At 47.8% G+C, this 70,324-nt stretch overlaps 2 protein-coding genes across 2 annotated transcripts; one reads left to right on the top strand and one right to left on the bottom strand.

Annotated features, from left to right (window-relative positions):
• The first annotated feature begins 3,355 nt into the window (after nucleotides 1–3,355).
• FITM2 (fat storage inducing transmembrane protein 2) lies at nucleotides 3,356–11,688 on the top strand. The gene is made up of 2 exons (XM_054468025.2): nucleotides 3,356–3,598; nucleotides 7,305–11,688. The coding sequence occupies exons 1-2, from the start codon at nucleotides 3,426–3,428 to the stop codon at nucleotides 7,918–7,920; spliced, it is 789 nt and encodes a 262-aa protein (XP_054324000.1). The 5' UTR covers nucleotides 3,356–3,425; the 3' UTR covers nucleotides 7,921–11,688.
• A 20,600-nt stretch (nucleotides 11,689–32,288) lies between these two features.
• GDAP1L1 (ganglioside induced differentiation associated protein 1 like 1) lies at nucleotides 32,289–65,540 on the bottom strand. The gene is made up of 6 exons (XM_054466829.2): nucleotides 65,262–65,540; nucleotides 55,411–55,603; nucleotides 54,150–54,323; nucleotides 49,416–49,513; nucleotides 48,184–48,298; nucleotides 32,289–34,285 (listed from the first exon to the last, which is right to left on the bottom strand). Exons 1-6 carry the CDS (start codon nucleotides 65,505–65,507, stop codon nucleotides 33,942–33,944), a joined length of 1,170 nt encoding a protein of 389 aa, XP_054322804.1. The 5' UTR covers nucleotides 65,508–65,540; the 3' UTR covers nucleotides 32,289–33,941.
• Between the last annotated feature and the right edge of the window lie 4,784 nt (nucleotides 65,541–70,324).

The following is a 70,324-nucleotide window of genomic DNA, read 5'->3' as shown; positions in this document are numbered from 1 at the left end:
GGAACTCTTGGGCTTAAGCGATTCACCTGTCTTGGCCTCCCAAAGTGCTGGGATTACAGGGGTGAGCCAACAGGCCCAGGCCCTATAATGCGGTTCTTAATATGGCTGTTTGACAATCACCCCACAAAAGTTCTGAAAATTTAATCATCAGCTCTTGCAGGCTGGTATGAGTTGACTACAGCACATCATTTCACTCACAACATAAATATGTATTTCCCAATACTGATTCAATTTTTTTTAAATACAAAAACTTCTCTAGAGACCTGCAACAATTTTTTCAGGCTGAGTTTAACCCAGTCTTCAAAAATCTCCAGCCACGGTGGCCAAGCGTGGTGGCTCATGCCTGTAATCCCAGCACTTGGGATGCTGAGGCAGGAGGATTGCTTGAGGCCAGGAGTTCAAGGCTACAGTGAGCTATGATCGCACCACTGCCCTCCAGCCTGGGAGTGCAGAGCAAGATCCTGTCTCAAAAAAAAAAAAAAAAAAAAAAAAAAAAAAAAAAAAAGAAAAAGAGAAAAAGGAAGGAAGGAAGGGAAAGAAAACTCTCCAGGAATGAAAGTGCAGTTTCAAATGAAACAAACCCATTTCCTTTCTCAAAGATACAAATCCTGAACCTTTCAGAAGGTACTCCTTGGACAGTCCCTTGGGGTGATATTTAGTGTTTATATTCACCGAGCAGTCTTTCCCTCCTTCTTGGGTTGGGGGACGTATCTAGATTTTCTTTAGAGGAACCACACAGCTAATAAGGAGGAGAACCGGCACTCAAACCCAGCCTCCCTGCTCTTAATTCTTATGCTGTTTGCTAAGGAAAGCCACAGTAATTGAGCACCTGACAAACTCAAGGAGACAGAGATGGTATCAGATGCTATTTACAAGCTGCCTTCATAAATAACACCTTTCTGGCTATGTAGTTTTTATTCCCAATCATGAAATGCCAAATTGGTATAATTATCACTATATTTTATTTTTTAAACCAAGCATTCTGAAGGCCTGGAAGCATCTTGCTATATAAGAACTCTAATCAGATAAATGCAATTTACAGATATGAAGGTCATCTTAAGATGGTTTTAAGGAATTATTATTTTCATTAATTTGTTGATTCTCTGCATGAGACTATAAACATTAGTCCATTGTAGGCATAAATCAGGCTTACATTTCCCAGTGTGGTAGCTGTCCTTGGTATAGAGACACGAAATTATTTTGGGCAGCTAATGATGATGAATATTTCGATAGAAATGTTTTCTTTGGGCTGGGTGTGGTGGCTCACGCCTGTAATCCCAGCACTTTGGGAGGCAGAGGCAGGAAGATCACTTGAGACTAGGAGTTGGAGACCAGCCTGGTCAACATGGCGAAACCCTGTCTCTGCTAAAAATACAAAAAAATTAGCCAGGTGTGGTGGCACATGCCTGTAGTCCAAGCTGCTTGGGAGGGTGAGGCAGGAGACTCCCTTGAACCCGGGAGGCAGAGGCCTCCCAAAGTGCTGGGATTACAGGCGTGAGCCACCACTTCTGGCCTAAAATGCCCATCTCTTGATATGACTATATATGTGTGTATTGGCTGGGTTTGTGGCTTTTGGAATAAATTTCTGTTGTTTAAAATCGAGTTTAGGGTTGGGCACAGTGGCTCACGCCTGTAATCCTAGCGCTTTGGGAGGCCGAGGCAGGAGGATCACTGGAGCCCAGGAGTTTGAGATCAGCCTGGGCAACATAGTGAGACCCCATCTCTATTTAAAACTAAAGAAAAAAAAGGAATAAAAATAAACTGAGTTTATAGTAATTTATTAGAGCTGCCACAGGAAACTAACACTGGGGTAAGGGAATGAGTCCAAGGTTGGGAAACTGAAATAGACACCCAGCCCTAACCAGGGGTGAGGGGTTAGCTTTGTGATAAACTGAGCAACTGAGTCTCCAACACCTCCATGTGATCTCCCCAGCATCCAGCATTTTCATCCAACATGCATAGATAGCTGTTTTGTGTTTCTTTGTGTGCTTTTTAAGACAGTCTCGCTCCGTGGCCCAGGCTGGAGTGCAATGGCACCATCACAGCTCACTGCAACCTCAAATTTCTGGGCTCAAGCAATCCTCCCACCTCAGCCTCCTGAGTAGCTGGGACCATGTCAGCTAGTTTTTAAAATTATTTCTATAGATACTGAGTCTCACTGTGTTGCCCAGGTGAAAATAAATTTAGAAATTTAAACTTTAAATGTAATAATTACACCAGGTGAGATGGCTCACTCCTGTAATCTCAGCACTTTGGGAGGTGAAGGCTGGCAGATCACTTGAGGTCAAGATTTGGAGAGGTCAGATCACTTGAGGTCAGGAGTTGGTCAGCCTGGCCGACATGGTGAAACCCCATCTCTACTAAAAATACAAAAATTAGGTGGGTGTGGTGGCGCATGCCTGTAATCCCAGGTACTCGGGAGGCTGAGGCAGGAGAATCCCTTGAACCTGGGAGGCAGAGGCCTGCAGTGAGCTGAGATCGCGCCACTGCATTCCAGCCTGGGCAACAGAGCGAGACTATGTCTCTAAATAAATTAATTAATTATATTAATTAATTAATTTAATAACTGCAGAGCGTGGTGGCTCACACTTGTAACTGCAGCATTTTAGGAAGCCGAGGCAGGAGGATCACTTGAGCCCAGGAGTTTGAGACCAGCCTCGACAACGAAGCAAAACCCTGTCTCTACAGAAATAAAAATAAAAAAAATTAGCCAGGTGTGGTGGCGCCCGCCTGTGGTCCCAGCTACTCGGGAGGCTGAGGTGGGAGTATTGCTTGAGACCAGAAATTTGAGGTTGTGGTGAGCTGCAACGGTGCCATTGCACTCCAGCCTCGGCGACAGAGAGGGACCCCCCCCCTCTCTAACTAACTAATAAATAAATAAATACAATAATTATTCCTAAGGAAACTTCATCTCATGTCCCTCTACCTGTACCAACGTAATGAATCCCTGAGCTCATAAACTAGCTTTTGGGAAAGGTTGATCTCCTCTTGTCTCCCGCATTTTACAGGTGAGAAAACTAAGGCTCAGATGGCAGAGGTGTCTCCGAGGCTCCAAGAAAGACCAAATGATGCTGTGACTACTGCTCCAATTCTCCAGGGCTACATTCATCCTCTTCCAGCCTCCAGCAAATACTTTCACAAGCGCTTTTTCCCAGACCAGTGCAAGACGCGGAGGCTCGGGGAGAGGGGGCGGCCAGGAGAGCGCAGAGTAGAGGAGCGAAGAGTTCGGGGACCGGCACGCGCCAGAGGCATCAGCGGCCACGAGGGGGAGCGCGCCGGCTCCGGAGCCCCAGCACGCCTCAAGCGGTGGGACTCGCGGGCAGTGCGCATGCGCTCGAAGGGCGGTGGAGGCGCAGGTCCGGGCGAAGGGCAATACGGTGGCCGAGAGGGCACGGAGAGGAGGACGGTGGCTGACGAGATCCGGCATGGAGCATCTGGAGCGCTGCGAGTGGTTGTTGCGGGGGACGCTGGTGCGGGCGGCCGTGCGGCGCTACCTGCCCTGGGCCCTGGTGGCCTCCATGCTGGCGGGCTCCCTCCTCAAGGAGTTGTCCCCGCTGCCCGAGAGCTACCTCAGCAACAAGCGCAACGTCCTCAACGTGTGAGTGCACCCCGGTCCTCTGCTGTCCCCGCCAGAGCCGGCCCGCTGTTGCCTCGCCCAGAGAAGCCGGTGCTAGCTGCCGTGGTGGACGAGTCATTGGAGGGGAGGTCCTCCTCCTAGCCGTGACAGCAGCATCTGCACGCGTGTCACGCCTGGGAGGCCCCGGGGTAGCTGGTGTCACTAGCAGTTCGTGTTTGCAGACCCACTTTGGGCAGCCTGAGCTTGACTGGGCAGGTGGTGACAAGCGGGGTCGTGTATGTCTCTGTATATGTAGGGGTGTGGAATGGGGTGGGGATGAACCAGCCCATGTCACCACTCCCCCGCCTCCCCTTGGAGTTAGGAGCTGAGTTTGGGAGATGCCACCTCACCTCTGTCCTGCCTGCCTGTGTCAGACCCCGCGCAGACCCCACCCTGCGTCAGATCAGATCCCTCCAGCGCGTGAGAGAATCCCTTTACGACCTGTGGAAGAGCCTCGCCCCAGCCTGTGACAGGCAGAGCCCCCGCCTGTGAGATACTCACAGAGGACTGGAACCCCCTAGTCTGTGCCCTTTCCCCTGGATCTCCTTGGATCATCTCAGCCACTCAGAATGCATGGCAGAGGCCCAGAAAAGCAATCACAGCTGGGCGCTTTGAGACATCTCCTTAACTCCACCCATCCACTCCTTTGCTTGCTTGCTTGCTTTTTTCAAAACTCCCGGTTAGTAAGTTTATTGCACAAAAACTCTGTTGCAGTCATAAAGGGAAACTCTGAAAGATAAAACTGCTCCCTTGATGTGAGCCTAAGAGTTTTCCAGAATAAGTGTCTCCGGCGTGTCCTGAAAGTCAGCCCAACTTTGGTTATCTGCTTGAAACCCTGGTTCCTTTCACAGGCAGCTTCCTCAAATGCCTGACGGGTTTTGGCTCTGGCAAGATCTTCCTTATCAGTCCCAGTGAAGATTTTAGTGACAGGCCCGGGGGTGGTGCCTGAGAAGCCATTGGAACCTAGAAAAGAGTCCTTCAGTCCTTGGTCCACCTTCCTTCCTCACCCACCCTGAGAGGCTGGGCTAAGAATAGATCATGAGAGTGATAGTGGCCCCAAGTCTCTGTCCTGGGTTTAAGTCAGCCACCCTTCGTGAGCACTGGGGAGGCGGACAAGGCAGCTGCTGCTTCCTCTGGCCTAGGTGAGCTGGGAGCCAAGTGGCCTGGCTGACAACACGCCCCTGTTGTTTGAAGGTAGCCATGGATCCTGGAGTTTGTTCCAAGCCTCTGTGCTGATTAATGAGAGGGAACTAGTGAATCCTGGGATATAGAAGGGATCTTAAAAATCATTTGATCCTCCCAGCTCTGTTTGATAGCTGAAGAAACTGAGGCCTGGAAAGGTAGGAGGTATAGTAAGTTAAGTCAGAGTCAAGATTTGAACCCGGGTCTTTTGGCTTAAAGTAAAACCTTGTTGCAAGACTGTTTCTGCCATTAGGAAAGAACCAGGCTGGGCGCGGTGGCTTATACCTGTAATCCAAGCACTTTGGGAGGCCAAGGCAGGTGGATCACTTGAGGTCAGGAGTTCAAAACCAGCCTGGCCAACATGGTGAAACCCCATCTCTACTAAAAATACAAAAATTAGCCGGGCGTGGTGGTGCGTGCCTGTAATCCCAACTACTGAGGAGGCTGAGGCAAGAGAATCACTTGAACCTGGGAGGCGGAGGTTGCAGTGAGCTGAGATCATGCCACTGCACTCCAGCCTGGATGGCAGAGTGAGACTTCATCTCAAAATAAATAAATAAATAAATATAAATAAAAATACAAAAATTAGCCGGGTGTGGTTGTAGGTGCCTGTAATCCCAGCTACTCCGGAGGCTGAGGCAGGAGAATTGCTTGAACCTGGGAGGCAGAGGCTGCAGTGAGCCAAGATCGTGCCACTGCACTCCTGGGTAACAAGAGTGAAAACTCTGTCACAAAAAAAAAAAAAAAAAAAATCATTTGGTCCCCCCAGCTCTGTTTAATAGCTGAAGAAACTGAGGGCTGGAGAGGTAGGAGGTATAAAGTTAAGTCAGAGTCAAGATTTGAACCTGTGTCTTTGGCTTAAAGTAAAGCTCATTGTTGTAAGACTGTTTCTGCCATTAGGAAAGAACCAGGCCAGGTGCATGGCTCATACCTGTAATCCCAGCACTTTGGGAGGCTGAGGCAGGATAATTGCTTGAGGCCTGGAGTTCAAGACCAGTGTGGGCAACACAGCAAGGCCCCATCTCCACAAAAATAATAATAAAAAAAAATTAGCGAGGCACATTGGTACACACTTGTAATCCCAGCTATTTGTGAGGCTGAGGCAGGAGGATTGCTTGAGCCCAGGAGTTTGAGGCTGCAGTGACGTGTGATTGTGCCACTGCACGCAAGCCTGGGGGACAGAGTGAGATCCTGTCTCAGAAAAATAAAAATAAAAAATAAAAAACCACATATGGTATGGGAGAAACAGCATGAGCCTGGGGGCTGTCCAGACCGTGGTTTAATCTGTGCATACTGGTTGTGTGAGTGTGACCCTGGCAAGGTACTGAACTTTTCTGAGCCTTAGATTTCTTGTCTATAAAATGGAACAATGGCACCTTCCTCCCAGGGTAAATGTGAGTGCTCTATGGGAAAGTGAATGTGTGTGAAAGCTCCTGGCATTTGGTAAATGCTCAATTATTATTATTTATTTTTATTATTTTCCTAAGTAAATAACATAGTGCTTAAGACCACAGATCCTGGATTTGAATCCCGGCTCCTCCACTTCCGGCCTCCACTTTTGGTGTGGCACCTCCCTCTGTCTCAGTTTTCTTCTCTGTTAAAGGCAGATAATAATAGTACTTAACTCATAGAGTTGTTTTTTTGTTTGTTTTGTTTTTGAGACGGAGTCTCACTCTGTTGCCCAGGCTGGAGTGCAGTGGCATAATCTCGGCTCATTGCAAGCTCCACCTCCTGGGTTCACGCCATTCTCCTGCCTCAGCCTCCCGAGTAGCTGGGACTACAGGCGCCTGCCACCACGCCTGGCTAATTTTTTGTATTTTTAGTAGAGACAGGGTTTCACCGTGTTAGCCAGGATGGTCTCAATCTCCTGACCTCGTGATCAGCCTGCCTCGGCCTCCCAAAGTGCTGGGATTACAAGCGTGAGCCACCTCGCCTGGCTAACTCATAGAGTTGTTAATGGATTACCTGGTTAATACATTTAAAGTACTTACACAGGGGTGGGGTAGGGGAGGAGGGGAGGGCTGGGCACAGTGGCTCATGCCTGTAATCCCAGGACTTTGGGAGGCCAAGGTGGCCGGAGCATTTGAGGCCAGGAGTTCGAGACCAGCCTGGCCAACATGGTGAAACCCCTTCTCTACTACAAATACAAAAATTAGCCAGGCGGGGTGATGCACACCTATAGTCCCAGCTACTCGGGAGGCTGAGGCAGGAGGATTGCTTGAACCCGGAGGCAGAGGTTGCAGTGAGCTGAGATTGTGCCACTGCACTCCAGCCTGAGTGACAGAGCGAAACTCTGTCTCAAAAAAAAAAAATAAATAAAATAACAAATAAAGTACTTAGTAAGTGAAGTATATGGTAAGTATTTAAAACATGATAGTTGCTATGAGCTGTAGCTTTGATCAGTTTTCTCATTTTCCCTCCCCTGACAGTGTAGAGACCTGAGTCCTGACATGGTGTCCTCTCCGCCGTGTTCCCTCTCTTCACTTCCACTTTCCTCCTCTGTCAGGTATTTTGTCAAAGTGGCCTGGGCCTGGACGTTCTGTCTCCTCCTGCCTTTCATTGCCCTCACCAACTACCATCTGACTGGCAAGGCTGGCCTGGTCCTGCGGCGGCTGAGCACCCTGCTTGTGGGCACAGCCATCTGGTACATCTGCACCTCCATCTTCTCCAACATCGAACACTACACAGGCAGCTGCTACCAGTCCCCGGCCCTGGAGGGGGTCAGAAAGGAACACCAGAGCAAGCAGCAGTGCCACCAGGAAGGGGGCTTTTGGCATGGCTTTGACATCTCAGGTCACTCCTTCCTGCTGACCTTCTGCGCCCTCATGATTGTAGAAGAGATGTCTGTGCTGCATGAGGTGAAGACGGACCGAAGCCACTGCCTCCACACCGCCATCACCACCCTGGTTGTGGCCCTGGGCATTCTGACTTTCATCTGGGTGTTGATGTTTCTGTGCACAGCTGTTTATTTCCACAACTTGTCCCAGAAGGTGTTTGGCACCTTGTTCGGTTTGCTTAGCTGGTACGGGACATACAGGTTTTGGTATCCAAAAGCCTTTTCCCCAGGACTTCCTCCCCAGAGTTGTAGTTTGAATTTGAAGCAAGATAGTTACAAGAAATAAAAGAGTAACAGAGGGGGGACAGAAGGACAATGGCTAATCTATTTTTCAAATATATATTTTGCTTAGTTATTTGGCTAAATTATTGATCCTACTTCAGAGGGAAAGTGTACCAGGCAGTTTTGGTGGGTGGTGCTGAAGTCTGGGGAGTGAGTTTAGTCTTCAGACTATTCTTGGCGACATCATCAGTGTTGCAAGCACCACCATTCCCAGTTAGGCACTTTTTGTCCCTGGTAAGACTTGACCTTTATCTGGAACACTCCTTTTGTCCCTAGAGTGGGGAGCTAAGGCTCAGCAAAAGGGCAGAATCAGGAAAGCCTCTATGGTGTGGCTAAAGGAGAGGCCAGAGCCTTGGGACTCCTTTGCTGCCTTCTCTCTGGTTCTAGTTGTCTTTGGATTTTCATGGCTCTTACTGCTGTTACTTAACAGTATTTTCCGGCCAGACATGTTGGTTCACACCTGTAATTCCTGCACTTTGGGAGGCCGAGGTGGGTGGATCACCTGAGATCAGGAGTTCGAGACCAGCCTGTCCAACATGGCGAACCTCGTCTCTTCTAAAAATACAAAAATTAGCTGTGTGTGGTGGCAGGAGCCTGTAATCCCAATTACTCAGGAGGCTGAGGTAGGAGAATTGCTTGGACCCAGGAGATGGAGGTTGCAGTAAGCCGAGATCGTACCACTGCACTCCAGCCTGGGTGACAGAGCAGACTCCATCTCAAAAAAGAAAAAACAAAACAAAACAGTATTTCCCATTGGTCAGTTTTGCATATGCATCTATTTCAGGGAGGGTTCTTCTTTTTTTTTTTTTTTTTTGAGGTGGAGTTTTGCTGTTGTTGCCCAGGCTGGGGTACAATGGCCCGATCTCGGCTCATCACAACCGCCGCCTCCCAGGTTCAAGCGATTCTCCTGCCTCAGCCTCCCGAGTAGCTGGGATTACAGGCATGCGTCACCACGCCCAGCTAATTTTGTATTTTTAGTAGAGACAGGGTTTCTCCATGTTGGTCAGGCTGGTCTCAAACTCCTGACCTCAGGTGATCCGCCTGCCTCGGCCTCTCAAAGTGCTGGGATTACAGGCATGAGCCACCGCGCCCGGCTTAGGCAGGGTTCTTTATAAAAACACCCAGATGCCTGAAGGACACTCTCTGGTTGTAATATTTGTTTCATCCATGAAATGTTTACATATTGCAACTGACTTGCGATTAGCCACCAAAACAGGCCCTTTTAGATGCAGTGCCTCTCTGACCAAGTATTGGACGATTCATACGTAATGGACTATGATCATTTTCTGTCCATGTTTTCTATTACTATATGCTGGTTTTTTTGGAGCAATAAGATTACTTTTTTTCTCTTCTATTTTGAGCGAATCCTTTACAGTTTTTGGTAAGAGCTATGGCATTTGTTCTTTGTTGACAAAACTGAAAATAACTCACAAGGCCAGTGCTGCACTCTGGTACATGTAGGTTGTTTTGAGGGTTTGTTTGTTTGTTGGTTGGTTGGTTTAGAACACTAATGTACTTGTTATAAACCAAACTCCGGGCTTACAGTCTTAAATTCCACCTCATGGGGCTGTTTTCTCTGTTAGCAATGAAACCTGGGCCAGGTATAGTGGCTCACACCTATAATCCTGGCACTTTGGGAGGCTGAGGTGGGAGGATTACTGGAGCCCAGGAGTTTGAGACTAGCCTGGGCAACATGGTGGGACCCCGGTTTCTATAAATAAATAAGATAATCAAACCAGAAAGCAGGCATTTTAGTAACAACCTGATGAATTTTAAAGTGAATCAAGGTAATTTTGCAGAATGCGTTCTTGCACCGAAACGTCCCTGACCACATATCAGTGATATAGACTGAACAGTGTGCTTCAGGGTCATGTGCTGAGTGCACTGATCACTGCTGTGGCCCAGGGCATCTGTACCTTTTGGACAAGATTATAATAATTCAGAAGTGAAGTAAAATGCCTCCCTCTGATGGCAAAAAGCCAACCTGTTTGCAAAATCACCCTTATTGAAGGGTGGCATGGCTGTGGTCCCTCCCACCTGTTACTTGCATCACCAACCAAACTAAACCAAACCATACCTGGGCCTGTTCAGCTGGACTTGAAATCAGTTTCCTTTTTCTCTCCCCTTTGCAGCACTTTTCAGTTTCCAGCTTTGTCATTCTGTGGCCTTTGCTGTGACAATGCTGGGAAGGGTTAGAAATCCTGTCACCTCCATCCACAAAGGCACAGTTCCACGCCCTGTGATAAGATGTCCCCTCTTCTCTCCCAGACTGTCTCCTTAAGCCTTTCAAACTGAGCCCCTCGCTGTTGGGGTAATCACCCTTAAAGCCACCTTGATGCCCCTCTCTCCAATTTAGCCTAATAGTAGCATTAACTGAGAAGCACTACGCCTGACTGGCTTCACTCAAGGTTAGGTGGTTGAGGGTGAATCTTCGGTGTAAAATCTTTTACTATAAAGATATATTTTAAATATTTCATATCCCATCAAGTTGCAGGTTAACTTTATCAATCACAATGAGTCATGATTTGTTGCATCCAAAAGGAGCAGAAACACAGGTGATGAGATATGGGAGGTGGCGCCATGGTGCTTTGGAGGCGTTGGTAAGATGTGACCCTCTGTTGCCTACGCCCATAAACCAGTGGTGGGAGTGGCCATGGAGTAGATGGCAGGGGCTTGTTGAAGGGATTGAAAGCTCTTCTAGGCTAGGCATAGTGGTTCACACCTGTAATCATAGCACTTTGAGAGGCTGAGATGGGAGGATCACTTGAGGTCGGGCCAGCCTAGCCAACATGGTAAAACCCTATCTTGACCAAAAATACAAAAATTAGCCAGGTGTGGTGGTACACACCTGTAATCCCAGCTACTCAGGAGGCTGGGGCAGGAGAATCGCTTGAATCCAGGAGGCAGAGGTTGCAGTGAGCTAGGATCACACCACTGCACTCCAGCCTGAGCGACAGAGTGAGACTCTGTCTCAAAAAAAAAAAAAAAGGCTCTCCTAAGTGTCATGTTCAGCACCAAAAGGGAATAGGCACAGGGTGACCCCAGAAGTTCATTTGTGACACTTAAATCTCCAGATATTTATCCCACATGGGTCTGATTCGGGCTCAGCACTAAATTAACTGTATGTGGAAAGTGTCAATTGCAGAGCCTTCTGTATCGATGAGGCTTCCGCCACTTGTCCATGCTTAGTCCCTTTGCCTTTTCCTTGGGAGCATGCTTTCTATTCCTATGTGAAACAGCTTGACATAAGTGAAAGGATTTGGGCTCAAGCAAACATGAGATGTGGGTTCATATCTTGGCACCACTCCTGATAGCTGTGTGATCATGGCAAACCTCGTTTTCATCATCTGTCAGGTGGAGATGATGAAGGGAAATGGTGCATGTAAAGTGCTCAGCATCTGTGCTTAGCAGGCCATAGTCTCCCTGCCTCCTTTTTCTTGAGTAAGCCTTTAGAACTTTCTGACTCCGTTAGAAAAGGCAGAGAAATGAATATATTTTGGGTGCCATTTGGAGTCTGGGTCTTTTGTTAAAATTGTCTTGTATTATGTTGAAAAGTGTTGGTCACCCCCAGGCTCTGGGGGCATCTGTGATTATAGAATACTGCCATGCTTATTTTGCCTCTCTATGTTGAGATTAATTCACTGACGCCTCATTTTCCACATGCATCTGTCATAGTCTGGGTACCAGATTGTATTTAGAGAATGGCTCTTGCCACTGTTATGTACACACAGATCATGTGTGTAAACAAGCAAATTAAAGTAAACTGAGATAATGAAATTCCGCATTTCAGCATTTTGTGTGTTCTTTTCTAATACTCTTAAGGAAGTGCAGAGCCCAGTAAACTTCAGCCCACTTTGTGAAAGTAGGTAATTCTTTCTCAATTTAACTTGTCACATACAGGTTATTTTATGGCTAGAGTTGCTCCTGTTTTTCCCCCTAGGTCTTGTAATATAAACGCATGTTCAGACATGTATTTCTTAGCTTGACTTACTCCTTCCCTGTGTGCCACCTTCGTGTCTTACAGTCCTGAGGTCAGGATCAGCCAGACTTGGGAGCAGTTCTCTTGGTAAAAAGTGAAGTAGGCCTCACAGAAGCAACACTGAAGAGCACTTTCAAAGTTTACTCAGATGAGGTCACCTTTGCAAGTGCTTTGTAGCCCTGGAAGCCTGTACACATGTGAGAGCTTCTTGTGCCTTTTAGTGCCCACTTGTTTGTCAGCCTGACCTGCTTGGCACGTCCAGGAAGTGTCTGTCGAAAGCTCCGTGGCTCCAGGATCAGAATCCCCTCCCGTTGCAGAACTTCCCTGTTCAGATTCCTTCAGCAGTAACAAACCCTTCTTGGGCTCACACTGTGAGCTGGGAGCTGGGGTGGAATGATAAACTCCCCTCCTCATGGAGATTGTGGTTCAAAGTCCATCCTTTTGTAGCTTAAGCTGTGTGCTGGTGTTGCAAAGATGAATTTGGTCCATCTCTGCCTTGGAAGAGTTTTCACTCTCATGGGGAAGAACCAGTCCTGCCATAAAGTGTTCTGAGTGCTGGGGCAAGGTCAGGGCCAAGAACATAAAGCAGGGAACAACCAGAGGCCCTGGAGAGTCAGGGAATATTTTCAAAGAAGGCAGTAATTCTTTGGGTTTTGATGGATGAGGAGGAGTTCAAGCAGTTAGGCAGAGAAGGGAATCCAAGGCAGTGGGGACAACACACACAAAGGCACATAGATATGTTACCATGATTTTTATGCAGACATCCATTTTCAAGAAGCCTCACTTTCCTGTCATTTTTAAAAGCAACTGAGATTGGAAGGAAGTTAGCCTTAAAGGACTGTGAGTGGAGATCACAGATACTCCCTGCTATAACATAAAGAGCACTCAGTGCTGTGGTTTGAATGTATTTTCCAAAGTTCATGTCTTGGAAACTTAATCCCCAATGCAACAGCATTGAGAGGTGGGACCATTAAGAGGTAATCAGGTTATGAGGCCTCTGGCCTCATGAATGGATTAATGCCATTATTTGGGGAGTGGGTTTGTTACCATGAGAGGAGCATCTTTATAAAGGATGAGTTTGTCCCCTAGCCCCCAAAATCTTTAGCCCTTTTGCCTTCCACTATAGGATGATGTAGCAAGAAGGCCCTAGCCAGATGCCAGCCCTTTGATCTTGGACTTCCCAGCCTCCAGAACTGTAAGAAATCACTGTCCTTTATAAGTTACCCAGTCTGTGGTCTTCTGTTATAGCAGCACAAAATGGACTAAGATGCTCAGCTGGAAGTTAGAGCACCTGGCTTTGAGCTGGGTTTGAGCTGGGTTCTGCTGCTGGTTTTTCCATTCTTTTGTGTGACCTTGAACTAGTCACTCAACATCTCTGGATTTCAATTTCCTCCTGTAATAAACGATGGGGGTGGACTGGATAATCTCACCAACTCTTTGAATCTTTTCTACTCTGTTTCTCTGTTCTGCTTGATGAAAAGTTCTTCCCAAGCTGACTATGGCTTTTATTTTTGGAAACAACATGAAAAGAAACTCCCACTCAGAGCTGTTGTGGCAGCTGGTTTCTTGGTGAATGATGGGGGAGCAGACCTCTGGGTGGACTTTGTTGCAGCCGTGCCTCCTTTTTCTCTACATCAACACACAAATGTAGTTCAGGCCTGGTTGCACATGTTCACATAGGTTTAATGGACATGGGGAGCTGGACCTAATTCCCAGAGGAATAAACTGCAGAGGTCTTATTTATTTGTAATATTTATTTATTTATTTGAGACAGAGTCTTGTCTTACCCAGGCTAGAGTGCAGTGACGCCATCTCGGGTCACTGCAACCTCCGCCTTCTGGCTTCAAGCAATGCTGGTGCCTCAGCCTCCCGAGTAGCTGGGATTACAGGTGTGCACCACCATGCCTGGCTAATTTTTGTATTTTTAGTAGAGATGGGATTTCACCATGTCGGCCAGGCTGGTCTCGAACCCCTGACCTCAGGTGATCCACCCACCTCGGCCTCCCAAAGTGCTGGGATTACAGGAGTGCGCTACTGTGCCTGGCCAGGTCTTTTAAAAAGTCTCAAAAATAAAAACATTTTTGATAGCTGTCAAGAAGGTAGGTTCTGTTAGGAGAAATCCTTTACAGTTTAAACACCTTTAGAAACTGTCCCAGAAACCTCGAATACAGTCTCTGGAGAGTTTTAAAGTTGAACACACACAGTACAGAAAACAGGGATTCTCATACCTTAAGAGAAGGGGAGGTAAGCTGGTCCCTCCTGTTTAGATGGCAACCTAGTAGTAGGCCAGGCGTGGTGGCTCATGCCTGTAATCCCAGCACTTTGGGAGGCCGAGGTGGGCAGATCACTTGAGGTCAGGAGTTTGAGACCAGCCTGGCCAATATGGTGAAGCCCTGTCTCTACTAAAAATACAAAAATTAGCCAGGCGTGGTGGTGTGTGCCTGTAATCCCAGCTACTTGGGAGGCTGAGGCAGGAGAATCACTTGAACCCAGGAGGCAGAGGTGGCAGTGAGCCGAGATCATGCCACTGCACTCCAGCCTGAGAGATAGAGTGAGGCTCCCTCTCAAAAACAAAACAAAACAAAACAAAAAACACTTAAAATGTGTAGACCCAGTAATTTCAATCTAGGGATTTGGGCTTTAGAAATGCTTCAAGAAGTGAGCAAAGCTAAGGACAAAGATTTCATTACAGCTGTCTGTAAGAGTGAAAGATTATCAAGAACCTAAATGCCCATCGGTTAGATAAATTATAGCAACTCCATTTTAGTGATAAATGCAGCCACTGCAAAGAATAAGTGATCTCACCACCACAAAGAAGGCGAGGAGGAATAAAAAGAATAAGTAGTATATGTCTAGTGTAGAATCTGGAGGTAGAAAGCCCCGGGCTCATGTTGGCTATAACTCACAGCCGTGTGTCCTTGACCAAGTCAATGTCTCTGAGCGTCAGTTTCTGAAGCATGTGATGGGGTTAATAGTGCCTCAACCTACTTAGCATTCACTGCCCCAACAGCTGAGGAGCACCAGGTATACCAGGCTCAGTACTAGGCACAGGGGATGCACCATTAACTCAGACACAGACCTGCCCTCAGCAGATCTACAGTCTAGCTGGGCATAGACAGTGAAAGGAGAGTCCCCAAAGTGTGCTGAGGGTCAAAAGCAGGGTGTTTTCCGAATCTCCCCTGACACTGTCACCAGGTCAGGCAGAAATGGTTTATATAAAGCATTTAGAAAAGCAAAGGAATGGAGAGATTATCATGGACTGTGTTAGTTTAAATCCTTACTCTGTCACACTCTGGCTGTTCCTTAACAAGTTTCTTGACCTTCTGGGCCACAGTTTCCTCATCTGTAAAATGGGTATAAGAACTTACCTTAAAGAGTTGTGAGAACTAAATGAATTAACACTTGTACTCAGAACAGGAACTAGTGAGGCCGGGCATGGTGGCTCATGCCTGTAATCCCAGTACTTTTGGAGGCCGAGGTGGGCGGATCATTTGAGGTCAGGAGTTTGAGACCAGCCTGGCCAACATGGAGAAACCCCATTTTTACTAAAAATACAAAAAAAAGAAATAGCCGGGCATGGTGGCAGGTGCCTTTAGTCCCAGCTACTCAGCAGGCTAAGGCAGGAGAATCACTTGAACCCAGGAGGCAGAGGTTACAGTGAGCCAAGATTACACCAATGCACTCCAGCCTGGGCAACAGGGTGAGACTTGGTCTCAAAAAATAAATAAATAAAATAAAATAATATAAAAAGAACAGGAACTAGTGCGTGGGAGCTACTATATAAATGTCTTTCAAGTGCACAATAAGTCTCTGATGTGCCACCAGAACCATAATTTACTTTAAAATCAGGGGGAAAAAACCCATGCATGTGAGTTTTACATTTTTGTTGATTCTTGGGTAGTCAAAATGTACCATCAGGGTAGGCTCAGTGGCTCATGCCTATAATCCCAGCACTTTGGGAGGCCAAGGAGGGTGGATCGCTTGAGCTCAGGAGTTTGAGACCAACCTGGGCAACATGGCAAAACCCTGTTTCTACTAAAAATACAAAAAAAGTTAGCCGGACATGGTGATATGCGCCTGTGGTCCCAGTTACTCCAGAGACTGCGGTGGGAAGATCACTTGAGCCCAGGGAGTGGAGGTTGCAGGGAGCCAAGATTGCACCACTGCACTCCAGCCTGGGTGACAGAGCGAGACCGTGTCTCAAAACAAGGAAAAAGTGCAGTTAGCGAATGTGGAAGGCTGGGTCCCAGTGCTCTAGCATGGGAATGGAGTCTCTGAGACTCTGCAATCTGGTTTCGGGGTTCACTAGGGGATGAGGGAGAATAAGAACTGTTTTTTAGGGAAGCTTTAAAAGGAAAGGGCACATTGTGTCTGTGATGTCCTTTTGGCCAAGGTTAAGTAGGTCCCCATCTTGTTTGAGGTGCTATTTGCCCAAAGGTGAGCTAAGGGCTGCCTGGCGCTGGTTCCTGGGCTGCTTAGTTTTGGGGACCAGGCTGGGGACCTTCTCACTGAGCCCTGCCACTTGCCGTGTCTTCTCTGTCAGGGTGTGGCTGCCCAGGGCATGTGCATCTGGGGTGTGGGAGTGCCTAGGAGGTAGGTAGGTGGGAGCCTGGGAGCCACCTCTGGTTAGCCTGTTAATTTCTAAAGTTATTGGGGGTCGGGTGCAGTGGCTCACACCTGTAATCCCAGCACTTTGGGAGGCCGAGGTGGGCGGATCACTTGAGGTCAGGAGTTGGAGACCAGCCTGGCCGACATGGTGAAACCCCGTCTCTACTAAAAATACAAAAATTAGCCAGGCACAGTGGTAAATGCCTGTAATCCCAGCTACTCAGGAGGCTGAGGCAGGAGAATCGCTTGAACCCGGGAGGCGGAGGTTGCAGTCACCCGAGATGGCGCCACTGCACTGTAGCCTGGGTGACAGAGTGAGACTCTGTCTCAAAAAAAAAGAAAAAGAAAAAGTTATTGGGGTCCTGCCCTAACAAGCTGCTGTAGTTAAATTCCCAACTTCCACTCCTCTCAGCCCTTCCTGCCTTCTGCCTGCATTTCCTGATCATGCTCCATCTGCCAGGCACCACCCCCCGTGCTGATGGGAGTGGTACGGGGTGAATGGATGGGGACATAAGTGGACTCTCATCTGGAGTTATTAGAAGCACTCGACCTGGAGCCAAGCAGACTGCGTTCCAGTTCTGCCGATCAGCTCCTCAGCTGTATGATCTTGGGCAAATCACTTAGTTTTTCTGAGCTGGTTACTCAACTACGAAGTGAGATAATGCTTTCTGCCACACTAGTCTTTAATTGTCTCTTTTTTTTTTTTTTTTTTTGAGACGGAGTTTTGCTCTTGTTGCCCAGGCTAGAGTGCAATGGTGCGATCTTGGCTCACCACAACCTCTGCCTCCTGGGTTCAAGCAATTCTCCTGCCTCAGCCTCCTGAGTAACTGGGATTACAGGCATGCGCCACCACGCCTGAGTAATTTTGTATTTTTAGTAGAGACAGGGTTTCTCCATTTTGGTTGGGCTAATCTCAAACTCCTGACCTCAGGTGATCCACCCAGCTTGGCCTCCCAAAGTGCTGGGATTACAGGCGTGAGCCACTGCGCCCGGCCATCTTTAATTGTCTTAATGAAGTCATGGGTTGGAAAATATAAGTTTTAAAATGTCAGGCACCTATGGGGGCTACATAAAATTATATTTTTGCCTAAGGATGTCTCTCTCAGAAGCCTGGGCACTATAGTTCCTAAATATCCCCTAACAACCCTGAAATGACTTAGTATCATCAATATAATAATAAAGCAACAATGAATAAAATTAATAACAAGCATTTGTTCTTGATTTTTTTATTTAGTGTCTGACATTTTTACTGTATTTTCTCACCTGTAGTTACCAACAACCTAGACCATAGAGAAAATAGCAAAGGTTTTGGCTCCTAACACATCCAATGCTTCATATCCCAGCTCTGCCATTGTATTAGTCAGAGATTGCTGTAATAATGAAACCGCCTTTGCAAAATTATAGTAGGAAATTATGACAGTGAAAGAAATCAGACCTAACTGACTCCATCTTGCATCTAACCTTTAAGCTGTCCTTGTTCATTCCTGGGTATAGGCCAAACTAACTTTGGAAAGGAATTTAGTTCATGGTTTGACTCGGAAACAAAATTGATAACAGCCCTTTCCCAAAAAGACCCTCTTCTTGCCTGAGGACCAGTCTGCCTTTGCAAGACTAACAAATTAGCTACAAGATTAGAAATTACACTTTAGGGGTCATGCAATCCCTGGGTCCAAGAGTCTGAACTCCCCCAAATTGCTCCTGGGGATAACAACACTGTTGTAAAACCTAAGATCAGTGCTTGAGATATTTTGCAGATCCTGCACTCCGTGGATCAGCTGACACTAATCAGACTGGTAATCGGGCTCAACCAGTTCTGCCATTCAACCCAGGAACAGAAGACCGCAAGAAAACCTTACAACAACCCCCTATGATTCCATCTCCAACCTGACCCATCAGCACTCTCCACTTCCCAAGCCCCTGCTGCCAAATTATTTTTATTTTTCATATTTATTTTTTACTTTATTTTTTTGAGATGGAGTCTCGCTCTGTTGCTCAGGCTGGAGTTCAACGGTGTGATCTCAGCTCACTACAACCTCCGCCTCCTGGGTTCAAGCGATTCTCCTCTCTCAGCCTCCCATGTAGCTGGGACTACAGGCACGTGCCACCACGCCCGGCTAATTTTTGTATTTTTAGTAGAGATGGGGTTTCATCATGTTGGCCAGGCTGGTCTCGAACTCCTGACCTCAAGGTGATCCACCCGCCTTAGCCTCCCAAAGTGCTAGGATTATAGATGTGAGCCACTGCACCCGGCAACCCAAATTATTTTTTAAAACTCTGATCCTTGAATACTTGGAGAGACTGATTTGAGTAATAATAAAACTCTGGTCTCCTGCACAGCTGGCTCTGGGTGAATTACCCTCTCTCCATTGCAATTCCTCTGTCTTATAAATTGGGTGTGTCTAGGTAGCGGGTAAGGTGAACCCATTGGGTGGTTACAATAATGCTTTACAACAAGCCACCTCCAAACTCATGGGCTTACAAATGCTCACAGATCAACCGCAGCTCTGCTGGTATGGGCTCGCCTCAGCTGGTGAGTTCTGCATCAGGCTGCCCATTGGCTATACTTGGCTCCAGGCCTCAAGCTGGGCTCTGCTGTTCCACTTGTTTCATTCTGGTGTCCAGGCTTAAAGGGCAGCAACTATATGGGGGCATGCCCTTCTCATGAAGACCACTGGGGCACCCAAGCCTTGGCCAAACCATACAGCACATTTAAAGCCTCTGCTCGGCTGGGCGCACTGGCTCACGCCTGTAATCCCAGCACTTTGGGATGCCAAGGTGGGCAGATCACCTGAGGCCAGGAGTTTGAAACCAGCCTGGTCAACATTGGTGAAACCCTGTCTCTACTAAAAATACAAAAAATTAGCTGGTTATGGTGGTGTGTGCCTGTAATCCCAGCTACTGGGGAGGCTGAGGTAGGAGAGTGACTTGAACCCGGGAGGTAGAGGCTGCAGTGAGCCAAGATTGTGCCACCGCACTCCAGCCTAGGCAACAAGAGCAAAACTCTGTCTCAATAAATACATACATAAATAAATAAAATAAAGCCTCTGCTCCTGACACATCCTTCCTCTAACCTTCTGTGGGCCCAAGAAGGTCACATGAACAAGCGCCCCATCAGTGGGGCAGGGAATAAACTCTACTGACAGTGGGAGGTCCTGCAAAATTTCATGTCAAAGGCCAGGAATGTATAATCCAACTGGGGAAGACGAATAGTCTAATCTACTGCCTTTACCTTCAGTACTTGAACTCTCTGAGCCTCAGTTTTCTCATCCTTGAAACATAAAAACTACACTTCTCAGGGTTAGAAATAATTTATGTAAATTTCAGAGTGCATAGTTAGCAGTCAATGAATGGAAGCTATTATTATCAGCTCCATTTCAGAGGTGAGAAAACTAAGGCCTTTAGATAATGTAGATTGCTAGAAAGGAACCAAACAGGTTTTTGGAGATAGGCCGATGTGATCTGGGCAATTGAGTCTGTGACTTTGGCAGTGAGGAACCAATGAGCTAAAGAAAATATGCCCTTTAGAAGCCCTTACTGTCCTCCCCAGCAGGAATCCTGTAATGACGGAGAGACCTTTCTTAACAGTCTAAACTTTGGGGACACCTACTACCACAGTCGTGGCAGTGTTGTCCATCTTCCTGACTACTGAATTCTGATAGCCCCCATCCTCTTCATTTCTGAAGCACCTGATGGCAACTCATAGAAGGCTAGGCAGCTGACGGATTTCTGAGTAAATGCCTATGTATTGACGCTTCCTGTCTCCCACTCTAGATTTTCTCCATGATGTTCCGAGAGACAGAATGGGACCAGGACCCAGGCATGGTGGTGCACGCCTGTAGTTCCAGCAACTCAGGAGGCTGAGGTGGGAGGATCACTTGAGCCCAGGAGTTTGAGGCTGCAGTGAGCTATGATCTCACCACTGCACTCCAGCCTGGGCAACAACAGAGTGAGACTCTGTCTCTAAAAAGTAAAAATAAAAATAATGGGACCAGGGAAAGGACTCCTGGGGCTCTAGCCCTCTTACAGTGGGATCCTGACCAAACCAGACATCACCCCATGCAGGGCCTTGGTGTCCCATATGTAGAACAGGTGGGTGAGGGGTTTCCAATGTCTTCCAGCCCATACTGAGTCTGCCCTTTTCTTTCTTTCTCCTCCTCTCCTCTCCTCTTTTCTCTCTCTCTCTCCCTTTCCCTCCTGCCTTCTTTCCTTCCTCCCTCCCTCCCTCCTTTCTCTCCCTCTGTTTCTCTCTTTCTCCTTCCTTCCTTCCTTCCTCCCTCCCTCTCTCTCTCTCTCTCTCTCTCTCTCCTTCTTTCTTTCTTTCAAGACAAAGTCTCCCTCTTGTTGCCCAGGCTGGAGTGCAGTGGCACAGTCTCGGCTCACTGCAACCTCCACCTCCCAGTTCAAGCAATTCTCCTGCTTCAGCCTCCCCCTAGTAGCTGGGATTACAGGCGTGTACCACCATGCCTGGCTAACTTTTGTATTTTTAGTAGAGACAGGGTTTTACTATGTTGGCCAGGTTGGTCTCAAACTCCTGACCTCAGGTGATCCACCCACCTTGGCCTCCCAAAGTGCTGGGATTACAGGCGTGAGCCACCACGCCCAGCCAGAGTCTGCCATTTTCTCCAGCAGTCTACCTGATCTTCTTCTCATTCACAGTTATTCCTTATGCCAGAGGCTGCTAGCTGTCCAGGAAAATCTGTTCTCTTCTTCCTTAGCAATAGACTACCCAGCCAGAGACTACATTTCCCAGCTTCCTTTGCAGCTGGGTGAGGCCCTCCATTCAACCATTGGAATGTGAGCAGAAGTGATATGTTGCTCTTTCAAGTCTAGGCCTTAAACTATTGGGCATATGTTCCTCCATCCTCTCTTTCCTGTCCTATCACATAAAACCCGGCTTCACATAAAACCCGGCTTCTCATGACCGAGTTTTGACCATGCAGATGAAGACAATGCACTGGAAGGTGGAGTAACAGGCAGCGAACAGAGACACTGGCCAGTCTGCACCACTGAGCTTGTTAATGGGAGATAACTGAACTTCCCCTACCCCTTTTAAAGATTTTTAGTGATGGGGTTTCACTTTGTTGCCCAGGCCGGATTTGAACTCCTGGGCTCAAGCGATCCTCCTGCCTCAGCCTCCCCAGGATAACTGAACTTTTACTCTCTTTTTTTTTTTTTTTTGAGATGGAGTGTTGCTCTGTTGCCCAGGCTGGAGTACAGTGGCGCCATCTCAGCTCACTGCAACCTCCGCCTCCCAGGTTCAAGCAGTTCTTCTGCCTCAGCCTCCCGAGTAGCTGGTATTACAGGTGCCTCCCACCACGCCCGGCTAATTGTTGTATTTTCAGTAGAGACAGGGTTTCACCATGTTGGCTGGTCTCAACTTCTGACCTCATGATCTGCCTATCTCAGCCTCCCAAAGTGCTGGGATTACAGGTGTGAGCCACCACACCTGGCCTGAACTTTTACTCTCTTAAGCTCCAGGTGTTTCTTCCCTCTTGTTAAAACAGCTCAGCGTTCACCCTAATGATTCTGCACTTCCCAGCCCCTGTATTCCATCTCTTTTATTCCCACTTCTCCAGGCTGGGGTTCCTCATTCTCTTCATGCAGATATCCTTAGAAAAGCTACAGTGTGTTGGCCATTTAGTGGAGACAGCTCAGTTGGGCAACAGTCTTTCCACAGGTTCTAGGAAGAGTTGCCAGCTCTTCTAACATACTGAAGACCCTCCCTGTCTCCAAACCAAGATGGAAGTTTCTCTGTCTTTGCTGTGAGCAGTCATCCCCAAATCTCAGCAGGACCAAACCAACCTCCCCCTCTTCCTGCTGATCGGTCTTTCACTTATTGTTCTGGCCAAAATTGCTTTCCATCCTGCTTCCAGAGTTCCCCTTACCTTCAAGCAATATTGCTCTCTTCTTCAGCCCCAAAGCTGGGGGCTCCCTGGGGGTGGGGACTGGGTCCTATTTAATGACTCTGGCCCAGGGTAGGTGCTTCAGGAGTGTTTGTGAATGGATTCTCCTCCTCGTCCTCCTGCTAGGGATCCCAAGCCCAGGGCAACACTAATCTGCTTCTGCTCCAGCAGACAGAAGAGGCTGACTCAAAGCATCCTCCCAGCTGTAATCCTTGGTCACCCCCAAACAGGCATCTGTGCTTTCTCCCTGGAAGTGAAGTGGTCAAAACACCTGTCAGAGAGTCAAGAGAGCTGTGCTCAGATCTGACTCCACCCTGACTGTGTGCAACCTTGGGTGAGCTACTTAATCTCTCTGAGCCTCAACTTCTTCATCTGAATAAGGAGTATGTGTAACACTCTGTGCCCTTTCCACATCTTAGGGTGGTCTTAAGGGTCAGATGTTTGTGATGGTGCTTGAAAGCACCACGATAATTGCTTTAGCATGGTTTCCTCAGAAACAGACTCTGAGATGAGATTTATATTTAGAAGGTTTATTGGGAAGTGCTCTTGGAAACATCACCTGCAAGGGAGTGAGACAAGCAGGGAAGGGCAGAGAGAGAAGTTGAACTATGATGCAGTTGTTCCAGTACCTTAGCTGATCCTGTGGAGAGTTGTGGGTCTCGGATGGCCCTTCAGAGATGTCCTAAATTGAAGTAAGGAGGGTCAGACCTTTCTATCTCTGTACCTACCAGTCGTTGGATGTAAGCTACCCTTAGGGAAGTGGAGTAACCTTGAATGAGACAGCTCCCTTCAGCTGAGGCAGTGCCCCAAGAGGGACTCAGCTGTGAGCCATTAACAGCCAATCCTCCTAGCCACTGGGGAACAAGGGTGGCAGTCCCAGTACCTATTACAATAACAATATTAATAACCCATGTAACTGTAATAATAACTGGGATAATAACATTCTATTGCAAATGTACAGCACTTGATTAATTTATAAAGTAATCTCACAATCATTATCTTAGTTCCTCAATGTAATCTGCTGAGGTAAGTAGGGGATGAATTTTTAACTTTGTATTTGAGGTGAGGGACCTGAAGTTCAGCAGGGTTAGTGTCCTGGGCGATGCCCATTGCCTCTGACCTCCACCGTTCCCCTCCGCATGCTCCTCTGTATCCCCAGGATGGGAAGCCTGCATTGTGCATTTCTCATCCTGCTTTCCTTTGGGCTCTGCCAGTGGAAGACACTGGTGGAGATTGGGAGGTGGAGGAAATGAGGACATTTTTAATTTTTTCTCTGATTCTAGAAATGGGCTCTGACAGTGGCAGTGGGTGACTGAAGGTGACTATAGATGATCCTGGGTTCTAACAACATGAAAAGCATTTTAGCAATCAGCAGGAGTGGGGGTTTCTGGGTTTTTTTTTTTTTTTTCTTTTTTGTTTTTTTTTCAGCAGCAGCGGTGAAGTTCCATGAGCTTCAGTAGTGACAGCAGTGCCCCCAGTCATTCAGTAGCAATGGCAGTCTCATGGGCTCCATTCCATTATTCAGATACAGTTTGGACCCCTGTGGGTGAAATCAGATGAATCTGCCAACCTTAAACCTCCAAATCAACCCAGGTCCTCTTTAACAGTGGAAGCAGCCCTCCTCCTCTTCTGAGAAGATCATTCTCTTGCTTGAAGACTTGTAATGACCTCATCCAAGACAGTTTCCTTGCAAGGGGGTGCCTCATCTCAAGGCCAACTCCAGGACCCTTCACTGCTTCTAGACCCATACACGCCCCAGGAGAGCAAGTTCAGAGTCTGACCCAGAAGACAGTCTATGACACCAAAGAATAAAAATGTTTTGTTGATGTATGTTGACAGAGACCTGGGGGAGTATGTGTGGCAATGGAATATGAAGATGCCAGACCAAGAAGAATAAACCATGTTAGGCTGGGTTAAATTTATGGATATTCATGCATTTTCTGGAGAGTCTAGATTTAATATGTTATCTCAGCATTTGCAAGTGACTCTAATGGTTTCCTGGATTGATTGACTGAAACCTGGACTTAGTGGTGGTCTACGTTCATTGAAGTTGAGATGCCAGAATTTCCCTGAGATACTGTTAAGGGAGGAATTCAAAGTTTTAAGGAAATAGAAATGTTGGGATGGATTTACTATGTACGGTTTTTTTAAATGTCATGGGGTGACATCTTTCTTTTTTAATTTTAATTTTAAATTTTTTTGAGACAGAGTCTCACTACGTTGTGCAGGCTGATCTGAAACTCCTGGGCTTGATTGGTCCTCCCATCTCAGCCTCCCAAGTAGCTAGGATTACAGGCGCCCCACCACACCCAGTTTTTATGTATGACTTGACCCTGACCCTATCACCTACTTTAAGTCCACCAGGAGGGCCCAGAGGACACTCCTTTCACTAAGGCATTGAGCAAGCACTGGCAGAGACAGCACTAGTACCATTCAAAAGCCCTGGAGTACTTTCCTCTATAGCCTAGGTGTGACAGTGGGAAGTGCCGCCACTGAAATGGGCTTCCTGGTTTTGATGAGGAGTGGCAGAGTCTAAGGGGCAGCACTTACTGCCAGAGATGAGTTGGGTGCAAACTCCATCATAGCAGCAGAGCCATAGCAACCACTGGAATATTTTGACCCACAGGGACTTTTACTGGAGGTGAATTCATCATATTGTCCCTAGAAATCAAACATTTGAGCAGTTTACTAAAGTCTTGCTTGCTGTGTATAGTCAGAAAAACTTTGGGTCCAGTGAGCAGAAAGCTAACTTTAAGTGGAGACATGGTTTGCCTGTGTCCCCACCAAAATCTCATTTTGAATTCCCACGTGTTGTGGGAGGGACCCAGTGGGAGGTAATTGAATCATGGAGGCAGGTCCTTCCCATGCTGTTCTTGTGATAGTAAGTCTTACAAGATTTGATGGTTTTGAAAAACTGGAGTCTCCCTGCACAAGTTCTCTCTTTGCCTGCTGCCATCCATGTAAGACATGACTTGCTCCTCCTTGCCTTCCACCATGATTATGAGGTTTCTCCAGCCACGTGGAACTGTTAGTCCAATTAAACCTCTTTCCTTTGTAAATTGCCCAGTCTTGGCTATGTCTTTATCAGCAGTGTGAAAACAGACTAATAAAGTGGTGAAACAGGCTCACTATGCCCTAGCTACCAACTTGCCTGAGTCTGGTGGGACAGAACACTCATATTCACAAGTTACATGAAGCAGATTTATTACTTACAGATAGGCAGCAAAGGACAACAGAAGCCTGGTCCCCCAAGGCTCAGGAATGCTGCCCAAAGTGGATAATGCCTTGACTGTGTATGCCTCACTTGCACTGCAGCAGTGGGACCCCAGAAGTAGCATGGCTTGGGTTTTATGCCCCAGGGCAATGTGATCACTGGGCTAAAGCACTGAAGGCCATCCTGTTCTGGGCGGGCTTTGGGGGGATTGGAACAGAGCCCAGGAAGTTCTGGCTAGTCCCTTCCTATGTCAAAATATTACATTCTAGCACATTCTACTGTTATTTTAGAGAATTGTAAACAAGAAAGTGGGGAGAACTGGGTCAGTCCAAGGACACCCAGAGAACTGTCCTGCAGAAGTAATCTCTTACCCAGTTCAGTGTCCTGGGGCCTATGAAATGTAGGGAAGGCTAGATCTCCTTGAGAAAAGTTCCTGTGACTGTCACAAGTATAAACTATCTTCCTTTAAGCTCTTCAGAGGAGCCTGACACTTATCTGGGTATATCCCAGAGAAAAGGGAGAAATTTCAAGAAAGAGGGAAATACCCAGAGCTTTCAAGGTATATTCTACACTGGCTCTGCTTTGAAGCTACTCCCTGAGGACCCTAAATGCTACTGTAATCAAAAGCAGGGCTTATTTCCAAACTCATTCTATGAGGTCAGTATTACCCTGATACCAAAACCAGACAAAGACACATTAAAAAAAAAAAAAGAAAGAAAGAAAACTACGGGTCAATATTCCTGATGAACATTGATGTAAAAATCCTCAACAAAATACTAGCAAAAAGAATCCAACAACACATTAAAAAGATCATTAATCATGACCAAGTGGGATTTATCCCAGGGATGCAAGGATGGTTCAGCATATGCAAATCAATCAGTGTGATACATTATATCAATAGAATGAAGGACAAAAACCACATGATAATTTCAATTCATGCTGAAAAAGCATTTGAAAAATTCAACAACCCTTCAAGATAAAAAACCTCAAAAAACAGGATAGAAGGAACATATCTCAGCACAATAAAAGCCATGTATGGCAGACACACAGCCAGTATCATATTGGATGGGGAAAAACTGAAAGCCTTTCCTTTAAGATCTAGAACAAGACAAGGGTGCCTACTTTCACCACTGTTATACAATATAGTACTGGAAGTCCTAGCTAGAGCAATTAGACAAAAGAAAGACATAATGAGCATCCAAACTGGAAAGGAAGAAGTCAAATTATCCTTGTTTGCAGATAATATGAACTTATATTTGGAAAAAACAAAAGACTCCACCAAAAAACTATTAGAACTGATCAGTTGAAGGATGCAAAATCAACATACAAAAATCAGTGGCATTTCTGTATGCCAACAGCAAACAATCTGCAAAAGAAATCGAGAAAATAATCTCATTTACAATAGCTACAAGTAAAATAAAATACCTAAAAATTAATTTAACCAAAGAAGTGAAAGATCTTTGTAATGAAAACTACAAAACATTGATGTAAGAAGTTGAAGAGGACATACCAAAAAAAGGGAAAGATATTACATGTTCATGGATTGGAAGAATTAATAGTGTTTAAATGTTCATACTACCCAAAGCAATCTACAGATTCAGTGCAATCCCTATCAAAATACCAATGACATTCTTCACAGAAATAGAAAAAATAATCCTAAAATTTATATGGACCCACAAAAGATCCAGAATAGCCAAAGCTATCCTGAGCAAAAAGAATAAAACTGGAGAAATCACATTACCTGGCTTCAAATTATACTGTAACCAAAACAGCATAGTACTGGCATAAAAACAGACAGATAGACCAACAGGAAAGAATAGAGAACCCAGAATTAAATCAGTACATCTACACTGAACTAATTTTCAACAAGGGTGTCAACACTAAAAGGCAGGGCATGGTGGCTCACGCCTGTAATTCCAAAATTTGGGGAAGCCAAGGCAGGAGGATTGCTTGAGTGTAGGAGTTTGAGACCAGCTGGGGCAACATAGTGAGACCTTGTCTCTACAAACAAAATTTTAAAATAAAAATACTAAAGAGACCAGGCACAGTGGCTCATGCCTGTAATCCCAGCACTTTGGGAGGACAAGGTGGGGAGATCACTTGAGGTCAGAGGTTTGAGACCAGCCTGGCCAATGCGGTGAAACCCGTCTCTACTAAAAATACAAAAAGTTAGCCAGGTGTGGTGGCACGTGCCTGTAGTCCCAGCTACTCAGGAGGCTGAGGCAGGAGAATGACTTGAACCTGGGAGGCGGAGTGAGCTGAGATCGTGTCACTGCACTCCAGCCTGGGTAACAAAGCGACTCCATCTCAAACAAACAAAAAACTAAAGAGTATAATTGGACTGTTTGTAACACAAAGAAAGGATAAATTCTTGAGGTGATAGATACCTCATTTACCCTGTTATGATTATGATGCATTGTATTCCTGTATCAAAGTGTCTCATGTACCCCATATATACCACAGAAATGTAAAAGTAAATAAATTAACAAATAATTTTTAATGAGGCTTATTGGGATTAGGTGATAAATGGAGTTTTGGTTTGAAAACATCTCATAGTGAGTGGACAGTGGCACTGTGGACCCACCTGTGATTTTTACCCCAGGTCCTGAATATGTTATTGGAACAAACAAACTTAACAACTAGCAGAGCCTACACAGGACTCCTTGACCCATGGAATGAGGACTACTTAGATAAAAGGGCCAAGAGAAAGCTCCTGGAACTTCACACCACCACCACCTCAAACACTAGACTAGTAAACTAAAAGCAATACTGTAAAAGGGATGGGTCCAGAAGAAGGATAAGGTTTTACTGTGAACCCCCTCAGGTGGTAATTCAAACTGCAGTTTTTTCAGATGTGGTTTCTTTATTAATGCAAATCAACACAGTCTTTAGCACTTTGTATCCAGCTCTTGGTCTAGAAAACGTTTATTCTATATATCAAATTAATAAGAATCACCAAAAGTCATTTTTTTTTTTTGAGATGGAGTTTTGCCCTGTCACTGAGGCTGGAGTGCAGTGGCGCAATCTTGACTCACTGCAACCTCCACCTCCTGGGTTCAAGCAATTCTCCTGTCTCAGCCTCTCGAGTAGCTGGGATTACATGCACACACCACCACGCCCAGCTAATTTTTGTATTTTTAGTAGAGATGGGGTTTTACCATATTTGTCAGGCTGGTCTTGAACTCCTGACCTCAGGTGATCCACCTGTCTTGGCCTCCCAAATTGCTGGGATTACAGGTGTGAGCCACCGTGCCCAGCCTCATTTGCCTTAATTGGCAGGGCAGTAGCATATCACTTTCTTCCATGGGACTATGTCAGCTTTTCTTTTTCTGTCATAATCTAGTGTGTAGAGACCTTGATTATCTTGATTATCTGTAACAGAACATTGATCCGCTACATTGATGACATCATGCTGTAACTAATGAGCAGGACGCATCAAGTACATCAGATGATTCACTAAGACCCAGGCTTGCCAGAGGGTGGTGTGTAAACCCCATGAACATTCAGAGTTCTGGAAACCTGGTAAAGTTTTTAGCAACCCAGGGATCTAGGAAATGTCAGGATATCCCCTCCAAGTGAAAGATAAGTTGCTGCACCTCCTACTAAGAAAAAGGCACAATTGGTGGCCCTCTTTGGATTTGGGAGGCAACATACACCCATTTGTTTTTATTTTTGTCTTTGTTTTTGATGGGGGTCTCACTAAATTGCCCAGTCTGGTCTCAAACTCCTGAGCTCAAGTGATCCTCCTGCCTCAGCCTCTCAAGTAGCTGGGGTTACAGGCATGTGCCACCGTACCTGGCAATACATCCATTTGTGTACACTGCTCCAAACCATTTACTGAGTAACCCATAAGACTGCCAGTTTTGAATGGATCCTAAAGCAAATTCAGGCTGCAGTGTAAGATGCTCTGCGAGTTCAGCCTTATGACCCAGCAGATCCAGTGGTATTTAAATCACCTGTGACACAGGCATCTGGTATGGAGCTCCCAGCAAGCCCTAATAGGAAAATCTCAGTGCACATCCCTAGGGCTTGGAACAAAGTGATGTCCTCTTCTGCAAACAATAATGGACCTTTTGAGAAATAACATCTGGCTTTCTACTGGGCCCTGGTAGAGACTACACACCTGACCAGGAGACACCAGGTGACTATGCAACCTGATCTCCCCATCATGAACTGGGTATCATCTGATCCATCAAGCCATAAAGCTAGGCATATACCGCAGCATCATTCTATCATCAAGTGAAAGTGATATAGCTCAGACGATGGCATCTATTTCACCACATTGCTGCCTCTTCCTCAGTCAACACCAGAGGCCTCTTGGCAAATGCCCTATAATCAGTTGATGGAGGAAGAAAAAAACTCAGGCCTGGCACCACCTGGAAGTGGATGGTTGCAGCACTACAGGAATTCCCCGAAAGACATTGCAGAAGGCAAATCCTCGCAGTGAACAGAATTTCAAGCAGTATGTCCGCTTGTCTGCCTTATCAAGATAGAGACAGAAGTCCAGGAATACAAATCTGTACATATTCCTGGGACGGATGGTTTGGCCAGATGCTTATGAACATGGAAAGAAGATTGGAAGATTGGTAACCAGGAGCTCTGTGGGAGAAGGAATGTGGATGGGCCCCTAACAATGGACACAGAATGGGAGGATATTTGTGTCCTATGCACATGTTCCCCCAAACAGTTGTTCAAGAAACCAATGGACAAGATGCCTTGTTTTGTAGCTGTCTGTCATTCTCTTTCCCCAGCCACTCTAGTGCTTGCTCAGTAGGCTGATGTACAAAAGGGCCATGGTAATTGAGCTAGAGGTTATAGATGGATACAATAACACAGACTTCCTCTGATTAAGACTGATTTAGTGAATGCCACTGCAGAGTGCCCAGTGTGCACAGTTCCTAATATGACACCATTCGCCATAGGAACCAGCTATCTGAGGGCAGATAGATCACATTGAACCCCTCCCATCACAGAGGAAGCAGCAGTTTGTACTCACTTATTCTCTGTATGGGTTTGCCTTCTCCGACCACTATATCCATGGACTTATGAATGCCTTGGTTCCAGTGTTGGTATTGCACATAACATTGCTTCTGACCAAAGAGTTGATATTATCGCAAAAGAAATTCAGCAATGTGGTTATACCCATGGGATATTGTGGCCTTATTATGTACTCTCTTATCTAGAAGAAAGTACTCTCTTATCTAGAAGCAGCTGGTCTTATCGAACACTGAAATGGCCTCTTGAAGACTGTTACAGTGGCAGCCAGGAGACACTGCAATGTGGAGTGCTGTCCTACAGGATACAGTATGTACTTTGAACCAACCACAGTGTTGTTTCTCCCACTGCCAGAGAACACGGGTCTAACAATGCCAAGGTGGAAGTGGAAGTGACTCTCACTATTATACAAATAACCCATTCATAAAATTGTTGCTTCCCATCCCTGAGTCTGTGGATTTTGATAGCTTAGAAATTATAGCTCCTAAGGGAGGAGTACATCTGTTGAGGAATAATTCAATGGTTCAATTAAGTTACAAGTTGAGACTGCCACTTGGCCATTTTGAGCTCCTCATACCCTTGAAACTACAGGCAAAGTAGTGTGTTTCTCTACAGGCTGGGATGATTGAGCTGATTACCAGGGCTAAACTGGGTTTCTCCTGCACAGTGATAGCATGGAAGAATAGGGGATTGTCTGCCGTGCCCCATAATACTTCCACATCCAATAGTAATGGAAGACCATAGCAATCTAAGGACCACCAGAGTCTGAGTCATGTCACCAGGTAAAATACGCTAACTAACTGAGGTGCTGGCTGAGGGCAAAGAGAACCTAGAATAGCTAGTGAAAAAAGAGAAATTGTAAATATCAACAGTGGCCTTGGAATCAATTACAGAAATGAGACCTATAACAGTTCTGAGTATTTTCTTCTTTGCTTGGGGGGGTGTGTGTGTGTGTGTGTGTAATTGAATATAATGAATGCTAGTGATGGTCAAATTTATGTTTTCATCTGAATATTATAGTAGATTGAGGTATGGGTGTGATCTCTAGAGCTAGAGGAGGAATGAGAAGAGAATCCACCATTATCCAGAGTGATGTTACTGACCGATGGGGCTTTGTGAGTCTCATTTTTGGAGAGAGGTTTAGCACGTCCTCATTGCAGGAGGCAGTAAATCCTGTGAGGATTGAGTATTATATTGTTGTTTTTGAGTGGAAGCTGAATGAAGAATGGGGAGAGTCTGTGTGGATGTTTGATTTTTTTTTTTTTTTTTTTTTTTGAGACGGAGTCTCGCTCTGTTGCTAGGCTGGAATGCAGTGGTGCCATCTTGGCGTACTGCAACCTCTGCCTCCTGGGTTCAAGCGATTCTTGTGCCTCAGCCTCCTGAGTAGCTGGGATTACAGGCATGCGCCACCACACCCAGCTAATTTTTGTATTTTTAGTAGAGACGAGGTTTCACCATGTTGGCCAGGCTGGTCTTGAACTCCTGACCTCGTGATCCACCCGCCTTGGCCTCCCAAAGTGTGAGCCACCACACCTGGCCTGTGTGAATGTTTGATTAGCCAAGGGGATGGATGGTGCCAGACAGTGTTCATGGTCTCTAAGTTCCACCTTCGCCCTGTCTTGGCCCTGGGTGAGTAAGCTTTCTTTTTACCTTAATGAAAAAAGATGTGCAAATTCTTAATACTTTTTTTTTTTTTTGCAAAATAAGTAAAACTATGCCTTATATTCTATACATTATACTCCTGATTTAATGTTCTTTGGGCATTTTAAATACATTTATCCCTCTGGGAAATTGGGGTGGGGGGCATGTGCCCCGGATGCCCCCTGAGGTCCATATATAAGTTTATTTTATTTTATTTTCTAGAGATGGGGTCTCGCTATGTTGCCCAGGCTTGTCTTGAACTCCTGGCCTGGAGCAATTCTCCCACCTTGGCCTCCCAAAGCACTGGGATTATAAATGTGAGTCACTACACCTGGCCCTTGCACAGGTTAATGAGAACAAAGGGTTGTAAACATGCCTTGTAACCTGTAAAGGGCTGAGCCTAAATGAGCTGGGTTGATGTTAAGGTCAGAGCCCTGGAAAAGTCAGTCTGGAAGCCAGCCCCAGACCCAGCAACTTGAGACCAGGAGTCAACTCTTGCTCGCTCTTGTGAAGAACTGAGACTGAAACCTCATATCTCTACCCTTCTGGCTCCAGCGCTTGGCAATGAGAACTAGATGGACAACACAGGTTTAGAAATGAAAAGCAACTGCTCCTCCTGGATGCTTTATTGGGGCTTTTGGTGGTTTCTATGCATGAGCGGCAGTGACACCAAGATCCTTTCCCAACATGCAAAAGGCACAGGAAAGTGAGACCTGACTGGGGTGGGTGGCATGGATGCAGAGACTTCCCCCCTCCCCCCGGCTCCATGGCACGGTATAGTATGGGGGCAGCCCCAGGAGTGACAGGAAGTGGGGGATATTGAAGGAGATGGCTTGGACAGAGGCTAGGAGGGGGACCTAGGTTTGTCTACCTCCAGATCCGCCCCTGCACTTGGACTAGACTGACCTTCTGAGAGAGGGTCAACATGGCTTTTACTGAAAGTCCCACCTCACAGGGTAGAAAAACTCAAGGTAGGAAGAGGATGATGGCTGCTGCCTTCAGAGATTTCTACTAAAGCCAAACCCAACACATGGACCAAATCAGAAGGACAATGAGAGGGTGTGCTCATGGTGTCCGTCCCCACCGCAGCCTGGTTTTTGGGTGCCACTGCCTTGGCTCAAGCTAGTCCATGTCCAGGAGAAGCGTGAAGCCCCTTCTGATCTTCAGGGACCTCCCATGGGGTCTCCGGTTATCCAGCCCCATTCAGAGGTACCAGTTAGAGGAGTTGAGTCTTGATGTTGGCTTTGTCCTGTGGAAGAGTTCCCCGGGCAAGAGGGAAGTAGGGGCGAGGGGTCAGGCCCTCTGAGTCCCCAGCACCTCCCAGAATCTGGGCCCTGGTGGATGAAACATCCTGGGACTCACCTCAGATCCTAACCAGTCCCCACAGTTCCATCTTGAGACCTTGAATCGATAGAAAAGGCATTCGTGTTTTGTTTCTGTTTTTTGTTTTTTCTCTCTCTCGCGCTTCCTCTCTGTCTTTTAGTAGAGCCGTGGCCTTGAGTCACGGCATTGGCAACATCTACTTCTAAACTACAGAATGATTTCACACTGACGATATTATTACTCAGAACGAAGGGCGGGGAGGGCTGTCCAAGTGTTCATGAGACAGTGAGTTACTGAGAGCTCATGGGGAATCACACAGCACAGAGACACCGACAGTCAGACACCAAGCCCCAGGCCTGGCCCTAGATGTATTTTTTCTTGAGGTACCAGTAGGCAAAGTAGCCCATCCCTCCCAGGGAGCCCATGAGGAAGGACGCCCCGAAGAAGGATGGGGGTTTCCTCTTGACCAGCCGGAAAGCATTGGGGATGACGGCCGACAGCAGGGTGGTATGGATGTCACCCAGGACTTTCCGGAAGGCAAAGCGTCTCTGGACCCTCTCAAAGAAGGACTGCAGGTTGGGCCGGCTGCCATCTTCCCAGTATTTCTTGGACAGTCCCAGGAACTTGAGGCGGTGCAGGGTGGCTCCCAGGAGGACATCAGCGAGGGTGAAGGCACAGCCACAGAGCCACAGCTCGCATTTCTGCCCTAGAGTGGAAGAAAGAGGAGGCAAGGGGATCAACCTCCCCTTCTCTCCATGAGCTCCTTTGGCTTCTGCATGCCTGCCCCAGTATTTCCTGAGGGTTACTCATTCCTGTACAACTTCAGTGATTTTTTTCATATCCTCATGCTACTTCTGTTATTATTTTTTTCTTTAAATCGACTTTTTTTCTTTTTCTTTTTTTTATTCTTTTGTTTTCTTATCCTCATTTTACAGCTGATACATCAGCTGACTTTTAAAGTGCAAATACGTGGCCAGGCGTGGTGGTTCACACCTGTAATCCCAGCACTTTGGGAGGCCAAGGTGAGTGGATCATTTGAGGTCAGGAGTTCAAGACCAGCCTGGCCACTATGGTGAAACCCCATCTCTACTAAAAATATAAAAATTAGCTGGGTGTGGTGGTGCATACCTGTAATCCCAGCTACTCAGGAGGCTGAGGCAGGAGAATTGCTTCAACCTGGAGATGGAGGCTGCAGTGAGCCAAGACAGTGCCACTGCACTCTAGCCTGGGTGACAGAGTGAGACTCTGTCTCAAATAAATAAATAAATAAAGTGCAAATATGTGTCATGAAACTCCAGACACATATACAACTACTGTTTTGACAGCTCCACTTGGTGTCTGCTCTGCATTTCAAACTCAAAATGGAATTCCCTCCCACAGCCACCATGCTCATCCCCATCTCAATAATGGAACCTCCACCCTTGCAGTTGCTCCTCCCAAAAGCCTCAGAGCCACCATTAATTCTCTCTTTTTTTTTTTTTTTTTTTTTGAGATGGAGTCTCACTCTGTTGGCCAGGCTGGAGTGCAGTGGCACAATCTCAGCTCACTGCAACCTCTACCTCCCAGGTTCAAGCAATTCTCCTGCTTCAGCCTCCCTAATAGCTGGGATTACAGGTATGCACCACCATGCCTGGCTAATTTTTGTATTTTTAGTAGAAACAGTGTTTCACCATGTTGGCCAGGCTGGTCTTGAACTCCTGACCTCAGGTGATCCGCCCACCTCGGCCTCCCAAAGTGCTGGGATTACAGGCATGAGCCACTGCACCAGGCCCCACCATGAATTCTCTTTCACCCCCACATACAATTTGTCAGCAATTTCTATCAGCATTATCTTCAGATAACTTCAGATATCTTCCAGAATCTGATACCGCCTCTACTTGTATCGTCCTTGTCCAAACGACCATTATCTTCTAAGTTATCACAATGTCCTTTTAAAAGGTCTCCCTGTTTCTGCCCTTGTCCCCTAGAGTCTATTCTTAGCACAGCAGCCAAAGTGGTCATGTTAAAATTTAAATGTCGGATAATGTCACTTCTCCCTTCTCAAAACCCTCTGATGATGATGCACCGTTGTGGCCAGAGTAAAAGCGGAAACCCTCCAAAGCCCTGTAAGGCCCTGTGTGATCTGGCCCCCAGGTACCTTTCAGACCTCAGAGTCTGCTTCTCTCTCCCTTCCTCACTCTTCTCCAGCCACATCAGACTCCTGCAACTCCTCACATCAGGGACGTTCCTACCACAGCTCCTTTGCCCTTGCTGTTCCCCCTGCCTCAGTCTTCTCGTGCACAGCCTCAGAGCTCATTCCTCTGCCTCCTTCACATCTTTGCTCACATGCCATTTTCTCCTGGGCTTCCCAGACCACCAATTTAAAACGGAAGTTTTGGCTGGGTGCCGTGGCTCACGCCTGTAATCCCAGCACTTTGAGAGGCCAAGGTGGCTCTACTAAAAATACAAAAATTAGCCAGGCATGGTGGCGGGCACCTGTAATCCCAGCTTCTCAGGAGGCCGAGGCACGAGAATCGCTTGAACCCGGGAGGCAGAAGTTGCAGTGAGCCAAGATTGTGCCACTGCACTCCAGCCTGGGCAATAAGAGTTAAACCCCATCTCGAAATAAATAAATAAATAAATAAATAAATAAAAATAAAATGGAAGTTTTAAATGGAAATTATAAATTGGTGGTCTGTGAAGCCCAGGAGAAGCTGGCATGTGAGCAAAGATGTGAAGCAGGTGGAGGAAGACCTTATCCAGCAGTCACTCTCCCCTCTCCTGCTTTGTTTTCCTCCGTAGAACGTAGCGCCACGTTGCACCATCTATTTGACATTCTCATTTTGTTTATTGTCTGTTGTCTTCTACTAGAGTGGAAACTCCGTGAGGGCAGGGATTTTGGTCTGTCTTGTCTGTAGCTGTATCCTCTGCATCTAGAACTGTGCCTGGCATACAATAGGTGCTCAATAAATCTTTACTGAATGATTGATGCATGAAAAAATAAACTGTATCATTAACGGTAGTATTAAATGATTCACTATAAACTATCTGCAATGGTAAAAGTAAACATAACAAAAACAAAACAAATGCAATTAAATTCCGGCTGGATACTACTGCCCGTCAAAGTATCTGCTCCCAAGACTGGCTTCTTTCTTTCTTCCCTCCCTCCCTGCTTGCTTGCTTTCTGCCTTTCTTTCTTTCTGCCTTTTTTCTTTTTCTTTCTTTCTTTCTTTTTCTTTCTTTCCTTCTTTCTTTGTTTCTTTCTTTTTCTTTCTTCTTTCTTTCTTTCTCCCTCTTTCTTTCTTTCCCTTTCTTTTCTTTCTTTCTTTCGACAAAGTCTCTCTCTGTCACCCAGACTGGAGTGCAGTGGCGCAATCTCAGCTCACTGCAACCTCCACCTCCAGGGTTCAAACAATTCTCCTGCCTCAGCCTCCCAAGTAGCTGGGACTATAGGTATGCACCACCATGCCTGGCTAATTTTTTTTTTTTTTTTTTTTGGTATTTTTACTAGAGATGGGGTATTTCCACGTTGGCCAGGCTGGTCTCGAAATCCTGACCTTAGACGATCCACCTGCCTCGGCATCCCAAAGTGCTGGGATTACAGGTGTGAGCCACCATGCCTGGCCTCATTTTGTTTTTAAGAAAGGGGCAGATGTTAAACACATATTATAAAGGGGTTAAGCACTAACATCTTACTAATACTCTCTTTGATGTAATCAAAAGAGGATAACTCACACAACGTGGTTTTACATTATTTATCACCATGTTTTTGTGTCATCTAAATTTAGCTTGACTATCACATTTGGGATTAAGAAAGAAAAAATTAGCCTGCATTTTTAGAAAACACTTGTTTGTGCAATATTTTCTCCTAGTTGTTTTGACCTGAAATTCTGGAGCGCCTTTGGTCTCTTACATCTCCTCTTTGCTCAAAAATCTTTAATTCTCCCCACTGACTACATCTTAATGTCCAAGTTCCTGTGCCTAGACGTTAAGCCCTTTCAAGAGTGAGTTTAGCTTTAATATGTGTCTCTAATCTTGACTTCTCATGAATTGCCCATTGGTCAACTGTCTTCTCCAACAAGCTGCCCACTTCAGCCTCTGGGCATTTATTCCTGCTGTACCCCATGCCCGGAATGCTCTCCCCTCTCCCTTCCCTTCCTGTGAGGGCTGCTTTCCTGGGAGGCTTGCCTCTGCACCTTTGAACAGGTTGTTCCTTTCAGTTCAGGAATTCCATGAGTCCAATGCTCCCTACCGTCAAAACCTGAGCCCCCTCCTTCCGCTCTGCATCTTCTTGGTCACAGATTCATTCATTCAGCAAGTGGTTACCTGGCAGTATGTGCTGGGCATGAAGACACGACACAACACAATGTCTCCCCTCAAGAGGCTCACAGTCACAGGGAAAGGGGTAAAGTGTAATGAAGGCTCTCATCAGAAGGTTATCCTTGAATAGGTAATCTTCAAGGCACCTGATGAGGCTGGGCGCAGTGGCTCACATCTCTCTCCCTTACTTTAGGAGGCTAAGGCAGGAGGACTGCTTAAGCACAGGAGTTTGAGACCAGCCTGGGCAACAAGGCGAGACCCTCCTCTCTACAAAAAAATTTAAAAATAACTGAATCAGTAGCATGTGCGCCTGTGGTCCCAGCTACTAGGGAGGCTGAGGCAGGAGGATAGCTCGAGCCCGGAAGGTCGAGGTTGCAGTGAGCCTTTTTCACACCACCGCACTCCAGCCTGGGTGACAGAGTGAGACCCTATCTCAAAAACAAACAAACAAACAAACAAACAAAGAAGACACCTGATGGGCCCCCGAGGGGCGATAATGAGTTGGGAGTTAGTGATGCAGGTTCCAGGCTCAGAGAAGCACCGTCAATGTGGAGGTGGTATTTAAAGCCAGGAGAGTGGACAGCATCAGTGTAGCCAGACTTGGAAATAGGGCAAGGGACTGAACCCGGGGTTCCCCTGCAAACTTTAAATATTGACACCAAGAGAAACCAGCAAAGACGATAAGAAGGAGCCGCCTTTGAGGTAGGAGAAGAACCAGGAGAGTGTGGCGTCCAGCAAGCCAACTTAGGACAGGGTTCCGAGGAGGAGACAGTGCTCAGCTATGTTCAAACGCTGTGTTGAGGTCAAATAGGAGGCCTGAGAACTGGTGACTGCGTTTACTGACTGGCGACCCTGGCAAGAGCAGCTGGAGTAGAATGCTGACTTAAAAGCCAGTTTGGAGGGAGTTCAAAGAGAAAGGGAGGAGAGGAATTGGAGATGGTGAACAAAGATCATTCTGCCACGGAATTTTGCTAGAATGGGGAGGATGGGCCAGAAGTGAGAGACAAGTCAAGAGCATTTTCGTAAGTTGGGAGGAATAAAATAGCATGTGTTTGTGGATGATGCCGCAGAGAAGGGAAAGATTCTATGGGGAAGAGTGGGTAGAATTACGGATGTGGTGTTCTTACAGGGATGAGAGTGGATGGGATCTGGTGCACTAGGGAAGGTATTGGTTTTAAAGGACAATCCATCCCTTCCATCCTTGGACAAGGACAAGAACAGTCCATCCTTGCTAACAAGAGGGCATATGTGCTACCGTATTTCATCAAATCTAAGTTACTATTAAATATAAGACACCTATCCAAAAGTAAGAAAGGAGAATTAAACTATTGACTGGAATAAACATTCCAGTTTCAGAGATGCTAAGATGTGGTCTAACAAAGATGCATCTTAGAATTGATGAGATACAGTGGGTGGGTCGTTGTGGGGACCAGAGCTGTGACTATCTCTTTCTAATGCTTTGATTTTCTCAGTGATATATTGCCATTACTTTTAATGGCCAAAACCACAATTATTTTCGCACTAACCTGAAGTGATCAGTTCTGAGTGAGGATGTGGGGGAGGTGGCTGGAGGGCTGAGGAGGAAGGAGAAGGCATAAACGAGTCATCTAGAGAGTGAAGCGGGGAGGCCTGGGGCAACATTGAGGTCACCTAAGGCTTGCAATCGTGAATACAAAGTGAGTCCCGCCAGCATCCTGTGTGTTTCTCCAGCCACATATAGGTTCACAGGTGAAGGCGCTGAGTAGGTGGAGAGCTGGGTTCAACAAGGTTTGAGGTTTTGCAAAGCAAGTATGGAGGGCCAGGGAGTTGAATGTGCAGGCACGAAAGTTCTCCTAATGATGAACCAGGGAATCACCACTAGGTACAGAGGGAGGTGCCATTGTGATGGGAGTGAGGGACAGTGAAAGGATCAAGTGACATAAATCCCCAGCTGCAGACTGCATGATACCAGCAAGGGAGTGTGGGTAGACAGATCAGAGAACAGGCCCAGGGACTAGGTTTAGATACTGGGCAACATGGAGAAACCAGCAAGGGACATGAGAAGGAGCAGCCCAAGAGATAGGAGGCGAACCAGGAAAGTGTGGTGTAATTCCCTGGATTGTCCAACAACTCTATAAAGTAGGTGATGTTATTATCCCCACTTTACAGATGAGGCAATTGAGGCACAGAGAGGTTAAGTAACTTAGTCAAACCTCAGCTAATACGTGTCAGAGCAGAGCCTAGATTTGAACTTAGGCCATCTGGTTCCAGATTCTGTGGTTGTAACCACTCTATTAAGCTACTTATTTCCACATGCAAATGAGCGTAGACACAGCAGGTATCTCCATGTCCACGCAGGCCCCTTTCAGTACGTGAGTTCTTTACTCAGGTCTGTGTGCAGATCTCTTCACGCGTCTGTATCCCGCATAGACTGCATGTTTGCCCCGTGTCTGCCTGCACAAATCTACGCAGCCGATTGTTTATATACACGTGGATATCCACTCTCCTGGGCATCTGTGTCCATGTGGTGTGGGATTACCACACATGTGAGTGCAGTTTAAGCCCAGGTGAATCTGGATGTTTGCCTCAGACATGTTCACTATTATATTCATGCCTATGTTTATGTTTGTAGGCAAATGCTGATGGCCTTCTATGTGTGTCCGTGTTTGTGTGTGTGCCTGGGCAGCAATCTGGTATCTGACCCCTTCCCTGTTCTCCTCTCTTCTCCTCCACTTGTGTGTTCCCTTTGCAAACCCCAGGCCTGGATGAGCCCCTTCTGCACTTCTCTGGGTCTGCCAGCTGGAGGCGATCTCACAATGAGGCCAACTGGTTACACTTTAATGTCAGGACCGCAAAGCCCAGGAGGGCACTCCGTGCTGCCCAGGGTCCTATTATATTTCTTGAGTGCTTTCTGCTCCCTGTGGAGACAATTGCATCTTTTCATCCTCTCTTCTCACCCTTCTCATATCCTTTCCCCAGTTCCCTCTCAGCCAATGACATCACCTCATGCTTCATTCAGAAGACAGCAGCTTTCAGAGATGAAAGCCCACACTCCCCACCTCGATGCTGCAAAACCGCTTCATGCTGCTGATGCGGACACAATGCAGGGCGTGTCCTAACCCCACAGCCAAGCCCTCCATGGGCCCTCTGCACCTGCTCCATGCCACGTCTCCACATCTCTTCAGGTTGCCTTTCTAGGTCCTTCTCCCCCTTCTCCATGTTGTTCTACACCCCAGGAAGCTCACTTGCTGGCTCCACCCCCCGGGGCTAATGCCCTCTGGCTTTGGAAAGTTAGGCAAGTAGGAAGCAGGGGCGGGAGAGGAGGGAGAGCAAGAGTGATGTCGGACTGACTTCCCTCAGCTCCTCTCTGCGAGTCACCACGGCTGGCAGTGACCACCTCTGTCCAGGTTCCTGAATCTGCTCTCATGACCCTGTGATCTCAAGACTTCAGGCCTGGGGTACTCCTTTCTGCCTTGGGATGTCCCTGCATCCTGCCTGTACCTTGGTAAAGAGTCCCTTTATTGAGCCGTCTTCCATCTCCCCCATTTGAAGATGTCCTCTGTTTTCTACGGGGCCCCTGCCTGAACCACGCCCCTCCTTTCTTCATGGCCTCTGCATCACCGTCCTGAACCCCTGATTCCCCCTTTCCACCGCACTGTTTCCACCAGCATGAGAACACATTTGTACATCTCCTGTCCAAAAACAATTCCTCCTGTCACCCCACGTCCTTCTTCAGCCACCACCACCTTCTTTGTTCACCTCTACCCTTCTCAAAAGAGGTATCTACACTCACTGCCTTCATTCCTCACCTCCCATGCACTCTTCAGTCCACTCCAATCTGGCTTTTGCCCCAGGTTGCAGTGAAATGCTTCTGGCGAGGTCACCGCCGACATCCACGGTAGAAAGCCGAGGGCACGCTTTCCTATCCTGGCTTGCTCAAGCTCCCAGCAGCACTGACACCATTCTGTCTCCTTAAAACCCAATCCTCCCACAGTTCCTCCTAACATGAGGCTCTTCCTACTTCACTGGCCCCTCCTCAGTGGGCTTTGCTGACTACTCTGTGCTGATACCCACTTAGTGTGGGAGAACCTCTGCATAGATGTGGTAGTTACGTTTTTATTATTATCATTATTTGAGACAGGGTCTCACTCTGTCTCCAGAAGACGACTCACTGCAGCCTCAACCTCCCAGGCTCAAGCAATCCTCCTGCCTCAGCCTCCTGAGTAGCTGGGTCTACAGGCATGTACTACCACACCCAGCTAATTTTTGTACTTTCTTGTAGAGACAGAGTCTCACCATGTTGCTCAGACTGGTCTTGAACTCCTGGGGCTCAAGTGATTCTCCTGCTTCAGCCTCCCAACTAGCTGGAACTACAAGTGCACATGACCATGCCTGGCCCAGTTGTGACAGTTTTAAAGTACACCCACAAATTACTTGATATACTCCTCCCTTCAGCGGAGCCCAGTTCTCCTCCCCTTGAATAGCAGCTGTATTTCGTGACTTCTAATGAATGACGGGGCAGAGTGACTTCCAGCAGTAGATCATAAAAGACATTGTGGCTTCTGCGTCTTCTCTTTCTCTGAAATAACTTGCTCAGGGAAAGCCAGCAGCCATGCTGTAAAGAAACCCAAGCAGCCTATTGAGAGGCCCACATGGTAAAGGAACTAAAGTCTCCTGCCAACAGCCAGCAGGGGACAGAGGCCTCTAGCTAAGAACCACATGAATAAGGCAGCTTGGAAGTGGATCCTCCAGCCCCAGTCAAGCCTTCAAATCATTGCAGCCCCAGCTGACAGTTTGAAGGCAACCTGCATCAGGCAACCCTGACTCAGAGCTGCCCAGCTCAGCTGCTCCAGAACTCCAGATCCACAGAAAATGTGTGACACAATAAATGATTTTAAAATTTAAGACACTGAGGTTGACAGCAATTTCTTATGCCACACAGATAACTAATACAGCAGGTCCTGATTCCTCTTTTTGTCTCTCTCTGCTCTCTTCCTCGATGAAAACATCCAATTCTATAGCTTTAAACACCGTGTATTGGCTCAGAACTCCTGAATCTCCAAATTCTGACCTCTCCTTTGAGAGTCAGGCTGGAATATCTAATGGCTTCTATGACATCCTCTCTTGGGTGTCACAAACTCACTGTCTCCCAAACGCCCAGCCTGGAGTGCAGTGGCACAATCTTGGCTCACTGCAACATCCGCCTCCCAGGTTCAAGCGATTCGCCTGCCTCAGCCTTCCAAATAGCTGGGATTACAGGCACGTGCCACCACGCCCGGCTAATTCTTTGTATTTTTAGTAGAGACGGGGTTTCACTGTGTTAGCCAGGATAGTCTTGATCTCCTGACCTCGTGATTCACCTGCCTCGGCCCCCCAAAGTGCTGAGATTACAGGTGTGAGCCACTGTGCCCAGCCCAGGAGTTACTTTTGATTCTCTTTACCTCACTCCCAACCCTCATGTAAATTCCTGCTCATTTTATCTTCAAAATACCTCTCAAGCCCATTCACACCTCACCATCTCCACTGCAACCATCTCAGTCCATGCCAACATCATCTCTCACCTGAGCTGCTGCACCGGCCTCCCCTCTGTCTCCCTTGAAATCCATTTTCACACAGCAGTTGGAATTCTCTCAAATATAAAACCGGAACAACTCAGCCCCATGGAGACTGCAAACAGGGCCATGAGTTCCTCCCATTCCTGTATGCATGCCACTTTGCAATGTGTGCATCTTGATGGCTTTGCTCCTCCTGCCATCTAAGACTCATGGTTTTTTTTTTCTAAGACTGCAAACTCCGTGAGAGCAAGAATGACGTCTGGATTTTGCTCATTAATTTATCCCCAGGACCTAGCATCTAGGAGATGTTCAACAAATATTCGAATAAATGAATGAAAAAGAATGGTGATAATAATAATTTTTAGAACATTTCATCTTGAGCTGGGCACTGTGCAAAGTAATCAACATTTACCGTCTTAAATTTGCTGGCCCCAAATGCAGGAATGAGGTTAGCCACTCCCCATGTGTGAGAGGCAAGCCGTCCCAGCTGAGCCCAGCCCATACTGCCAAGCCACATATCATGAACAAATAAAAGGCCCTTCTTTTATGTCACTCAGATTTGCAATGGTTTGTTATACAGCAGAAACTAACTGATACAATCCCCTCCTCAAAGCCCTCCAGGGACTTCCCATTGTACTTAGTATAAAATCCAAACTTGTAAATGTAGGCTCTGAGGCCCGTGATCTCACCTCACCCGCTCCAGCTCTGCCCTCATTCCCACCACTTTCCCGAGGACTCCCCACACAGCAGCCCGTTCCTGAAGAGTTCCCAGTTCTCTCCCACTCCAAGGCATCCCTCAGTCTGGGTCATATCTACCCTGATTCCTCTCTAGGCTCCTTCTCATCCTTCAGGTCTCACTTTGAATATCACCTTCTCAGGGAAACTTTATCCACTTTATCCTGCTCATTTACTCTCAATCTTAACACTTATCACTGTGTGCAATTCTGTGTTTACTTATGGGATTATTTGACTAATGTCTTTTTCCTCTGTAAGACTGCAAACTCCATGAAACCAAGAAAGCTCTGAGTTTTACTCATTAGTTAATCCCTAGGACCTACCATCTAGTAGGTGTTCAATAAATATTTGAATAAATGAATGAAAAAGGATGGTAATAATGATTATTTTTGGAACATTTTACCTTGAGCCAGGCACTGTGCAAAGTACTCAACATTTACTATCTTAACAAATCTTCCACCAGCAACCCTGCTATGAGTTTGATTCTATTATTATCAACATTTTGCAGATGAACTCAGAGAGATGAAGTGAATTCCACAAGATCACAGAGTTAGGAGGTGATTGATCAGGAATCTGCATCAAAGCCATCTGGCTCTATGCAAGGGGTCTCAACTGTGACATTAAAATCCCTTCCAACACTGGGCTCTGCCCACGAGGGAAGAAATGGAAGGCATAAAAGTGTTTCACCCAGTCAGGTTCAGGGAACCTGGATGAGCAACAGAGGCCATGTGGGCCCAGCCAGTCAGACCTTTAAAATCCATAACCACTTCCCTGGGGCTTCTGCTACCTCCCCCAGCCCCAGAGGGATGCAAGGACTGTCGACACCTCTCCATCTTGAACAACCCCACTTATCTCACCATGGTACAGTGCAATGCTGTCTCCTCTCAGAAGACCTCAGGACTGGGGTCAGCAGTAGGGTCCCAGCCTAGGAATCCCACAAGGAATGCATGTCTGAGGCTATTCTCCAGAACCATCCACCCTAGCCTCCGTCCAGGTTAGACCCTGGGTCTCTCTGGATCACAGTGTGTATGGACACTTCTGTACTGTGTGCCGGGCACTGTGCTAAGGCCCTTACATGCATTTGCTCATTGATCCTCGCAGCACCCCTGGGACGTAGGCACTCATGTTATCACCCCCTGCCTTTTTTTTTTTTTTTTTTTTCTCTTCGAGACAGAGTCTTGCTCTGGTGCCTAGGCTGGAGTGCAGTGGTGCGATCTCGGCTCACTGCAACCTCTGCCTCCTGGGTTCAAGTGATTCTCCTGCCTCAGCCTCCCACATAACTGGGATTACAGGTGCCCACCACCATGCCCAGCTAATTTTTTGTATTTTTAGTAGAGATAGGGTTTCACCATGTTGGCCAGGCTGGTCTCGAACTCCTGACCTCAAGTGATCCACCTGCCTCAGCCTCCCAAAGTGTTGGGGTTACAGGCGTGAGCCACCATGCCCAACCTATCACCCTTTTATAGAACAGGAAAGAACCCAGAGCTAGTGCTTCCTCATCTGGTAAACAGGATCCTCATCTGTTAAACAGGATCGCTGATATTACCCACCTCCTGGGGTTGTTATGGGGATTAAGCGAGTTGAAATCTGTGAAACACCTAGAACAGGGCCTGACACACAGTAAGATCTATTAAATATATAGATTTTTCTGGGCTGGATTGTGACCCTCACAAAATTCACATGTTGAAGCCCTAAGCCCTAGAACAAGCTTGTCCGACCTGCAGCCCACGGGCCACATGCAGCCCAGGATGGCTTTGAATGTGGCCCAAAACTAATTCATAAACTTTCTTAAAACATTCTGAGATTTTTTTGCAATGTTTTTTAAGCTCATCAGCTATCGTCAGTGTTAGCATATTTTATGTGTGGCCCAAGACAGTTACTCTTCTTCCAATGTGACCCAAGGAAGCCAAAAGATTGGACACCCCTAAAATCTCAGAACGTGACTGTATTTGGAAACAGGGCTTTTAAAGAGATGATTACCTTAAAATGAAGAGCTTAAGGTGGGTCCTCATTCAATCAGACTAAAGTATTTATAGGAGGAAATTTGGACTCAAAGACACCAGGCATGTGCAGCACAGGGGAAGGGCCATGTAAGGACACGGCAAGAAGGTGGCCACTTACAAGCCAAGGAGAGAGGCCTCGAGAGAAACCCACCCCACAGGCACCTTGATCTGAGATGTCTAGCCTCCAGCTCTGTGCGACAATAGTTTTCTGCTGTTTAAGCCCCTCAGTCTGTAGTATTTTGTTATGGAAGTCCTAAGAAACTAATGCATAAGTGAATAACATATACCTGATGTCCAAAGTCACCCACCGAGAGCATGGCAGAGCTGGGACTGTGTCCCCCAAAGGCCCATCTCTGAACTACCAAGTCTTTTGGCCCCTGAGAGCCATTAACTCTGCAACAGCTCCCCTTAGCTACCGTTAGGATAGAAACAGGAAAGTTCCTTTTTTTTTTTTTTTTTTTTGGTTGGGGGGCAGGGGATGGAGTCTCTCTCTGTCCCCCAGGCTGGAGTGCAGTGGCGCAATCTGGGTTCACCGCAACCTCTGCCTCCGAGCTTCAAGTGATTCTCCTGCCTCAGCCTCTTGAGTAGCTGGGATTACAGGAACCCAGCACCCCGCCCAGCTAATTTTTGTATTTTTAGTAGAGATGGGGTTTCGCCATGTTGGTTAGGTTGGTCTCGAACGCCTGGCCTCAGGTGATCCGCCTGCCTCAGCCTCCCAAAGTGCTGGGATTACAGGCGTGAGCCATTGTGCCCAGCCAAAAGTTCCCCTTTGAGGTGTGTTATTTTTTTTACTCACTTAGTCATACCAGGCTTTGTTTCCAGAAAGGATTTAAGGCAGCTGGCTTCAGTATGCATGATGATGTCTCTATTCGGGACATAAGGTCTTGTGCTTGTGGCATCAGTTGTGAGATGCTGGAAACAACACTGGACCCATTGAGAGGGAACAAGTTCTGCCCCTAACCATGACATCTATGAGCTGCCTGACCTTGAGCAACTCACTTCATCGCTCTGAGCCTCAGTTTTCTCATCTGGAGAATGTGTGTCCCTTTAGCTGCCATATGTATTAAACTAGTAATGGGACAGGCAGTGTGCTGAGTATATTGAATTTTCACAAGAGTCCAGCAAGACAGGGTTAAGTTGTATTATTACCATCTCATCTTATAGATGAGGAAACTGAGGCTTCAATAGGGAAAGCAACTTGTCCAAGGTTACATATTTGAGGCAGCAAAGCTGGAACTCTAATTCAAGTTTTTCTTACTCTAACCCCATCTGTTTAGACCCTGGGTTCTATGGCCTTCCCATACATATAGCCATGCATGTGCAGGAGGCTGTTGCAAATGCACCATAAATTTGCGTTGTTCAGGAGACAAGACTCACAGGTCTTAAACGGAGCAAGATGGGAAGCTCAGAATGAGATTTGAAGAAGAGCTGTGGCAAAGATGGTGTGCAACAGGCAAAATGGAGTGGAGTGGTGTAGGAAGGGTGCTCCAGGAGGGAGGGCTGTGGGAGCAAAAGCGTGGAGGTAGAATGAAGCTGGCATGTCCAAGTCTAGAGGCCCAGCTGGGAACAGGAAGAGTCAAGGTTGAGGAGAGTCTGGGTGAGCTTGGATGTCTGGCTGGAGCATGAAGGAGCCATAATGCATTCTTGGGCAGGGCAAGTGGGATGGTGTGGTGGGTAGTGGCCATCACCACTCTTAACATCATCTTCACCTACCTTTATTAAACACCTACTATGTGCTAAGCCCTAATCTAAGCACTCTACGTGTATTATTTCACACAATGTCTCAACAGCTCTTTGAGGCAGGTCCTACTATTATCCCCATTTTATAGACGGGAAACTGAAGTTCAGTCACATTTACTAAGCTAGGAAGTGGCCAAGTTATGACTTGAACCTAAGTCTGACTCCATAGCCCATCCTTTTAACCACCTGGGAGGTCCTCTGAGACTTTTGGGGAAAAAAGAGGCTGAAACTGGGCAGGGAAAGAGTAGGCTGGGTGGGCTGCAGCCCCCACCTCCCCCAGGGCTGGCACCCACCCTCGTTCTCCAGCTTCCTCTTCTCCAGCTCGGCCTCGATCTGGTCCAGCACCATGGCCAGCTCCCCGAGGATCTTCTTCAGGTAGCTCACATCATCATGCTCCAAGATCTTGGCCTGGGGGCAGGACAGGGCCAAGAGAAGCTGAGTTGGCCTCGATAGAGCCAGGATGTTCAGGGATGGAAGGAGCTTTGCTGAACTTCTTCTGCAAACCCAGCCTCCAAATGCCCCCCAAGTGTATAGGATGCCCCCCTGTTATGAAGCACCCTCATCTGGTGCCTACAACAGTCCTGTGAGCTTGGCTGTCCTGCCTAGATCCCTGGTACATTCTTACACCCAGATGCTGGGAGGGCTGGCTGCTAGTGGCTCACAGCTACCCCTTCTCTCAGCCAATAAGGAGCTGTATTGCCCACAAATACTTGGGAGGTTACCTGCCCGCACCCCTCCCTCCAACAATCTGTAGCCAATGTCCCACTGATATGAGGGGATAAAAGGCTGGCCTCTTACTTCAAGGTTGATCACCTTTGTGGTGCCATTTGTGCTCCAGAGCTTCCTGTGGAATCAATTGAGGCTTAGCAGCTTCCTCTTCCTTATCCCTCCCGTCCCTCTGGGGTCCCCCTCAGAGCAATCCTTCAATACCTCCTTTCCCAAGAACCCCTGTTCAGTGCTCTGCATTTATTTTTATTTATTTATATATTTATTATAATTATTATTATTTGAGACAGAGTCTCACTCTGTTGCCCAGGCTAGAGTGTAGTGGCCCGATCTCAGCTCACTGCAACTTCCGCCTCCCAGGTTCAGGCAATTCTCCTGCCTCAGCCTCCAGAGTAGCTGGGACTACAGGCATCTGCCACGATGCCCGACTAATTTTTGTATTTTTAGTAGAGACGGGGTTTCACCATGTTGGCCAGGCTGGTCTCGAACTCCTGACCTCAAGTGATCCACTTGCCTTGGCCTCCCAAAGTGCTGGGATTACAGGAGTGAACCACCATGCCTGGCCAATGCTCTGCTTTTAAAGACACAACCTAACACGTGAGGAAACTGAGGCCCCAGGGCAGCAGTGGATTACCCAAGGTCTAACAGCTAGTAAATGGCAGGGGACAGGATTGGGAAAGCAAGCCAGGGGCTTTTCCATTTCATATCATCAGCTGATCTTCTACTTAGTTTCTCCTATTGTTCATTTCCATGGAAGAGCTCTTACGGAAGGGGACTCAATGGGCCGGAAGGTACTCACCATGAGCTTCTTCTGTTTAGAAAGGTAGGGCTCAGAGAGCTGGGGCTCCTCTTCATGGTCCAGTTTCATGAGGTCCGTGGTGGCATTGGCTAAATGTCCTGGGGTGATAATAGGAAAGGTCCCATCCCTCTGAAACCTCGGTTGCTCCCCCATCACCTCCCTTACACAACTTGAAGTAGGCCCCATCCAAACACTGGTCAGAGGAGTAATACTATCAACAGCCAACACTTAGGGAGCACTGCAGACTGTGCCGTAGTGATGGATGAGATGCCATCCTGCCCTGAGCTCAGGCTGGTGGGAGAGATAGGCACATAAAGAAATCTCGGCCAATGGCTCACCCCTGTAATCCTAACACTTTGGGAGGCTGAGGTGAGAGGATCACTTGAGCCCAGGAGAGTTCAAGACCAGCTTGGGCAACATAGCAAGAACTCATCTTTAAAAAAAATAGTTAGTCAGGTGTAGTGGCGCACACCATAGTCCCAGCTACTCAGGAGGTTGAGGCAAGAGGATCGCTTAAGCCTGGGAGGTCGAGGCTGCAGTGAGCTATGATTGCACCACTGCACTCCAGTCTGGGCGACAGAGTGAGACCCTTACTCTAAAAAAATACAAAAATAAATAAATAATATACATCAGCAATATTATAAAATACACATTTAAAAAAAATAAACTCTATGGTACAGCATGATTAAACTGTAGGGAAGAGTGAAAACAAGGCAGAGGGACCCAGGGGCTGCCTGCCTGGGACACAATGGGCTGAGAGACCTCACGGAGGAGGAGACTGTACCCTTGAGGATGAGTAGTAGATACCAGAAACCGATAGACCCAACCCTAGACCTGGTCATCTTCCCTGCCTCACTGCTTCTACCCCTGCATTCTTCCCAAATTGCAGCATCCCCTCCCCGACACAAAGCTCAGCCAGATTCCTGGATTTGCCCTCAGCTCCTCCCACTACCTCACCCCACATCAAGTCATTCCCAGGTCCTGTTGATTCTTCCTCCTCCATCTTTCTCATATTTTCTCACATTTAACCTCCTCCATTTAACTGACTATCTCTTAGATCAGACCCCATTAATGTCTCACCTAGATGATTTCACCCACCCTCTGTCACCTCCCCTCTCTCCCTTACAAGCCCTTCCCACCCCTGCCAGAGATATCTTCTTCCCACACTTGACCGTGCCACTCACTGTTTAAAACCCACCCCTGGCTCCTCACTGCCCTCAGATAACATCCTAGCTCCTCAACTTGCCTTCAAAGAGCCTTCAGGATCCACTTGCCCTCCCTTTCACCTACTCCATCTTTCACTGAGTTTTCCCAACTGTTCCTGTCCCAATATGTACATTTCAGCCACTGTACATGCTTGCTGTTCCCTGAATGTGCCAGACCACTCCAACACCTCCAGGCTTCTGCTCATACTACTACTTCTTCCTAAAATAGCCTTATCCTCCTTTCCTGAAAACCTCCTTCTAGATTCAGCTAAAGATTTCCTCCTCCATGAAGCCCTTCCTGATCCTCTAGGAGGTCTGCCCACTCAATGTCTTTGTTCCCCAGTTTACACCCTACAGATTTCTGCCAGGGAATGCAAACACACTAATCAGAGCTGCCATTCACAACTCCATTAATCTTGCTGTCTATATGAAAAGAGCCCTCCTGGGCTTGAGTCCACAACCTGCCTGCTTGCTGTACATGGAGATTTTGGTGCTAATGTAGTTATCACTGAATGCGTATGTCTCCCTCTAACACTTGAGCTTCTGGAGAGCAGTGGCTATGTCAGATTCATCTTTGTTCCCTTAAAACTCAACACAGGCCTGGCACAGACCAGGAGCTCAGTGAGTGTTGAATGAATGAATGAATGAATGAAATGAGTGAGTGACTTAGGTTGTTTAGCTTCTGTCCTCTGAGATTTCACCACCCACTGCCCCATCTCCTGTCCTGACACAAATCCCAGTAAACACACTCCCAGATCATTCAGCTTCAGGGCTATATTAAGTCTCATTGATGTTTTATGAATGTGAAGGTCAAGGACAGCATCTTCTTTCTTGCGTGTCACCCAGTGCTGCCCTTGTGGTGGCTTTAGACTCCAGGAGGGCAGGCCACCTCAAGAGAAGACTTGAGACTGATTAAGGGGTCGCTGCAGGCTGGCTTCTACTCCTTCTGCACTCTGGGACCTCCCTCCCCTCATCCCCCAGCTGGGCTGGAGCCCTGAGATCCTCTCTGCCTCCTCAAAGAAAGATGGGGAGAGAGGGGGTGGGCTGGGTCTGCTCTGGACTCCCAGTGCCTTCTAGGCACCTTCAAATGGCTCAGGGCAACATTGAGGGAGAGTGCCCCTAATTCCCAGAAGCCCTTGGGGACTGCCTCCAGCCTTTGGCCAGGCCCCTGCCTACCAACAGCCAGGGCCTACCCCGTTCATTCTTCCCTCAGAGGAGAGATCTTTGTAAAATGCAGCTCTGACGATGTCACTTCCCATCACCGTTTCTCCACTGCTCTTTGGACAAAATCCAAATTCTGCCAGACCCTCCTCCCCAGACACGCACCACGACCATTTCCACCCCACCTTGGGCTACATTTGCACCACACTGAGCTTCCTCCATTCCCCAAAAACAATATACCCTGTCCTACTCCAGAATGTGAAAGAATTCTCCCTCTTCCTCCCCTTCTACCTGCTACACATCCTCGTCGCTGCTGCATTTTGGAAGGCTTCTGTGGCCCCAGAGGCTGGGGTGGACATCGTGTATGCCTACAACCTCCCTGATCTCCTGCTCATAACACTCATAGGCACCAGATTAAACATTTTTAAACGAATTTATTTTTGAGCAGGATATACATGTATATTGTTGAAATTCAAACAAGATTGAAGAATGTACTATAAAAGTAAATCTCTGTCCTCTACAGCTGCAGTCTCTTAGTTCTGCTCCCCAAAGACACAAACTATTGGCAGCTTCTCTGTATCCTTCCAGAAATACTCCTTGCAGTGCAAGCACCTGTGTGTCCATTTAACCCCCTTCTGAGTGCTAATGAGAGCACACTAGTTGTTTTTTTGTTTTTTTTTTTTTTGCCCTTCACTTTTTTCCACTCACTAATATATCTTAGGAAGCATTCCATACACCTATTAATTTTTAAAAACATCTGCACAGTATTCCGTTGTATGGAAGTACCCATAACTTATTTACCTAGTTCCCAATTCATGACAGCTGGGTAATTTTCAGTGATATTCTTGCTCTTGCCAACTATGCTGCAGTGAATACCTTTGTTCATACTTCTTGGTGCATATGTTCAAGTGTAACTGAAGGGTAATCTCCAAGATGTGGGCTTTCTTATGTTTGACATAGAGTGCCAGGCTGCCCTCCTGAGAGCTCATTCAAACTCACTTAGTCCTGCACCGTAATTGCCTGGTGACTTGTCTTTCCTTCCATGGAACTTGACCCTGGGATGGCAGAAGCTGTGTCTATTCCTGTTTGTCCCCAGTCCCCTGCCCAGGGCCTCATAAATGTTGTTGAGGGGGCTGTTGCTGGGAGCCAGATGTACAGGTAAATCCTGAGTCTTGGCCAAATATGGTGGCTCATGCCTGTAATCCCAGCACTTTGAGAGGCTGAGGCAGGCAGATCACCTGAGGTCAGGAGTTCAAGACCAGCCTGGGCAATATGGCAAAACCTCATCTCTACCAAAAATACAAAAAATTAGCCAGGCGTGGCAGCATGTGCCTGGGGTCCCAGCTACTTGGGAGGCTGAGGTAGGAGAATCACTTGAGACTGGGTGGAAGAGGTTGCAGTGAGTCATGATTGCGCCACTACACTCCAGCCTGGATGACAGAGGGAGACCCTGTCTCACCAAAAAAAAAAAAAAAATCTGAGTCTTGTTCAATGACAATGGTTCTCAAGGGACAGGGTTGAGCAGGGTTGAGTTCCACAACTTAACACCGCCCCAACCCTGCCTTTGAGCATTAGCCACATTCCTTTGAGGGGGACGACATGATCATTTACTGAGCACCTATTATCTACTAAGAATCTTCAGGTGTCTTTTGGCTGTAGGACCCCATGGTGTTTGTTCAAAACCTAGATCGTAGTCTGTAAACAGCTGCTGAGGGATTATCTGATTTAATCCAACACCCATTCACTGGGTGTCAGATACAAAAGGATGAAGTAGGCTGTGGGCATGTCCAGGCTGGCCATTAGGACAGGACATGCTCATGGGTGACCTTCAATCTGAGACCCCACTGGGGGCCTTGACACATCTGGGCCACCTTCCTTGGTAATCCTAATCCTGAGGTCACTCAGAGCCCTTGGCCACCAAGCACAGCCCTGACTGTCTAAGGCTGAAACTCATGCGGGGAGAACAAACCTTGTGGGGACAGACAGCCCCATAGCCTCTGTATGGGAGGGCAGGACAAGAGTAGGTGACAGGGGAGGGGGATGGGAGCGAGACTGGCAGAGAGGTAGAGAGACATATTCTGTTAGAAACTGGGTGAATGAGATGGAAGGCCGGGAAGTCAGGGGTGAAGGGGATGGCAAGCAAGAGGAACAGAGAGAAAGAGCAAGAGAGAGAGAGAGACCAGCAGAATGAGAAACCAACCCCGAGCACTTAGAGAGAGGCGGGGACAAATGGAGAATGCGAGAGGGAGAGAAGGAGGAGGAAGGGGAGGACAGAGAGAGGCCCAGGAGAGGGAGGACATCCTTTGGAAGAAAGGAGCGGCAGCGAAGGGGGAAAGCAGAGGGGCTGTCTCGCCGCCCCGGCACTCACTGCGGATCTCGGCCGTGGCATACTTGGGGATCATGGAGTCAGTGGTGAGCTCAGGGTGCAGGATGCAGCCGTGTGTGTAGGCATCCATGGGCAGCGCGTCCAGCAGCTCCCGGTACTGCAGCACCCGCGCGTGCTGCAGGCTGCCCACCTCGGGCATCAGGGCCACCACGTGCTCTGTGGGCACCGCCAGGGGCTGGGCAGGGCACCCAGAGGGGCACCTGCCCCGGCCACCTGCCCCCGGCATCCCTGAGCCCCAAGATGTCTCTGCCCAGAGGCCCCGGGACCCCCATGCTCAGGCTCGGCTGCTGGCGGACAGGGGATCCTAGTGGTGGCCTGGCCATCTCTCCTCACTGGGCTCTGCCAAGCTGTCCCCGAGGGTTAGCTCTCCTCAGCTCCAGACTTGCTGCCAGGCAGGGGCCTAGGCCCAGTGTTGCGGGATTCAAGAGAAGCTGCAACCTGGGTGTTCAATGCTTGGGTCCCCTTGACTTTTAAATGTTGGCAACCAATTCACATTCTTTTAAAACAGTGCATGTCTGGGCCCTGATGCCCTCCCAGTGGGTGTCTGAGCCTCTGCAATGGGCAGTAAGTTCCTGAGCCTGAGGAGAGCTTAAGCGGGGACAGGACGGGGTCTCTGCGAGGTTCTGGGGTACCTGGGCCCTCCCCTACCTGCGGGGTTTTGGGGTGTCTGGGCTCTCCCCTGTCCATGGGGTTCTGGGGTACCTGGGCCCTCCCCGTCTCAGGGTTCTGGGGTGTCTGGGCCCTCCCCTGTCTCAGGGTTCTGGGGTGTCTGGGAACATGTCTTCAGGTTCCTATGGGTTCCTAGGGAATCTATGTTCCAGAGGGAGCTGGGCCCTGCCCTTGCTCTGGAACCCCTGGGAGATCTGGACCTTGTCTATGGGGACCTAGAGGGTGGTCTGGGGCCACTTATGCTGAAGGGGCTGTGCCTGTGACTCCAGAGCTCGGGGGAAAGGGCTATAGCCCCACTGCTCCTGTTGGGGGTGTGTCTGGGTCGTGCCCTTACAGTACCAGGGGAGGGGAGGTCTCTGTATGGATCAGTAGCTATGCCTGAGGCTCTGGGGCTCTTGGGGGCATCTGAACCCTGCCTGTGGCTCTGCGGCTCCTTTCTGGGTAGATTGGGTCTTGCCCATGGCTCCAGTGAATTTCCCAGACTTCCCAAAGTTCTGGGACCCTGTCTGAGCCTGTGCAGGCCCCTGAGGATCTGTGGTATGGAGTGGGCCCCTGGGTGGGGAGGCAGCCATACCTCCTGTGAAGGTGCGCTCCACATAGTCAATGATCTGGTCATAGTCACTGATGATGTTGTCGCGGTGGATGATGACGGGCACCTCCTCACCCAGGTTGAGCCGCATGAACCACGGCTCCTTGTGCTCGCTCTGCGGCAGGCTCACGTCCCGCTCCTCGCACACCAGGCCCTTCTCGGCGATCACCAGCCGCACCTGCAGGCGCCAGGGTCAGAGCGGGGAAGGCGGGCGGACACAGGGGACACTCTGCCCAGGTGGGGCGGGGGTGTGCAGGGAGGGAGGTCAGAGGTCACACACAGGAGGGGAGACGATTGCTTTCAGCCCGTTCTTGGGCACCTGGGTTTGGGGGGATATCTCCCAGGGGCACGTGCCTGGTGGAGGGAGGAGCGCAGTTCTGCTTGGGGGACAAAGGGCAGTGCTGCCTGGTGGCTAAGCGGCTGGATTTGACAGCTGAACACATCTGGGATAGGATTCCTGGCTGTGTGAGTTTGGGCAAAATCCTTAAACTTTCTGAGCCTCAGTTTCCTTATTTTAAAAATGAGAGTATTCACAGTACCAACCCAGTGTCTGGGACAAATTATTGGCACTCAATTTGTGATCGTCGTTATCACAGTTGAACACTCAGCCTGGCCCCTAGGAGTGGATCTGGCCAGGAAATTCACAGAAACTCTTTTTTTTTTTTTTTTTTCCTTTTTTTAAGACAGAGTCTCGCTGTATTGCCCAGGCTGGAGTGCAGTGGCGCAATCTCAGCTCTCTGCAACCTCTGCCTCCTGGACTCAAGCGATTCTCTTGCCTCAGCCTCCCGACTACAGGCTCTCACCACTACGCCCAGCTAATTTTTGTATTTTTAGTAGAGACAGGGTTTTGCCATGTTGGTCAGGCTGGTCTTCAACTCCTGACCTCAAGTGATCTGGCCACCTTGGCCTCCCAAACTGCTGGGATTATAGGTGTTAGCCACCGTGCCTGGTCAGAAACTCTTATTATTATCATAATCAATCGCTAAATTTCTCAAATTATTTGGGGTACTAAGTGAGGGGAAAAGTAACTTGCCAACATTAGTCGAGCCCTTTATTTCCCCCAAACATCTCACCTGGTTACCTGGTTGGAAACTCACAACAGCCCCTAGAGGAGAGTAGAACAGTGAGTATCTCCCCATTTTTCTTGATGAGAAAACTAAAGCCCAGAGATGGCAAGTAATCTACCCAAAGTCACACAGCAATTCAGCAGCAGACTTAAAACTGGAAGCAAATTTCTTGACTCCCAAACCAGTGCTCTCTGCCCTGAGGGCTCCTTCCAGGGAGTTCTGGGCTTGCCCCTTCCTGAGTCTTTCTTTATGTTTCTAGGGGCTCCCAGACAAACATTTGAGCTGGTAGAAGCTGCCAGAGAGCCTTGAGGCTGGGGTATGCTCCTGACCCAGCCCAATATTTCTGAGCTGGAAGATGGTTAGAGATCACCTAGTCCTATTGCCCCCTGCCTGTGGACTGAGACTCAAAAGGAAGGATGGGCTTGTCCAAGATCCCCTGGCAAGATGGCAAGTGGCCCCATTCTTATGCTTCCTTCCCCACCTTCCACTCTGGTCCAGGGGAGAGGGAGGGTATCCCCAAAAGAGGAAAGGCCCATTCCCCTTGAGCATTAATGTCTCCACCCACAGCTGAGATGGTGGCTCCTGGGACAAGTTAAGCATCCAGAAGAGGCAATGCAGTGTCATGGGCAGAACCTGAACGGTGTTGTTTCAAATCCCAGCTTTACACTTATTTGCCGGATGACTTGGCTTTACAAGTAGCTTAATTTATTTATTTATTTATTTATTTTTGAGACAGAGTCTCGCTCTGTTGCTCAGGCTGGAGTGCAGTGGTGCGATCTCAGCTCACTGCAACCTCTGCCTCCTGGGTTCAAGTGATTCTCCTACCTCAGCCTCCTGAGTAGCTGGGATTACAGGAGCATGCCACCATGCTCGGCTAATTTTTGTATGTTTAGTAGAGATGGGGTTTCACCATATTGGCTAGGCTGGTCTTGAACTCCTGACCTCAAGTGATCCATCTGCCTTGACCTCCCAAAGTGCTGGGATTACAGGCGTGAGCCACCATGCCTGGGCAGCTTTACTTCTTTGTGCCTCAGTTTCCCCCTTATCCAGTGGGAGTCCTATAGTAATTGCCTCGGAGGCCTGCTGTGAGGATGAAATGCATTAGTCCCTGTGGAATGGTGCCTGGAACACAGTAGGGGTAATGCGTCTTAGCCGCTGGTATGAGGGCAGGTTTTGGAGGCAGACAGACTTTGACTTGGAAGCCTAGCTCTACTGCTTATTTGCTGTGTGACCTTGAACAAGTCACTTGCTCTCTCTGATTTCTAGCTTCTGTGAAGTGAGGAATGCAGTGTGAGGTTGAAATGGGCTGTTGTGGAGACAGCCCCAGCACAGAAGGTTAATACATGGGTTCTAGCATCACTTATCACACACACACACCACGCACACACCCTGGTGTGTCCTAGAGTACTTCATGCCCCACCCTCACAGTGAACATAAACACTTCCTCCTGTTTAGTGGATCATGGGGAAGGGAAAGGTAACTTACCCTGAAACACCCAACATTCATTCACAGACTTATTTACTCCATCAGCCAAGAGCAGGTCCTATAGGTGGGGTGCATGGTGCAGGTAGAGACCCTGGGCTAGGAGGCAGGGACTCAAGTCCTCATCTTGGATCTGCCATAACAATGCTGTGTGACCTTAGAGCTATCACTGCCCCTTTCTGAGCCTCCTTTTTCTCATCAGCAAAACAAGGTGGCTGGATTCAGTGTTCACAGAGTGCCCCGCAGCCCTGCTGCAAGCTGACACTACTACATTCACAACCTTGCAGGAGGCAGGAGACAGGGCTGGCTCTGCCTCCCTCCTCGGCAGTGGGAGGGAGCTTCTGGTTCTGTCTGAGAGAGGGGGAAAAACTGTTGCAGAGAGTGAGCAGCCTGGGGGCAGCATCTGTTTGGGTCTGAGTGTGTGAGTACGTGTGTATGAGTGAGCAAATGTGTTTGCGTGTCTGCATGTGTGTGAGTGTGGGTGTGCATGGAAGAGTGCATGAGTAAGTGTGAGTATTCAAGGACTGTGTGAGTGTGGATGTGAGAGTGCGCAAGTGTGCACATGTGAGTGTGTGCCGTGTGTGTGCCTGTGTCAGTGTGAGTGTGCATGCGTGGGAGCATGTATGCATGTGTATATTTGAGCTCATGGGCGGCCTGTGCCCTGGAGAAGCCCAGAGTAGTGGAGACTGGAGTTTGGCTGGAGCAGAAAGCCCCCTTCTCTTGTCTTTACCTGGCCCTCCATCCTCCAGGCCAAGCTGGGACCTCTGAATGGGTGGAAACGGAGCCCAAACCAGGCCTTTGCCCTTGGTAGGGCCGGACAGTTGGCCTTCCATCTTGGCAGGGCACCTGCCTCCAGGGGCCGCTCCCGTGCTCTACCCTGGGTCTCCTGTGAAAGTGTCAGATAGGGCTGCTATTTGGGGAGGGGACTATCTTTAGGGGCATGATAATCCTGCTTGGAGCTGCTTTGGGGTCACCCTGGCAGGCGGCCAAGGAGACTTTCACCTTTAGCTGAGCTACAGGCCAGAGCCATGTGTCACCCTGTGGGGGAGGGGGACCCAGAGAGGAAGCCAAGCCTAAGGGAAGGGCATTCAGCTACCAAGGGCATCTGCCATCTCTGCCCCCTGGAGGCTGGACCAGACCTAGGTGGTCACCACTTAGTGTGATCAGACATCAACCATCTCTGGGTAAACGAACTTCCCTGTGGGTGCCTGAAAATCATCCACGGTGCCTCATTGTCATCGGTCAGGCACTGCCTCTCCTCACCCAGGCCCTTGTTTATGTGATGGGCTGGGTTGGTGTCTCTGCCTAGTCATTTAGTTGCGGTGTGACTTTGTAAAAGACACTTAGCATCTCTGACCTCAGTTTATTTCAAATTCTTGTTTTAAAAAAATTAGTAGGCCTTATTTTTAGAGCAGTTTTAGATTTACAGAGTCAAATGGCTTTTTAACATAACACCTTACAGCTTGCAAATCCATCACTTTTCACCACTTGTTTATTGAGTGCCTACTATGTGCCAGGTCTTGTTGGAAACTCAGCAGTGAACAAAACAATGATCCCTGCCCTCAGGGAACTGACATGTCAGTGGGGGCAGGCAGATGATAAGCAATTTGGACTGTCAAAAGACGGTGAGTGCTTCCAAAAAAAGAGAAAATAGAGCAGGGAAGGGGAATCGGGGTACCATGGTGTCAGGGAGAAAGGTAGCAATTTTAATTAAGGTGGTCTATTAGGACAGGCCTCTCGAGAAGGTGGCCCTTGAGCAAAGGCTTGAAAGAAGTGAGGAAGTGGTCCGCACAGGGACCTGGGGAAGAGAGCTTCAGTCAGAGGGAACAGCCAGTGCTAAGGCTCTAAGCATGTTGGACATACTCAAAAGACAGCAAGGAAGCCAGTGTGTCTGGAGCAGGGCAGTCAGGAATAGACGAGGAGGGTAGGAGCAGAAAGGGTTGTGCATAGGAATTTTTTTTTTTTTTTTTTTTTTTTTTGAGACAAGGTCTCACTCAGTTGTCCAGGCTGGAGTTCAATGGTGCAATCTCAGCTCACTGCAACCTCCACCTCCTGGATTCAAGCGATTTTCCTGCCTCAGCCTCCTAAGTAGCTGGGACTACGGGCATGCACCATCACGCCTAGCTAATTTTTGTTTTTGATTGTTTGTTTGTTTGTTTGTTTTGAGCTGGAGTTTCACTCTTGTTACCCAAGTTGGAGTGCAGTGGTGCAATCTCATCTGACTGCAACCTCCACCTCTCGAGTTCAAGCGATTCTCTTGTCTCAGCCTCCCGAGTAGCTGGGATCACAAGTGCACACCACTACGCCCAGCTAATTCTTGTATTTTTAGTAAAGACAGGATTTCACCATGTTGGTCAGGCTGGTCTCAACCTCCTAACCTCAGGTGATCTGCCCACCTCGGCCTCCCAAAGTGCTGGGATTACAGGCGTGAGCCACCATGCCCAGCCTGTATTTTTAGAAGAGACAGGGTTTCACCTGTTGGCCAGGTTGGTCTCAAACTCCTGACCTCAGGTGATCCACCCACCTTGGCCTCCCACAGTGTTGGGATTACAGATGTGAGCCACCACGCCTGGCCGGGTTGTGCACAGGATCTTTTAGTCCACACTCCCAGGCCAAGAGGTCCATGAATTAATTCAGGGACTCCTTGAACTAGGATGGGAAAATTACATGTTTATTTTCAGTAATCTCAAACTGACAGTTAGCATTTTCTTCAATTATGAATGTAGGCGATAAAGTAGGGTAGCGTTTAGCAGTGCCTGCAATATTGTCACCACTAGGAATCAGATATTTTCATCACTTCACAGTTGTTGCAGTTGTCTCAAAATATCATGCGCACTCATCACGACTCCAGCATGACAGTTGTTGTGAGACCTGCCACCAGACCGTGTTATATAAGGGGTTAATACAGAAACATAAATATTATTATATAACGCTGTACTTCAATACGATTGGTTTTCGTTCTAATCTAAAAATCCTATACATTTTATTTTAGTCAATTAAAAACATTATTCTGAGAAGGGCCCATATGCTTCCCCTAACTTAGGTCTTGACTCAAGCAAGGTTAGGACCCTGCAGGAGGGCCTGAGGCCATTGCGAGGACTCTGGAGTTTTCCTGGAGGGACCTGGGGAGCCACTGCAGGCTTCTGAGCAGAGAAGCGGGGAGATGCATCTCGTTGCTACCCTCATCAACTCTCCTCTGTGGGGCTCCTCTTAGGTGAAGAGAGGCGGTACATGGTCAAGTGCAGCATGGACAAGTTGGAGGGTCAGCCCTAAGAGTTTGAAAGGCAAGGGCAGGACGGGAGAGAGAGCTTATCCTTCACCTCTTGCTTCTCTCCTGCCATGCCTGGGTGTCTGAACTGGCCTCTGGCAGGCCCCAGACTTGGGTCTCTTGCCCCTGGGATCTGAAGGCTGGGCCAGAGGCCCTCCAGAGGTACATCCAAGACAGGGCAGACCCTGAGAGGAGGCAGTAAGGGAACCATGAACCAGGCTTGCTGAAGGGAGCCAGAGACGACCCTCAGAGACTCACTCTGGTGGAAATAACAGCAGTAACAACAGCCAACTCTTATTAGCACCTCCCCTGTGCCAGGCATTGTTGTAGAGCTTTACATGCATTAGATCTTAATCCCTATGAATTCCAATGAGATTGGTACTAGTACCTCCCAGTACCCTCACTTTTAAGAAGAAGAAGCAGGCACAGACATTGTAAGTAACTTGTCCAGTCACACAGCTAGGAAGTAGCAATCTTGGTTTTTGAAAAGTGGCAGGTGTGAGGACAGATGGATGCCCCAAAGGCAGGGGGCACGGAGGGGTAGGGCAGTTCCTCCTGCCTGGGGAAGGAGGAGAGAGGCAGGTTGTATCAAACATCTGGTTCATTTCCCTGTTGAGAAAACTGAGGACCAGAGAGGGTCAGTTCACACAGCCAGTTAGTGGGACTGGCAGCACTAGAACCTTGGTCTCCTGACTCCCTGCATTTTTGCCCCTCCTGGCCTCACTCTTCCCCACAAAGGAGGAGGAGGCTGGGGGCAGGAGCAGCCTCAGAAGTATCCTTACATTGACCTTAGGCATTTAGAGCCTCCGTCAAACCCTGTGGCCCCAAACCGTGACCTATGATAGTGCTTGAAAGCTCACTATTAACAGGCAATTGTTTAAGGCATTGTGCTAAGTGTGTGAACATGCATGATATCACTCAGTCTCCCCAACCCTCTCCCCCAAATATATGAGAAAGCTGCCTTAGAGAGGTAAAGAAGACACTTGCACAAAGTCACATAGCTGGGAATGGCAGAGTTGGGGTTTGACCGCATGTCTGGCTGATTCCAAAATCCATGCCTTTATAACAGCACCCAGCACTTAACTGAGCACTTTCTATGTGCCACATGCTATTCTAGGTGATTGACATGGATACATTTGCTGAATCCTTACAACGACCCTGTTGGGGAGGCACCACTAATATTCTCAATTTACAGGTGTGGATATAACTGGGGCATGAGAGGTTAAGCAGCTTGCACGGGATTACCCAGCTGGTCAGTGGTAGAGCTGAGATGGAAGCCCAGGCAGTCTGGTCATAGAGTCTGGGCCCTGGACCCACACACTGTCCTGTTGCCCTCTGGGTCTGGAATGATCTCCAGATGCCCAATGGAGCCACCATCACTCCTAGAGGTGGGCTATTTTTTTCCATTAATATTTCATGTGCCATTAAAGACAGGCTATTTAGATGCTTGACAATGGGAGACTGCCCTCTTTATATAATTAAGGCCCTTCAGGATTGGAGAGAAGGAAGAAAACTCACCTGCTAAGCTCCTACTACATGCCAGGCAGTTAACATATGCCTATGTCTTCTAAAGGAATTCTGCAGGCTAGGATGTAAAATCCCCTTTTCCAGATAGGGACATTGAGGCACAGAGAGGTAAAGTGACTTGTCCAAGGTCACTCAGCCAATAAGTAGCCAAGACGAGAATAGAACCCAGGACTATACGACTGCAGAGCCCATGCCCTTTCTGTCAAGCTACACTGCTTCTAGAATCCACTATGGGCCCCTGTGTAGGGGGAAGGCCCTGGTATGGGAGACAGAAGGATGCCCAGGTTAGCTTGGACAGAGACTTGGTCAAAAGTGGGGCTGCAGCAGATGGTCTCATCCTGACTCAGGGGCCACCTCAGCCCTGAGCTCAGGCTACATAGGAAATATTTCATGAGGCAAAGAACAGGAGGCTCCCTCATGATATGGTTATGGGAGATGCCACCTCCCTGCCTCCTGTCTGGTCCCAGCCGCTGGGGCCCACTTCCTGAGGTTCTAGGGGGGAGGAGGTTCTAGACTCTGAAGGGCAGTCTGATTCATCTCCAAAGCCCCCATCCCCAGGCTCCTTGAACGAAGCCTGGCATGTGCAAGCATGTGCAGAATTTGTGGATGACTCCAGCATGACCTTGATTAACTCTGGCCCCTCCATTACTTAGTGCCTTAATAACATCATAATGGCCGCACGTGGTGGCTCACACCTGTAATACTAGCACTTTGGGAGGCCAAAGTGGGTGGATCACTTGAGATCAGGAGTTCCAGACAAGCCTGGCAAACATGGTGAAACCCTGTCTCTACCAAAAATATAAAAAAATTAGCCAGGTGTGGTGGTATATGCCTGTAGTCCCAGCTACTCAGGAGGCTGAGACAGGAGAATCACTTGAGTCCAGGAGGCGGAGGTTGCAGTGAGCTGAGATAATGCCACTGCCCTCCAGCCTGGGCAACAGAGCAAGACTCTGTCTCAAAAAAAAAAAAATCATAACACTCATTATCAACAGAGTCTTGACCCCTCGCCAGGCACTGCCATCATCAGTACTTTTTGTGCATCATATCACATTTCACTCTCACAATAGCCCTCCAAGGAAGTTACTGCATCCACCCCATTTTACAGATTATAAAGCTGAGGCCTTGGACAGGCAAAGGGACCTGTCCACAGCTCCACAGTGAGTCAGTGGGCAATATGATTGGTGGACCAGCTTCATCAGCATCACCTGGTCCCTTATTGGAAAAGCAGCATCTTGGACCCCATTCCAGACCCACTGAATCAGGATCCTTGGGGTAGAATCCAGCAGTCTGGGTTTTAACCAGGATCATCCAGGGATTCTAATGCACGCTCAAGTTGAGTAGTCCCAGTCTATAACACTAAGTTCCTAAGTTATACCCCTTCTTCAACAACCGTATCAGCAACCCTGAGAAGGGATTGGGATTGGAAGTAGCTATTGTTATATCACTATCCTGCTTTCCAGATGATGAAATGAGCCTGGACCAAGACTCAAATCTAAGTCTTTGGGTTCCAAGGCTCTTCCTCTTCATGCAATCTGTTTTTCCATCTGGAAAATGAACGAATGGAATAAAAGGATCTTCCAGGAAGAAGAGGAGTCAGAGGGTCAGGCAGTGGTGCCACTTAGGCCCCTGCAGGACCTGCCTCTGGGCCCTGGCCATGGTGCTGAATCCGTGGCCCAGAGACGGGACAACCGCCCAGGGTGGAGATTGCGCCCCTAGAGGCGCCCCTGTCTGAGGGGTGCAGTTCACAGCCTCACCCCCAGGAAGCGGGAACCCTGAGAATCCAGTTGGATTTCCAACTGCCCCTTAGCTCCCCTAGGTCCTAGAAGCATTTTAGGGGCTGGGGCCACTCTATGCCTTTAAGAGCAAAACAGACCTGATGGGCTGAGCCGAGCTGGTGTCAGGGGATGGTTTAACTCTTTCCTTCTCAGCGCAAGACACGGAGTGGGGGGTGGGCGACGACTGGGGACAGACCCTCCAAGCCCCAGCCAGAAGAAGGCCCGCAGACAGAGGGGCAGAGGAGCTGTGACCTGGGGACCTGCAGTGTCCGGGACGGCAGCGTGCAGGGAGGGACTGAGAGGGGGCTACCGAGGCTGGACCCCAAGAAGCGTTTCTTCTCTCTCCCCGCAGCTGCAGCACCTCCCACCCCACCAAGCCGCCTTCCCAGCAGTGCCCATTCCATTCCTCTCGCCTTTGTCTCTTTTCTCAGCTCCCCCACTCGCCCCGCACCCCAACAGACCGGCTGTTTCTGGGAGGGAAAGAGGCAGAATGGATGCTCCAAAAATTGAGAACTGTGCTCCTGGGGCCCAGACAGGGCCTGTCGCTTCCCAGGTGAGCAGCCCTGGAAGGAACCCCTGCGTCCCCCGACCTCCGGGACCCCCAAACCCCAGGTTCCCCCCTCCAGTCTTTCGCCGCCCTCAGATCCCTCAAGCCCTGGGGCTCCCCTCCCCAAGCCTCCTGGCCACCGGCGCAGGCGGCTCCCGGCCCGGCTCTACCTTCTGCGAGCTGAAGGACTGGGTCCAGTGGTACAGAACCAGGCTCTCCCTGGGCCAATGGGCGGGGCTGGCCGCCTCGGGAGCGTCGGGGGCCTCCGCCGGCTTGGCCGCATCGCTCTCCAGCGCGGAGATGGGCCACCAGCTGCAGTTGGTGGGGGTCAGATTGTTGGGGGTCGCCATGACAGCCCGGAATCGGAGGCAGGAAAGAAGGAGGCTCCGGCGCGGCGGCTCTCTCTCGCCCAGCATCACATGGCCTCGCCGAGCCTGCCCCTCTCCTCCCTCCCTCCCCGCTCCGTGAATGTCATTACTCACCGGGCAGTTGGGGGAGGGGGCGAGGGGATCCCGGGAGCTCCTTCCTCCTCCTCCCCCTGGCCCGCGCCAGAAAAGCCGCCAGCCCTCAGTGTCAGGCTCCCTGCAAGGGTGGAAGGAGCCCGAGGATGTGGGTCGAGCCCCCCAAACAGCTCAGAGTATTGGGCCAGGCACCTGCCAAAGATTCCACCCTCATCAACGCTTTCCTGCCTCTCAGTCTTCTAAGGGGCAAATACTTCTTAACTGGAATCCTAGAGATCTATTCCTTTAGAAATTAGTGTCTGGAAATTACTTGTCTCGCTTTGAAGCTGTTATCTTCTAACTTTTCCCCTGAAGGGCCTCGAAGGGCAGAGGAAACAGACTATGATTTATTTAACAGACACTTACATAGCACTTACTGTATGCCCAGGCACTGTTCTAAGAGCTTTACAACCATCAGCCCATTTAGCTCTCACAATAGTCCTATTAGCTTCATTTTACAGAGAAGGAAACTGAGGCACAGAGAGGCTAAGTGACCTTGCCCAAGGTCACAGAGCTGGTAGGTGGTGGAGCTGATGTGAACACAGGCAGTCTGGCTCCAGAGTCTGTGCTCCTAGCCATAAGGTCGTGATAATACGGTAAGAATATAAACAATGGCACAGCAACCATTTATCAACATGAGCCCCTTACATGCATCATCTCATTTCATCTGCACGATAATCATTTTTCACAGATGAGGAAGGCGAGGCTCAGAAATGTCAAGTCATTGGTTCAAGGTTGCATCTTCTACCAAGGCACAACCAGATGAGCCCAAAGAAAGCCCATAATGCCTTTGCTGTCACAAAGTCTGCCCTAAACATTCATAAGAACTTCAGCAAAGTTCCTTAATACACCTATACTTCCGTTACTATAAATACTGTGTTTTAATTTATTTACCATTGAGGAAATACAGAAGCAGACCCTGGGACAACAGACGCAAATAGATGTACTAGGAAGATAAGCTCAGTCCTCCCTCTCACCCCCGACCGCCCACCCCCATCCATCATGCTGCTAAGGACTCCTGGGTACCTCATCCCCCAGACTGTAAGCCTGGCTCATAAGGAACCGGTGAACCTCCTTCTACCAGGTAACAGATGCTCTGTGGTCCCTGGGTTTCCCTTTTTGCCTTGGCTGCCACAAAACCTGTAGCTACATTTTCTATCAAGTCTCAATTGCTACATTAGCCTCCCTGGTTCAGCATACTTTTTTAGTCACTGTTTTGTGAAATTTTTGAGGTTGTTCACTGTTCGATTTTGCAAAAAAGGGCATGGTATGTCTTGAAGGAAAATTCAATCCTGTATGCTCCCAGGGTCACAATCTTGTAGGTTTAACAAGTGCCATAGGAGACACTGTTTGCATCTGTGTCTCCACCAAATTTCATGTTGAAATGTAGTCCCCAGTGCTGGAGGTGGGGCCTGGTAGGAGGTGATTGGATCATGGGGGTGGACCCCTCTTGGCTTGGTGCTGTCCTTGCAATAGTCAGTGAGTTCTTGTGAGATCTGGTTGTTTAAAAGTATGTGGTCAGGAACAGATTAAGAAAGCAATATAAATAAATAAATAAATAAATAAATAAGTATGTGGCACATCTTCCCCTACTCTGTCTTTCTTCCTCTCTCACCATGTGATATGCCGGCTTCCCCTTTGCCTTCCACCATGATTGGAAGCTTTCTGAGGCCTCACCAGAAGCCAAGCAGGTGCCAGTGCCATGCTTCCTGTACAGCCTGCAGAACAACGAGCCAATTAAACCTCTTTTCTTTATAAATTACCTAGTCTCGGGTATTTCTTTATCGCAATGTGAGAATGGTCTAGCACAGCTGGGAAACACTGAGCTAGAGGAAAGATCCCTGGATTGGAGGCAGTAAGATAGGGCTTCTGGCTGTGCGACTTCTCACAGGTCACTTACCCTCTCTGAGATTTGGCTCATCATCTGTGAAATAGAGATGATGGTAACTGCACGAGGCAGAGATGGATCACTGTCACCCAGAGATCTGTGTTCTCAATCCATAGGACACAGTAGTTGTTGGAAAGTGGCTGCCATTCACCAGGGACTGCTCCACTTTGCATTAAGGTGGGGTGACCACATGACTGACTTGTGGCCAATGAATGTGGGCACAAGTGAGGAATGCTGCTGCCCATATAATCCCCATGATTCTTCACTCTCTCTTCCCATCTGCCTATTGAATATCAATGTCTGGAGGAACTTGAAAGCCCCAAGGGAAGGTTGATAAAACTCCTTGTTCCTCCCCACACCTGCTGCCAACTGGACTTTATATGAGTGAAAAATAAACTTCTATTGTGTGAAGCCACGGAGGTTTGTATCTGTTATAGCAGCAAGTGCTATGTTACCGAACATACTGCCTCCGGGAGTGTGGCAAAAATTAAATGTGCTAATGCAGAAGTTGCAAACTGACAATGTGTTGGCTTGGACCCACCCTGCAGATATGTTTTGTTATGCCTGACCCAGTGTTATTTTATTGACAGATTTTAAAATGAGCAATTTCACATAAATATCTGGATTTCCAGGTTCAAGAAAACCCAGAATAGCTGGCACCCGGGTTTGCATACCAGCAGTTGGACCAGGAGCGGCCGTCCTGTTGGGTGGAAATTTGATGGCGGTGGAAAATCTGGCCCCTATCAGTGTCTTGAAACTGGTGGTATTCAGGGAGCCTGACTCACAGCAGTCATGCTCAGATGTGTGCTCATTCCCTCAACTAGTGTTAACTGTGGACCCACTGTGTTCCAGGTGCGTTGCTAGGCACCAGAGATACAGCAATAAGACAGACAGACAGACACTGGCCTGCTCTTTGGCTTGTTCACTTAGCAAGACATCTTGGAAAGAGTTCCCTATCAGCACAACAGGTCTACCCTATACTTTGTAGGACTCTGTACTATATAAATAGACCACAAAAAATTTACTTAACAACTTCTATTGATGGACATATATGTTGTTTCTAATCTTTTATAATAAAGATAAAGCTTCAGTGAATATCCTTATTTATATATATTTGCCCATATTTCTATATACTCTGTATGCTAAATTCCTAGAAGCGGAATTGCTGGATTGAAGGGCATGGCTTTGCCAAATATCACTTCAAAGAGGTTGTACCAAAGTGCCCATTTCCCTACACCCTTGCCAACACAGCCTATTTTAAAACTTTTTCTTTGTGAATCTATGGGTAGAAAATGGTATGTCTTTAGTTTGCTTTTATTTTTTTCTTCTTATTACAAAACAATTTCAGACATATGAAAGTAGCTCAATGAACATCCATATATCTATCACCTAGATATAAGCATTGTGAAAAATTTGCCATATTTGTTTAATTGGGGAGTGAAGTATTTTGAAATAAATTATAGGCATCATGATATTTCTCCAACTAAATACATCAGTAGTAGATATTTATAAAGTATCAACATAATTTGTATCTAACATAGGTCATTTTCTTACATAAAATACAATTTTCATATTAAGAAATTAACAATATGAAGGCTAGGCATGGTGGCTCACGCCTGTAATCCCAGCACATTGGGAGGCCAAGGCAGGTGTATCACTTGAGTCCAGGAGTTTGAGGCCACCCTGGGTGACATGGTGAAGCCCCATCTCTACAAAAATACAAAAATTAGCCAGGCGTGGTGGCATGTGCCTGTAGTCCCAGCTACTCAGGAGGTTGAGGTGGGGGGAATCATTTGAGCCTGGGAGGTGGAGGTTGTAGTGAGCTGAAATCACGCCACTGCACTCCAGCCTGGGCAACAGAGTGAGACCCTGTCTCAAAAAATATATTTATATTCAAATTTCTCCAGTTTTGCCAGAAATGTCTTTACAGGTAGTTTCAACCAGGATCCAGTCAAGGACCATGTAATGGATTTTGTTCCTGCAGTCTTAAGTCTATTTTAATCTAATGTGGTCCTCACTCTTTGTTTGTTTGTTTGTTTGTTTTTATTATTATCCCCAATGGCATTGACTCATGAAGAGACTGGGCTAGTTGTTTTGGACAATGTTCCTTTCTGGGATCTGTCACGTTGCTTCACTGTGGTGTCCTTTAACTTCCTGTACTCTCTCCTATATTTCCCAAAAACTAGTATTTAGATCCAGTGGATGGATTAGATTTAGGTGAAACATTTTGGGGATGAGAAAGTAATTATATTTCACGAGTGGTGCTATGTGCTCCATTTCACCTCACTTCATGTCTAACTGTCCCACTACTAATAATGCCAAGCTTGATCGTGGGGTTCAGGCGGTGACCACACCTCTCCAGGTAAATATTCATTTCTCCTCTTCTGACCAGCACCTTGTGGGTGTCCTATTCCTCATTCATTGACGGTCCTTGACTGAATCAGTTACTATTGTTAGAAAATGGTGATTTTCTAATTTTGTCCTTTTGTTTGCATTTGTCAGCTGGCATTCTTTATGTGAATTTCATTAAGTATGAGTGAAGTTCACCATTCCTCTAACTGTTTAAAAACCAGGCTGGGTGCGATGGCTCACACCTGTAATCCCAGCACTCCTGGAGGCGGAAGTAGGTGGATTCTTCGAGTCTGGGATTTCAAGACCAGCCTGGGAAACATGGCAAAACCCCATCTCTAGTAAAAATACAAAATATTAGCCGAGTGTTGTGTCATGCACCTGTAGTCCCAGCTACTCAGGAGGCTGAGATGGGAGGATTGCAGTGAGCTTAGATCGTGCTACTGCACTTCAGCTTGGGCAACTGGAGTGAGACCCTGCCTCAAACAAACAAACA

Source organism: Pongo pygmaeus, chromosome 21, assembly GCF_028885625.2.
Source record: "Pongo pygmaeus isolate AG05252 chromosome 21, NHGRI_mPonPyg2-v2.0_pri, whole genome shotgun sequence".
NCBI lineage: Eukaryota > Metazoa > Chordata > Mammalia > Primates > Hominidae > Pongo > Pongo pygmaeus.
This window is presented reverse-complemented; position numbering and strand designations above follow the sequence as displayed.

Bases quoted from the DNA above. Each gene is read 5' to 3' on its own strand.
- FITM2 (XM_054468025.2), top strand. From the start codon at position 3,426: ATGGAGCATCTGGAGCGCTGCGAGTGGTTGTTGCGGGGGACGCTGGTG. The intron at 3,599-7,304 runs GTGAGTGCACCC...CTCCTCTGTCAG, and splicing joins AAGCGCAACGTCCTCAACGT to GTATTTTGTCAAAGTGGCCT.
- GDAP1L1 (XM_054466829.2), bottom strand. From the start codon at position 65,507: ATGCTGGGCGAGAGAGAGCCGCCGCGCCGGAGCCTCCTTCTTTCCTGC. The intron at 49,514-54,149 runs GTGAGTGCCGGG...TTATCACCCCAG, and splicing joins TGCCACGGCCGAGATCCGCA to GACATTTAGCCAATGCCACC. The intron at 48,299-49,415 runs GTGAGTACCTTC...TCCTGCCCCCAG, and splicing joins CTAAACAGAAGAAGCTCATG to GCCAAGATCTTGGAGCATGA.